The 72,089-nt window shown below is 44.3% G+C and overlaps 1 long non-coding RNA gene across 1 annotated transcript; it reads left to right on the forward strand.

The window, feature by feature from the left end:
- The first annotated feature begins 8,214 nt into the window (after nucleotides 1-8,214).
- LOC144782912 (uncharacterized) lies at nucleotides 8,215-44,679 on the forward strand. The gene is made up of 5 exons (XR_013601310.1): nucleotides 8,215-8,307; nucleotides 9,336-9,434; nucleotides 41,548-41,631; nucleotides 42,301-42,372; nucleotides 44,099-44,679. It is a non-coding gene; the product is annotated as an uncharacterized LOC144782912 (long non-coding RNA).
- Nucleotides 44,680-72,089: the final 27,410 nt, after the last annotated feature.

Consider the following 72,089-nt stretch of genomic DNA (forward strand, 5'->3'; position numbering starts at 1 on the left):
ATCATCCCTCAGTGGCAGCCATCCTGGAGTGTGTAGCGGTCAGATGGAGGATGGCCCAAAGTCATCAATGGTATTAGTAAGGGGCAATTGAAGACAGCTGGCACACAGTAAAATGTTTTCTTATTGGAGGGTACTGCCTCATTGGTATCAACAGAAACATTCATGCTAATGAGGAAGAGACCCATGCCAAGTCGTAAAATACTTATCATAAGCACTGCTTAGTGTGGTGTGAGAGACTCTATAACAGGGTATTTCATATGTGACATGGTGTCAGTAGTGATATGGTAGATCAGATTGCATGTATGAAGAGAATGTCAGTATATCCATGGTAAGGGAGTATCTGATTTTGCAGAGGACTGACTGGGGAATTACACCTCACACCAGCCAGAGGTTTTAATTTTTCAGACATTTGCTGTTGGTGGAGAGGCAGAAAATACACTGTTGCTCTCTTCTGAAAAGGTTAACAAGGCCCCATGAGTTAGTTGCTTCAAAATTGTCCACCGGAGGTCATCTGGAGAGTAATTAGAGTCGCAAAAGTGATTGGACATTTTTGTAGTGCTGTGTCTGCAGTGGATGTTGTGCCAGTGCTCCATTATTCTTGGTTTGATGGTGCATGAGGTCATTCTCACGTAATGAAGGCCACACGGGCAAGTTATCTTGTAGATGCTGTTTTTTGTATTGCAGTTAGTGTCATTTTTTTGTATCCAGGTGAACTGGGAACCCAACTTGACCTCTTTGGAATGTTTATAAGAGGGGACATTCCCCGTAGGACTCACCAGGATAATGTCTTGTGACAGGTGGTAAGACCCACAAGGTGTTCTAAATGAAAGACTGTTGAATGCGGGGCCTGGTGTGTACCAAGAGGTCCTTCAGGATCTGGGTACACTTAAAAGCAAATTGTGGCCGTGGAATCTCAAGTGACCCAGTGCATAAAATTCCTCAATGTTTCATTATGGTGCGTTTGATCCGATTGGAGTTGGGGGTGAAGATAAGGACACTAGTAACGACATTTTCAGTGGGTCTTGTGTTGGTCTCTAAAAGAGATTCCTATTAATTGTTTTGTGTACTTTTCTCAGCTCCTTTGATAACTCTGGATGCGTAATACAAGGAGGGCAGATTCATACTAAGTGTTTTGGCTTGAGCGCTATAATCTTTCAAAAAGCTGCAATTTCTCCGGACACAGAGAAACTGCCCATATGGCAAGTTCTCCTATAAGGCTTTTGGATGGTGACTATTAAATAACAGAAGACTGTTGCTATCAGTGATATTGTTATATGTCTTAGTGCATAGTTTCCCCACCTTAATGGAGATTAGTAAATCCAGGAATGGTATCTGCCTTGTTCAGGCAGACTGGGTGAATCTCAGGTATGGGTTAAGAGTACTGATACAGCATCCAAATTCCTGGCATGTGGTGTTATCACCTTTCCAGAAGACCAGAATAATATCTATGTATCGTCACCACGTTAGAATGTTGGCATTGAAGGGATTCATGTCAGTAAAGATGTGTTGTTCTTCAAAATGGCAAAAAACACAGTTGATGGACAGAATGTAGAACCATGTCATACATTCACCCCAGTACAAGGATCTGGGCCTAAATCCATCGTCTTTTTGCACTCCACACCACCCTGGGTTAGACACTGGCTATATGCAAATCAGCTCTGACCCTGTGCCTTATGGGAACAGTCCAGTCCGAACTACCAAGTCATGTCTTTTCCAAGACCGGAAACAAGCATCCAAGGACCGGTTTCTGGCTATCAGCCTTCATTCAGCCTGGATAGCTTGACTCCAGTGGTGTGGAGAGCCTGGGACTCACGTCTGAGCATACCCAGCCCACTCGGGGTGAAAATTGCAAAAAACACAGTTGATGGACAGAATGTAGAACAATGTCATACATTCCCCCCAGTACAAGGATCTGGGCCTAAATCCATCGTTTTTTTTGCACTCCACACTACCCTGGGTTAGACACTGGCTATATGCAAGTCAGCTCTGACCCTGTGCCTCATGGGAACAGTCCAGTACGAACTACCAAGCCATGTCTTTCCCAGACCGGAATCAAGCATCCAAGGACCGGTTTCTGGCTATCAGCCTTCATTCAGCCTGGATAGCTTGACTCCAGTGGTGTGGAGAGCCTGGGACTCACGTCTGAGCATACCCAGCCCACTCGGGGTGAATAATTCAAAAAACACAGTTGATGGACAGAATGTAGAACAATGTCATACATTCACCCCAGTACAAGGATCTGGGCCTAAATCCATCGTTTTTTTGCACTCCACACCACCCTGGGTTAGACACTGGCTATATGCAAATCAGCTCTGACCCTGTGCCTGATGGGAACAGTCCAGTCCGAACTACCAAGCCATGTCTTTCCCAGATCGGAATCAAGCATCCAAGGACCGGTTTCTGGCTATCAGCCTTCATTCAGCCTGGATAGCTTGACTCCAGTGGTGTGGAGAGCCTGGGACTCACGTCTGAGCAAACCCAGCCCACTCGGGGTGAAAATTGCAAAAAACACAGTTGATGGACAGAATGTAGAACAATGTCATACATTCACCCCAGTACAAGGATCTGGGCCTAAATCCATCGTTTTTTTGCACTCCAGACCACCCTGGGTTAGACACTGGCTATATGCAAATCAGCTCTGACCCTGTGCCACAACGGAACAGTCCAGTCCGAACTACCAAGCCATGTCTTTCCCAGACCGGAATCAAGCATCCAAGGACCGGTTTCTGGCTATCAGCCTTCATTCAGCCTGAAAGTCCAGGGAGGACCTGGCTTGGCAGTTCGGGCTGGACTGTTCCCATGGGGCACAGGGTCAAGACTGATTTGCATATAGCTGGGTTCAAACTGGAAAGGCATGGTGAGCAAAAAAACTTAGGCCCAGATCTCTGTACTGGGGTGAATGTATGACATTGTTCTGCATTCTGTCCATCACCTGTTGTTTTGCATTTGTCACCCCGAGTGGGACGGGTATGCTCAGACGTGAGTCCCGTGCTCTCCATGCCACTGGAATCAAGCTATCCAGGCTGAAGAGGGCTGAAAGCCCGAAACCGGTCCTTGGATGCTTGTTTCCAGTCCAGGGAGGACCTGGCTTGGCAGTTCGGGCTGGACTGTTCCCATGGGGCACAGGGTCAAGACTGATTTGCATATAGCTGGGTTCAAACTGGAAAGGCATGGTGAGCAAAAAAACGATGGATTTAGGCCCAGATCTCTGTACTGGGGTGAATGTATGACATTGTTCTGCATTCTGTCCATCACCTGTTGTTTTGCGTTCTTCAAAATGGGCCATGTATAGACAGGCCAGGCTTGGGGCAAGTGTGCTGTCCATTAATGTCCCTTGTATCTGATGATAGATCCAGGTATTGAATTTAAAAAAGGTATTATTCTACGCTATCGTGGCACATTCGATGATAAAGTCGATCAACACTGCTGTTGTCCAAGTTTGTGCTCTGAAGCAGGCCTTAATGAGCACTATGGTGGCATCTTGAGGGATGTTGGTGTACAAGGCCTTTAAGTCTAAGGTCAAAAGAAGGTTGATTTCCTGTTGATCATTGGTGTCAGCAATCAGGTTCAGCATGTCCCTTGTCCTAGAGACCAGTGGTATAAGGTAGTGGTCGCAGAACTTACTCAAAGGTTCCAATAGAGATCCAATGCCGTAGACGATTGGCCTTGGGCTGTTTTCCTTGTGTATTGTGGGCAATACGTAAAAGTAGCGGATCCTTGGTAAGGTATTCACCAGGAACACTGCTTCATGTTTAGCAAATCAATCTTGTGCCTCCCCCATCATGACCATGGATTGAATTTGTTTTATAAAGGTCTCAGTTGGATCTGGTGAAGGTAGGTGTCAACTCAGATAGAACCTGTAGTCCTGAGTCCCAACTGTCATGGGTTTTTCTGTCCTGAAAACAAATCCTGAAGGCGAACTTGCGGAAGACCTGGTGACTTTTGCTTATGAGACGGAATTGGTCTTCCAAAGAGGTGGGCACGAATACAAGGCCTCTGCGTAGTACTGCAATCTCGTCTTCAGTCAGAGCCATCTTTGAGAGGTTAATGACTAGCCTTCCTTGGCCGACTGACTCCTGGTCTGCATCTTGGTTTCTTGCTGTTTCCAGTGCACTTGTGTGTTGCCTCCTCTTCTTCTTCCTCTGCTCCCACCCAAAAAAGGTTGGGGAAAGGGGTATTGGAAGAAGGGCTGCAGTGGTTTGGAGGGGACATCTGGAATCCAGGGTACCACATTTGTCGGTGTGCTGAAAATGTGGGTATTGGATATCCATACATGGATGGTGGGGAACCCTTAACCCATCGGTTCTCATTGCTGCCCCAACTGTCATTACTCAAAATGCCGTTTGAAGAATGATGTGTCCTGGGAGATGTGATAGAACCTTCGTCTGAAGAGAGCTTATGCTGCAGGAGGTAATCCTTGTGCTCATTCATCTGGGCATTGATCTCCAAGAGTTGTGAATTGAATGCTGAGAGACTGAACCCAGCTTTCAGTGCAATCCCTGTAATGTTGACTTTGATGATGAGTGCCTCAGACAGGAATTTGGCCATGTTGATGATAAGAATGAACCAGTAATGTGTGTATTTCATGCAATTTGTGACCATTCTCATCTTGAACACCATATCATCAAGAAACAGGTGTGGTGCTGCAGTCACTAAGAACCCGTTGGGTGCTATATTGGCTCAAAGGTACACTGAAGATGTCCTTACTTGTGTGACCACCTTCACCTCCAACTCCGAACAGATCAAATGCACCATTATGTAACTTGGGGTATTTTATGCACTGGGTCCCCTTAGATTCCACAGCCAAAATTCACTTTTAAGTGTACCCAGAGCAACCTGAAGGACCTCCTGGTATACATGAGACCCCATGTTCAACAGTCCCACATGCAGAAAACCTTATGGGCCTTACCACCTGTCACAAGACAATATCCCTGTGGGATCTGCTGGGTATGCCCACTCACTAAACATTCCAAAGAGGTCAAATTGAGCCCCCAATTCACCTGGATACAGGCGATACAAAAAAACAGTTTTGACCTGATCACCTGCGGGTGTGGCCTTCTTTACGTGGGAATGACCATGAGGGCTATCAAAGCAAGAATATTAGAGCACCCGGGCAATATCCGCTGCAGGTGCAGCACTACAAAAATGTGCAATAACTTTTGTGACTCAAACCACTCTCCAGATGACCTCCAGTGGACAATTTTAGAAGCAACTAGCTCATGGAGCTCTGGTAACCTTTTCAGAAAGGAGCTACAGTGGATTTTCTGCCTCTACACCAACAGCAAAGGTGCGAACGATGAAATCCTTTGGTGCGAGGTGTAATTCCCCAGTCAGTCCCCTGGGAAATCAGATACTCCCTTACCATGGAAGCATTAATATTCGCTTCATACATGGCATCTGATTTAACATATCACCACTAACACCATGTCACATATGGGACGCCCTGCTATGGAGTCTCACACACCACACTAAGACGTGCTTATGATGAGCATTTTGCAAAGGGGCCTCTTCTTCATTAACACAAATTTTTATGTTGATACCAATGAGGCAGTACCCCCCCCCCCATGAAAACATTAACTGCTTAACCGCGGTGCGAATTCCGCTGCAGTGCGGCGATTTTAATCAGTGGGCGGGGCTGCTTCAGCCAACGGACATGCACAGCACTACGGAGGTAGTGCTCGCGATGGCCGTTGGCTGACGGGAGCACTAAAGGGGTTAAACTGTCTTAGTCTACTGTTTTAGACACTGCTGTTCTAATAACATTGATGACTTTGGGCATTTGACTGCCACACACTCCAAGATAGCTGCCACTGAGGGATGATAATTTCACTACACCAGCATGTGAGGGTTCGCTCCTATTGGCTTGAGCATACCCCTTCTCTTCTCCTCATTAGCCGTAGGCCCAATAGTGCTATCCAAGCATCCTAATATATTGGGAATAGACCACTTGGCCGCCCCATGTTACTTTTTAATTAATAGGCCCATATATGCAACATATACGTAGATGTCAATTTACTTAGATTTTGCCATGAGGGATGGCTAGCGGTTATCTGCACCAGGCTTTCTCTCCGTCACTATTTATCTGAGAGCAACTAGGTGCACCATAGTTTTCTACTACTGTCACTGTCCATTAAGAAAACATTCAATAGTCAGTCTCAGTTTACTGCTAAGATACTGCCTTCAAAAACCATTGTTGACTTTGGGCTGGCCTGCATTTGACCACTACACATTCCGAGATGGCCACCACTGAGGGATGATACCTATGTTACACTAGCATGTGAGGGGCTTGCTCCTATTAGATCAATATCGCCCCTCCTCTCCTGTCCTTATTGGCCATTTTGTCACCCCTCCTTCCTGTAGCTACACGCACCCCACCTAAGATCAATCACTTCAATACCCGCACCTTAAAAGGCAGGTCTTCTCCTCTGCTGGGTCTCTATCCAGATGACCAGAGGAAGGTAGGTCTCTGGCACTCTCTTTCGCAGAAACCACATGAGTATGATTGCTTCTCTAGAAAACTCTCAGCTTTTCCTTTTCTTTTCACCCTAAGGTCATTTGGGTCCCCTTGATTTACTGTTTCTTTATGCTGAGTATCTTTGCTCTTACCACAATTAGCAGCTAAGCTCTACCCTCTGCTTTTGACCTAGGGGCCATTTTAGATTGATCCAAAGGATAAGACACGCCATTCACACCTGAGGACAACTAATCACTTATGATACACTGTGTAACACCAACAGAGATTGGTTTTATGTTGTCTGTTAGACCAATGTCTACTTGCCTGTTCTGTTATATTTGATGTATCAGTGTGGAATATATGTTATTATCCCGCTGTCTTTTTCACGGAAATCACAACGCAGTTGTTACAACAACCGTGTTGTAATTCTGCATACCATTACTCCGCAAGTCGGAACAATGACTTGCGGAGGGGGGGCGCTGGATGTTGGAATAGTATAATTTACTATTCCAACTCCAGTCTGGGCGGACAATAGGGAAGGTATTGGATAATAATCCAACACCTCCCCCCCCATGCAAGTCGTTGTTCCGACTTGCGGAGTAATGGTATGCGGAATCATAACACGGTCATTGTAACGACCGCATTGTGATTCCCTGCTGGGAAAAAGATTTGTGATAAATGCTGTTTACCATCAGCATGTGCTTCACTTCTTTCACGTTGTGGTAACTGATCAGCGCCAACAATAGCATGAGCATATCTACCTTAGGAGACACTATGATACACTGTGCTGGAAAAGGGATCCTGGTCTGGTCACGCATTGGACCATAAATTCAAAACATTTGTTTACTGTGTGTTTTCTCTATTTTCTCATTCATTTTCTAGGTTGGATGATCAATTTTAAACTTTTTGAACAAGGTATTTTCTTTCAGGGGAATACCTATACTGCATATTACATCTTAAGTGTGGGGTAGGTTTATCCCCCTTTTCTTTTAGACCCTGAAGAAGTAGCAGAGATCTATTTTGGGTCATCAGTCGTTAAACATGCCAACCTGACCACACTCACAGGATACATCATGTCCCTGTAGTAGCCTCTACCAAATTATGTTTTTTTAATCCTGCCAGGAGAACCATCACATTAGTTCGGTGTGTCTTAGACAGCTTTAATGTCCCTTTATTTCAATATACACATTCACTCCACCCCATACATTCAAAACGTCCTCACACTGGCGCTTCTCATCAGACGGCAAAAAAATAAAAGGTCTCTGCTAAAGCGACCCTTTGTGGAGCCTTACGAGGAGCAAGTCCAATGATGATACATTACATCCTCATGGTTGTGTGAGGGTACCAAGAAATATTTTTTAGGATTCCTGCTTCTTTGCCAGTATTTTTTTCTTCTTCACTTTCTGGAAGAAAAGTACCTCCACTGCTTTTTTGCATTAGCACCTTCTGAGCCTAGGTACAGGACCTTTATTGGCTCCCACCCCTCCCCCTTTTTGTTGTTTTGAGTCATATTCATGGCCATGTACGAATCTTTACAATGTCCATAAGATTTAACATAACATTACATAATAAACATTTCTCTCAACTCATTAAAAGCAATTTCAAAGTGAGAGACGACATGTGTGGAGTTTAATCAAAGATGAATGCTCCTCAATAAGTAAGACTCTCATAGAGTGGGCAGGAGTTGCTGCTTATTCTGAACTCGGACTGTTTTTAATTTACTCCCATATTAGGGTTTTATTTTCCGGTGCATCGGTAAGTGCCTCGCCGCCTGTGATGATAATGCGCTGATCTTACACTTCCTTCGAAGCATGTTCTTATCTGCCCGGTTCATCTTAACTCCTAACCATTCAGTAAGTACCAAGTGTATTTCTTACAATAATCATAGATCTATTCCCCTGAGATAAAATGTCCCCCTGTACGACCAGAACAGGCACATGTTGAGAAGGAAGTCATAAAGGACTGAGGAGCATCTGGGTGTACATTGTTCAGGTTTGTATCTTCATTACAGGAGCTTGACGGTAAATTAATGATGACCATGAAACCTTCCTCACTCAGCACTTCCTCTCATCCCAAAGTGTGATATCTACTCCATGGATAGCCAAATCATATCAGACTGAAAACCCTCCACAGAGTAGATGAGGACTAAGTTAGCAGAAACTAGACAAATAGTTCCTTTGTTCAGGTGACCACTGCTGCATTTCATCAGGGATAGTTAGGCACCTCTTTAGGTGATCTCTCCTGATAGATGCAAGTGATTGAATAAGATTAGCCAAGTTTAATCAATATAGCAGATAAAGCGGAGGAAGGTCTAAAGCTATGTAAAAGCTTTGAAATGATTCTCTCAGAGAGACCTACAAAAAAGACAACAAAGCTGTCTGTTTCTACCTATTGTCAGGGGGGGGCGGGTTCTCAAGGATTGAAGGGCAAAACCGAATATGGTGTAATCCCTGCACAGTAGACTTGAGGAAGAAAGGAGAAGCCCTCCTGCTAAGGAAATCTCACTCCTTCGTCACAAAGAAGGCTTGTGAACTGAACTTTCCTTGCAGTGCCTTTATGTGAACACTAGAGAGAGAACCTAGTGACGGAGCACAGCTAATGACTGAACTCTAATCTTCTTATCCAACGAAGCTTCTTCAGTCCCATGGTAAGAACACTCCAGCATATTTGTATAAGAGTATCCTTAAATCATGCTTTCTGGGCACTGAATATATTTGCTTTAGTAGTGGAGAATCATTCGCCAATGCCAGTTGTAAACACTGAAGGTCCAATCAAGAACCCCATCTTTAGCTTTTCTTTCTAATATGGAATCTCTTGTCTTAAATATCTGTGTTTGGTTAATGTCTCCCTGAGGCTGTGAGTTGTCTTTCATTCTTCGCAGGATATAGTAATTGGCTTTCAAACATGTGCCAGAGCTCATGAATTCGAATGCCGTCAAGTACTTGAAGAGTTCAAGGGTTCCCTTTTAGCTACTGAGCGGGTAAGAACCATGCATCTCTTTCTGTGTCATATTTTGGACTTTTCCCAGCAGCAGCGGTTCACATTTGCAAAAGTGTATTTTAAAATTAGATAAAAGTTTACAAGGAAAAAAACAAAAATATGTCTAAAGACTTATGCGGTCTACAATACTGAAAACAAAAATGTATCAGATAGATGGCCAGTGCAGCCTCCCGTGCCTGATGTGTACATAACATTTGTTGAAAAAATATTGAAATTTGTATAACATTTTTATTTTTATGGCACTTATGATACCAAATGCAACAACCTCTTAAATTCACCATTAATGACAAGTAATTCAACCTTCACTTCCTCCTTTGGATTACTCATTACTTCAGAAGTGATAGAGCACAGACGGAAAGGCCGCTCTCCAAGACAACTCATATTTAGGAATGTGGGTGTTCAATACAAGACCAGGTCTAAGACCAGGCCCTGGACTCAAGGGTGGTGGGGTGCTCAGGACCAAACGTCAGGCATGGGTAAAGGCTGGGCTCTGTATCCCCAGAATACAGAATACAGCTACATTGAGGAATGGGACAGGGATGAGAATATATTCAATAGCACATAGCTTACTGTGTTCAAAACTGCTGCTGAAATAGTGACTGGTTCTTGCCAGGAGGCAATTGGTACTGACCCTGGTGTGTTTTGCTACAGGATTACCAGTCCTCTCTTTTGGCAAGGTGGAGGAGCCTTCATAAGGTCAGCGTGAACAACCCACCCTGACAAATGGCAGTGTATTGCAGTGTGATTGCATTATACGGGCTGAGAGCATAGTTCTGATAGCATCCAATGCTATGTTGGCTAAAATACTTCTTCCACGGTTTTAAAATCAAATCGGAGCGCTCAGTCATATCTCATTGGAAGCAAGCCTGCCTATAAGACCCGGCAATGAGATCTTAGATGGGACTAAGAGGGGCTGCAAGCAAGACAGGAAAAGTTGGGGAATAAGCTGCAGAGGGCTGCATCCTTCTCTGCAGGTTTTGTCCTCACCCAGCAGAAACACTTGGTTTACCTGTGTACTTTCTTTCTGGTCTCCTCCTTTGACTTTGTACACCTGCTCATGTTTAACAGCGTGAACACTGTAATAATAATAAATTAGGTTTTCATTTATAGGTCTTGGAGCTGTATTTTTGTCGTTTCATAGCGTTGCCACATGTCTTGAAGATACTATTTTTAATAAATTAATAACCCAGGCACAAATAAATATCACGTAGGGCCAGGGCTTTAAGTTGGCTGGGTCTTGCTGGTGCACCTGCTGTTCTAAAAAGCATGTGCGGGGACTGCTCCTTATCGGGCTCTTTTTTTGCCCACACCCTCCGGGCAGAAACCTCAGTTTTGTCTGACTCCTGTTTTCCATGGAATGTCTGCTCTGACCCCGCTGCTTGAAGAACTAATGTTCATTGCTGCTGGGAAGCGTGGCTCTCTTTCCAGTGCAGCACACTGTGCAGAATAGCAAGGCACTTTCTAATATAATGCAGAGTACATCATTACAGTGTTCACCACAAATGACGTTAGCTTTCATTGTCCTCTACTAGAGAAGGTTTCTACCCTTCATACACTTATATACTTTTACAGTCAAGGCAACTATGATACTTACATGCTGTTGTTACACAAAAGGACATATTCCCCAGCCAGGGCAATCCAAGGCCACGTTATGCTGTTCTCTGTTTTTTAATCTGTCAGTGTATATAGAGCGAACTTTGTCCGGGGCACTAAAGCACTTTACATGTAAACAATACGTTTTGCAGGAAGAAATGCTTTGAGTGTGTAATCACACCGGGAAACCTCTTGGAGTAGCTGTGCGTCTTACAAATTCAAAATAATAATAATAATAATTGGAACATGCATTTTGTTACACGCCAATGTTGCTAAAAAGAAGTTGCCCTGAAAAAATAGTTATGAGGGAAAGGCAAGGACTTTACTTGAATATCCTTCTTTAAAAACAGGAAAAAACAGGAGAGGGCCTATTTAAACTAACCTTTGCAAATCCACCCTTTGAGAGAGAAAAGACTTAAAAGGAAACAAATTATTTGAAAAGTACCAAGCATGTTTACCCTCAGATATAGCCAACAGAAAAACATACCACTGACAAAGCCGACAGCCCTGGCTTGTTGTATATGCAATGCTACTTGCTGTAGTATATATTTGGATGCAATGACAGAAGCACCAAAATATCAGTGGGGCGGCACACTATGCAAAAGCACATATTTTTAGCTTAAGTGTCTTAAGCCATGTGCTTATTTATATCTGCCTCACCTCTTTCGAGACCCACCAGTGTTTTTTCATCCCACATAGGCCCTTCGTCGCAGGCCAGGGTGTATTTCACAAAGCATTCTCCGAACAGTAACTTGCTACATTCCATTTTTTTTCTTTCTGAGCATGATGAACTGGCAACTGTGGTAAATGTTTATGCATGTGGTAATTCAGAATTATTCAAAGCTGGGAGAAGCATAGTGATATCGTGTTGGATATTTGCATAATGCACCCTGGCAGCTGGGGTTGTTGCAAATTGCTTAGGGGCTTTGCTTCAATTATTTTGTGGCTAATCTTGTTAATTGTTCTCTGATTCTAACTCCTGTTGCCTTGCACCCCCACACTCCAGTGGAACTGAAAGTGCAAGCGATTAATTGTCCCTGGCCACCGCCCAATCTGCAGGTAGGGCCTTTCAGTGCATAACGTGGCACACACTGAAGCAGCCTCTCACTACGTGTGCCCCCTGTTCAATAAAATGTGAACATCTGCAATTTTTCTTAGAAAGTAAATGTGGGTGAAAAGGTTGGCATGTGTATGGAAATGAGTGGCAAACCCTACGGTACTACACTATAAACATTTTGGCAAAAGTGGAAGTCATTTTACAATCATTATCTCATCTGAAGAAACCTTCTACATATGTTTCTTTTCTTAAATGGGATTATACTGTAATTGCATGTACAGGTGATTTTCCTAAGATAACCTTTGTACACGTGTGCTGCTTTCGTGGGCATTGTCCCATGGGCATGATGACATGTTGCACATGTATTAGCACTTATAATTTCTGCATCTACAACTTTGTCCACTGCCCCTATATCATGGCGAAAGCACACACAGCCATTTTCTTTAATGGGCATACTGCTACCACCGATTCATTAACCACAATATCTGCTTGGTCGCTCTAGCTTGCTCTCTGCCTCACTCTGAGAACGGGGAAGAGAACACATGTGCGCTGGCAAAGGCAAAGCATTGTAGTGCTATTCAAGTATCTCAAATTGAGACGTACTGCATCTAGTATATGGGCTTCCGCCTGCCCATAAGGTTCCCATTTTCTGCCATCATCGTCGCTCTTCAATTTTGTCCACATAATTACACTGCATACCATGCCACATATCTCCACTACACAACTCCATACCACGCCACACAATTCTGCAAAAAAGAATTCAAATCTACCACATCTCTCACTTGTACTATCACCAGCCCTGTCACCTCTCCCCTATACACCCACTGCCCCCTCATCTCTCCCTCACACTCCCGGTACTCCCTCTCATCTCAATCCCACCGACCCTTTCATCCCTCCCTCATACTCCCTATCTCCTCTCTATACTGCCTGCTCACACAGGCTACCTTCCTGTACCACCTCACGCTCTGCCCTAGTCCAACTCTCGCCTCCCCCATATGGGCCCCTTTTACTCGTACCTCCATCTCTCTCTGTCTCTTACTTTCTCGCACCCTTCTCTCTCGCTCCCTCACACTCTGTTCTTGCCTCTCTCATATGGCTCAATTCATGTCTTCTAGCACAGTTTCTTTCCTGGCCTTTTCAAAAAATTTCCATCCCTCAAACCCATGCTGTCCCCCTCTTCTTTGGGTGTATTCTGCGTACACATGTGCTCCCTCTTTATGCATCTGTGGCTTGCTCTCCCCTTCTTTCTCACACTCTCTTTCTGCTCCTCAATCTCAAATGCAATCATCACTTTGTGCACAAACTACCTATTCCTGTGTATCCTCCTTTCTATCTATTCTGGGAGATAAAAACTTACCACGCCGACACCGCCAGGAGTCTACGGGGCACGCAGGACGCCAAGCCGCCACCGCCGAGAGTCACTCAGCCTCCAAGCTTCGCGCCGCCGCTCCGGGAACCACAACACCCGGCAGGCCTCGCGGCGGCGCGTAATTGACGCGGAGAGAGAGCGCCAGCAGGCACCATAAATCAGCAGACACCCCCGCGTCGCGGGACGCGAGCGGGACGCCCGGGGCGAAGCCCGGGCAAAGGGCGGGCCCTCTACGGCCCTCAGCGGCAGGAAGTGACAGGGACAGGGCCAGGAACGCTGCTGGAGGCGACGGAAGTGTCCTTAAGTCCAAGTAAGACTTATTTGCCCTGAGAAATTCCCTATATGCAATATTGATTTGGGAACCCTTAGTAACATTGGGGTATAGTGTTAGGATGTCTAAAAAAACTGTTGCCATTACATCCAACACTATGGATAATTACTTGGTCCAAACGGTGAAAAAAATCAACACACAAAGGAGAGAGTCTCTGGGTTTGAGTCAATCACCAGATTTACAACGCCTGAGTCCTACCTTACTTCCTCCTACTGATGACATACCATCTTTGGTGTCTGATTCCAATGACCACTTTAGCCTCTCCATTAATCAGGGAGCAAGCAAATCACCAGAGAATAAAGCGCTTGCCCTCGAGACACTTATTGTGGACACTGAAAATGCGACGGACATTGAATCTGAAAAGGAGGCACAGTTGTGCTTCTCTGATGAAGAACAGTCTACCCCAGACCACGCCCCCAGGCCAGTACGTACTTGTGTAAAGAACAAGCCAAAGCGGGGAGGGCTACGGTCTGGGGTAAGGAGGAAAAGGGCAACTACCCCAAAGACTAAACTAAAGGATAAAAATGAGGAGGGGATAGTCAAACATATTGTTGATGATGATGAATTGTTTCTAAAAATTGCTGAATTGATTGAAGGAAAAATCAAAGCTATCATCAAACCCCTAATAGCTAAAATAGATAAGCTACAAACTGAGGTTAAAAAACTGGATGGACTTCATAATAAGGTCGTAGGGGGGGTAGAAAACATCACCACGCTGGTTACTAATCTGGGTAACAATATAGGGGTAAATATTGCTGGTGTGGGAACAGAGGACCTGTCGCACACTAACCCTCCAGTGCAGCCATCAATAATAAATGATAACCAGATGGCTGGTAAAAGTGATGATATATTAATTGTTAATATCCCGCCAGTACAAGCCCTGGAATTGGACCCTTTACAATTCATAGTTGAAGCCTCACCTGTTGTGCTAGTATTAGCCAATGTTCCACCCTTAGATGGCGGTACTAGTGAATCACCCTCTTCCTTGTCAAACAAGGCCTTAAAATGGCTATCAAATAATATGAAGCTAGCACCTGGGGGGGAGCAGCAACTGGCTCGGGACATTAAGTCCGCAAAGAGGGTTCCCTGGCTAGGAAATCGACCTAAAAAATTAAAAGGGGATTGTGTGGCAGTGAGCTTTTTTCATCCAGGCGTCCTGCCAAACATTCTCATTAACCTACTTCCGCCCCAACGCAGACAGGGTACTGTTGTCCCATTAACACTTAAATTTTTTTATGGTGAACAACAGAATGTTACCTATCCAAGGACTCCTGCACCTGGGTGGGATAACAACTGGGACATGAATAATAGATGGGGCCATGAGCGAAGTCGTAATATGACAAATCATATAGTTCATCCAGTCCAGTTAAACCCTTTTGCTCAACCTCTTATGTTATCCAATCAGTATAATCCTCTATCTTCTTTGGACCAAAATGATTGACTCTTGCCCAAAAACAATAGTCATGAGGGGCAAATTGAACCTGTTTTAAGTATACTTACTTGGAATGTTGCAGGAATTAAGTCAAAAGTGGGTATTCCGGCATGGTCAGATCTTATTAGTAAGTTCGACATTATTGCATTACAAGAAACCTGGGACACACAAAATAGTTGCTCATTAAATGGATACAGTTATTTTTGTATCCCAGCAGTGCCCAGTGTGGCAGGAAGAGCCAAGGGAGGACTACTAAGTCTCTTTAAACTCGACATAAAAGGCCGCTTGAAGAAGTGCGACTCGGGCTCTGATAATTGTTTAATTGTCGAACTTACTTCAGTAGACCATTCTAATATTTTATTTGTAAATTTGTATAATGCCAATGCATCTGACTGCACTTTGTTTAGTTTAGATAAATTGGATCAGTTTTTGTCAGTCTATAGTGAAAATGTACACTCTTTTGAAATTGTGTTTATGGGGGACTTTAATATCCACCCTTGTACATTAACGTGTGTTTGCGATGAAGAAGAACCCCCCCCTAATTGCTCGCCAATCCATCTTGAACACAACAAACAAGGGGAATGTTTAGAAAACTTTCTAGAAAGATGGAATCTATATGAGTCTGGGTGTGGGGAGGGGGGGGTTAGGACTTCTACCTTTAAGGGAATAGGCAATGGCTCTATTATTGATTATATATTTATTTCATCATTTTTATTAGGTAAAGTTTTAATGTATAAAACTGTGGTTTCTGTTTTTAGCGATCATAATCCTGTCACCATTGATTTAGTAAATACCGATTTTATTTTGCGCAAAGTTGGTCCTGGTGACATCAGGACAGCACATAAAGCGAAAGATCAGGGACGTAGACTGAAATGGGATAGTATAATCCCCGAATCCTTCGTTCAAGAGGTACTCTCTGATGCTGCGGTTGAGGTTGGGGTGTGCTCATCAAATGAGGCAGATAATAGGGAAGTGATACTTGCCTTTGGTAGCATCTGCAGCAAGATTAATCAAAGATTGTTTGCTGGTTCAAAAAAGCAGACAATTCCCACTCAAAGATGGTTTGATAACAGATGCACAAAAGCACACTGCGCACTGTTAAGCGCTCTGAAGGCAGTTCCAAAAGTTCCCGCCAACATCACAACCTGTAGAGCTCAATATAAAAAAGCTATAGCTAACAGGAAAAAAGTGATCAAAGATGAAGCTTGGTCCCAACTATTAGACCCAGTAATATTGAAAAATAGTGGAGCATTTTGGAAAATTGTCAACCAACCCTTTTTCACAGGAGAGGTGAACTCCCCGTTAGAAACTAACATAACTGACGAAGGTTGGATAAAATATTTTAGTGACATTTACTCAGACCACAGCAGTGGAGGCCCTGGTGATCTTGTTGGTCAGATAGTTGTAGGAAATCAAGTGCATTTCGAGGTTGCAGAAGTTCTACAAGCAATAGATTGCACTCTGAAAAAAAAGGCACCAGGACCTGATGGTGTTCCTGCTGACGCCTTTAAATGTTTTCCTAACTTTTGGTCTAGATTACTATGTAGGGTGTTTAATGCTCTAACCCATGACAATATACCAGAGTCATGGAAAACATCTATAATCATCCCTGTTTTTAAAAAGGGTAATAGGCAGGACCCTGCATGTTATAGGCCAATCTCATTGATTGACTCTTCAGTAAAAATTCTTGGGAGAGTGATATTAGCAAAATTAAATGAGTGGGCAACTGAGAAAAGTATCTTGACCAATGTCCAATATGGATTTAGACCCAGGAGAAGCACTCAGAACCAATGTCTCAACTTACACATGCTGATTGAGAAGTACACCAGGGCTAAGGAGGGGTCCATGTACCTTGGTTTCATGGACCTCTCCTCTGCCTTTGACCTGGTTAATAGATCTAAGCTTTGGTCCATTTAGCTTGGATTGGGTTTGGATAGGACACTGGTTAACTTATTGGCAGATTTGCACCACGGCCTTACAGCCAAAATCAGAGTTACCACGGGTGGACGTTGTACGGGGGATTTTGCATCAGAAAAAGGGGTTAGACAGGGGTGCATCCTTGCTCCCCTGTTGTTCACATTATATGTGAACGCTTTGGAACCCGCCCTGAGGGACGTGACTCTCGACATTCCGCGTGCAGGGGAGCAGGGGATTCCTGTTCTCCTTTACGCGGATGACGCAGTCCTTCTTGCACGCACCGGGGTGGGGCTCCAACGTCTCTTGGATGCATTCGAAATCTTTATGGGCTCCCTTGATCTAAAAATAAACGTAAAAAAATCCCAAATTATGTTCATGGGCAGCGCAGCAAGGAAAAACTGCCATAAAACCTTCTTCTGCGGACGGGAGAAGCTGGTTCGAGTAGCTTCTTTCCCTTATTTAGGGATAACCTCTGATGAAAAGGGTAATTGGGCCCCACAGTTAAAGAATAGAGTTATCTCGTTAGCAAGAACATCTTCAGCTCTCCAGGGTTTCTCAAAAAAACTGGGTGGTAGGCCTATTGCAGCCATCATGAAAATTTATAAGGCTAAATGTATCTCTGTTGCTTCTTATGGTAGCTCAATTTGGGGTTACAGGGACTTAGCCCCCCTACAGATCATGGAAAATACATTTTTCAGATCTGTTCTTAGTGTTCCACAGTCAACCCCGTCCTACACTGCACATCTTGAACTTGGGGAAGGCCATATCTCAGATTTGATAAAAACAGCACCACTTGTAGCATGGTTGAGGATGTGGCTTAACAAGGAAATTCCCCTAAACCATACCATAATGAAAGATTGTTTGTGTTTGGATAAAGTTAGTAACATTAAGTGGTTGACATATAGTAGGGAACATTTTATTAAGATAGGGAGGCCGGAGCTATATTCAGAAATAGAATCTATTACACCCAAAGACATTGCATTAACAAAGTGTGCAATGAGTGAGTTTTTATCCCTGGAAAGAGAAGAGAGGGAGCTAAAAAAAACAAGTGTTAGGGCCAGCATAATATTATCTATACATGTCGGCCCAGAAAGCTACCTGAACATGGTGACTCATCCTTACCACAGGTTTATTTTAACACGGTTCCGTTTTAACTTGATACATTTTAATCTAGGTTTTTATCCTGTATGGAATACCCCAGAAAAGGCGTTACCATGCTCTTGCGATCATTTCTCCGTACAAAACACTATGCACTTAGTGATGTTCTGTGGGCATTACACTAAGGAGAGGAGAAAGTTTATTGTGCCTATTTTACAGGAGGCTGGATTTATTCAAGTAAAACCTGCTCTTATTTATTTACAGCTTTTAGGGACTCCAAGGATTATGTTCCATGTGGCTAGTTTCCTTGTGAGTGCCATTAGGAGCAGGAATATTAGGTTAAAAAACAGAATAACTCCTACCTCAACAGTATAGCATAAAATGTACAAATAGAATTTTATATAGGCAATTTTGTGATTGCAATAGGGCCTGTAATGGTGGTATACTTGTTTTTAGATTTGCGGTATTTTAGATATGTTGTATTTTAGGGATCTAGGTACTTTGTATATTGCACTATATGCTTGGTCTCCTGTATGACTTTTATGTATTTTTAATTATCTTTTTAAAATAATGTAATTATTGCACATGTATTTTAAATTTGTATTTTGCCATTGTCTTTATATGATATTAAGTTATCGCAATAAAGTATTTTGACTGACTGACTGACACCTCACGCTCTGCCCTGGTCCAACTCTCGCCTCCCCCATATGGGCCCCTTTTACTCGTACCTCCATCTCTCTCTGTTTCTTACTTTCTCTCACCCTTCTCTCTCGCTCCCTCACACTCTGTTCTTGCCTCTCTCATATGGTTCAATTCATGTCTTCTAGCACAGTTTCTTTCCTGGCCTTTTCAAAAAATTTCCATCCCTCAAACCCATGCTGTCCCCCTCTTCTTTGGGTGTATTCTGCGTACACATGTGCTCCGTCTTTATGCATCTGTGGCTTGCTCTCCCCTTCTTTCTCACACTCTCTTTCTGCTCCTCAATCTCAAATGCAATCATCACTTTGTGCACAAACTACCTATTCCTGTGTATCCTCCTTTCTATCTATTCTGTGCAGCTCTCAACCCTTTCTATTCACCATGCCACATAATTCCACCACAGAAATACACCATACAATTCCATCCCACACAATTCCACAACTAACAATTCCAACACAACCCACATAATACATCTCAACACCACACACATCCACTACACTCCAAACCAAGACACATAGGTAAAAGATTTTGTCATTTACAATGCAAGGCAATGAAATGCTCAGACTAGATGAATAGTTTAGAAAAATGCACCATCACCAAAAAGTAGGTGCCTACCTTAACCAATAGCTGTCGATCCAGAAACATGTAATATGAATCTCTAAGAATACGTCAGCCACAACAGCAGTCCCAGCTCTTTATAGGTAACCTTTTCACACTGCACTGGTATTGCATGTATGTATGCAGAGATATTTCTATAATCTGAACATCAGAAATATTGGAGCGTTGATGGATGGGCCAGCCCATCAAATAATGTACTACATTTGGACAGGGCACTGTAGGCATGTACTCCACTGACCTAGCAGACATACCATATTGAGGGATTTCTGCCAGCCTGAAAATTCCATACTAGTTTGTAGGACTGGAGTCAATAACATCAAAAGTTGTGGTAAAATCCAGCTCGCACAACTGCAGGTCCAGGTTTGACTGTGAAGTGAACAGATTAGTGGTGTTTCATTGCTGCATTTCACCCTGATTCAAGAGCAGCTATTGCACAAGAGGCAATTCTTGTTGATTTGTCTTGTAGCTGGATAGTAATTTCTTTCTTTAAAAAAAATCTTTTGATTGAATTTTTAACAATGTAACACTGCATTGTCATCCACCCCATGCTCCCCTTGCACAACAACCCTTTTAGTTGAAGAACACCATGAAGTAGACCCCACTTAAGTCAACTGCGACCAGTCTGGTAAACTATGGGGGGATCTGTGCTCTAGACAACTGTGTGCTTTCCCCAAGAACTTCCTATGGGTTGTCTACTCTGGGTATTTTTTGCTGCTCTTTCCACAGTCCCCAGAGTCTATCATACTTTTGTGAGTATCCTGTGGACCTATACACTGCTTCCTTAACTAAAGAGCAGTAATCTATCCCTCTTAGCCGGTTTGAGATTGGGGAGGCCTCATGGATCCCCAATGGCCCGCTATGTGACGTTTTGCCAAAACACAACCTATCCCAGCATTCATTTTTTGCCCCCTTACCCATCCCATCCGTGGAATACTTCCATGATTCCCAATATGGGGTTGCATTCTATCAGAAATCAACATACCATTTCTAGGTTGGAGAAAAGCAGGTTCAAATACACCTGAATGACCCGGCATTCCTATACCACATGCATAAGAGAACCTCTGGCCTGTACGCAATTGAGACATTCAGGGCTGCTGTCGCTCCCCATCCTCCACAGCCTGTCAGGGGTGTAATACATTCTTGGAAAGTATTTAACCTGGTCTAATCTAAAGCAAGGCAATATTTCTAATTCTCCAGTTGCCATTGTTTGCCTCAATCCATTTGTTATAATCCAAGGGCCGCAGGTCTGATTCCTGCAATTTGTTTAGCAGGACTGGAACGTTCATCACCAGAGTTCTGTATAAGCAAGATCTGTCCTTCCTACCAATAGCTGACATCATGAGTCAGATTTCTTATGGGCTGTACTCTGTGAGAGCTGCTATGTGTGCATTGTGCCTGACTGCCAATTGGTAATTTTGATTATGCATCATTAATTAAAACTGTTACATACACATAGCATTAGTGATTCAATAGGATTGACTGTGTTAAATAGCAGGGTTAAAATGAAGGTTAAAAGGGCCTTATTTGGCCAATTATGTCCATTTATTGATTCTTTGGGTTAAAATCGAAAGAAAGGTGCTCTGTCCTCCATTTGTACTTTCCTGTGCCGATGTTGTTTTGCCTGAAAGGGAATCTTGCATAGATTTGCATATAAATAAGTATTGTGCAAAGTGCCGCTATGCAGACTAGGCTTATGAGATTCGTGGGACCAAGTGTCCTATGATGGTCTTTCCGCTAAGCAGTCCTTTGTTGTGTGTTGGCTGTATTGTAATGCTTACTGGAGTTGTGCAATGCGCCGGGCTAGAATGGTTCTAACTTCAGTCTCTTCTTTGAAATATTGAGAAATTTTGTAAATCAACAGGTCAATTGCATGTTGACAGATATGAAACAAATCAGCACTGCCTGTCTGCAGGAACAGATAACGTATAGATTAAAAAGAGGTAGCTAGAGTAGATGTTATACTTGTACTAGGCTTTTGCAGTTGCAAATTATGTGCGCGAGATCTTCCGTTCCGAGGCTACATAGTTGACATTTGTTGTCTCTGGGTTTCCTCTTCCTTGGTGGAAGTGTGGTAAGATCGGCATTATACCCATCCTCTATTGTAAACATTTCTCTTTCAGATGGATATTGAATTCATAACTAAAATATTTTGGTAGTTTGGCTTCTACATATTTGTTTAGTACGTACCAGGAATGTACTCTCTTCGCAAGTGCAGGATTAGCTTCTTCCGTTGACAGTGCTTTGATGGTCTTGTTATCCACTTCCTTGAAGCTGGTGTGGGACACTGATGTTGCCCATAGGTTTTCCAGACCAAGGGAATCTCTAAGATACATTCCCACCGGTAAGTTCTTTCTTAGTGATAGTTCCCAATCCAAAGTTGCCAGTTCAGTGTATCTTTCTCTGCCCCTGTGCCATAAATCCACCCCTTCTGGCCAGTAAATGCTTCTGTGACCCAAACTCTATCCTTATTTGGGCAGGGGAGGTGTATTTCGGGAGGCTGAAGATTGTTCTAAATGAGCTGGTGATTTTCCACAGTAATGGTATCTTTTCCTCTCATGGCCTAGCTCCTGTATGTTATAGTTGGCAGGAGTTTGACTTGGATAATCTTTAATAGAGGGCTCAAAGAGGGCCCGGCAATCACTTTTTAAAAAGTTTTCTTGGTGAAGGATATTGTATTACCTTTTTGTTTGAGTGTTTCCATATGAGGGTTGAAGGAGCCTTTGTTATATAGTAGAACACCCAAGTATTTGTATTCCTTTGCTGATTCTAGTTGGTGTGTGTCTAGCAGCCTAACTGGTGCATGTCAGCGCTCTAAGAAAGAACTGGGATATGTGTAAATCGTATTAAGCTTTGAGTGGATCATAGATCATCATATGGTGTGTCTGCCAGACATCTCCCAATTTAGGGATCCCCAACTTATCTCAGTGCCCTAGACCCCTACCGTTTTCTATAGCCATGTACTAATCCACAGTGGCTTATTCCTAGTGGGCACCCTCCACTATCCAACCTACTGCAGTGCCTCTTGCCAGCTAATCACAAGAATGGCTGAAATAGCCGGGAGAGTGGGCAGGGGGGACTCCCCATACAGCCAGAACCCTGGGTCCTGCCCGGTTAAGAGAGTCCGCTCTAATCTCGTAGCTGGGTCCCTCCGATCCCCAAAGATCCACTCATTGATCGCAAGCAGGTGTACCGACTAGTAATAAAGTCTGATGTCTACTGCCCCTAGTCTGCCATCATAAGGGGATTGTATGCACTTCTTATGGGAAATTCACAGTGCGATCCTCCCTACTTGTAGCTATTGATGTTGGCCAGTAGGGTTGTAAATTAATTGGTACAGATTTTGTGGGGCTAGTGTTGCAAAACTTATAACAGCTATGGCAAGGCCACCATTTTTAAGAGGGCTATACGCCCCATAATGATCGGGTGAGGGAGCTCCATCTTGCCATATATCCCTTAAATTTGCAAGTCAAAGGGGTGATTATCCTGTCCCAGCGTTTCTGTGTATCTCTTGAAATGCGCATGCTCTATTGTTAGACAATTGGTTTCTGATTGGCAAAAGTATGCACCCTGTCCAAGCAGAAGCCATAATCTTGGTCAGGGTAAGCTAGAGCCACACTTAAAGATAACCTGTGCTTACCCTCTGGTGAGGCTTATCTAAAGAGGCAATGTGTAAAGTATTTATGCAACACGCACACAGTAACACAATGAATACACCATAAAAAGACTCCAAACAGGTTGAGAAAAAGCAGGTTATCATATTATAAAGAAAATAAGACCAAAATGACAAAAATCCAATGGACAGACTTTGAGATATTGAATTTTAAAGGCATAAATGCAGTAAAGTGCTTAGAAGCAAGTACTGCTAAAAAGGTTACTTTAAGTCGTGCTGGACCAGGTCAAAGTCAAATATCAGGCTGACCACATGGAAGCGCAGGCCAGCTAAAGAATCCACGCAGGACCTAGTGAACAAAGCACCTTTCCTGTTCGCAAACAGTGAGATGTGTCGATCTGCGCCATATAGTGAAGGCGATGTGTTAGCTCCGAAGACGGGTGCTGGAGTCAAGAGGTGTCGAACAATTTGTCGCATCGGATTCTACCACGCAGTCGAGGGGATGCATCAATCTCACCAAGCAGCAGTGGCGGTGTACTCTGTCTGATGCATCGATCTCTGAAGGCAAAGTACTGGTTCCAATGTGATGTGCTCATTTTACTTGCCCCACCGGATCGATGAACCCGTTCTGATATACACAGACAGAAGATGCATCAAATTCGGGCAGCAAGTATCTGGGCCACGTCCAGTGAGTTCAGGCGCAGGAGTAGGGGTAGAAATGTTGATATCCCTGAGTCTCAAGCAAGAGGAGGCAAGCCTTGGAGATCACTTGTAGGGAAGGTAGAGTCCAGCTCTCCTTCTGTGGAGTCAAAGAGCAGCAGACAGCAGGGAAACACAAGAGAAAAGCAAACCTTCCAAGTCTGCAGTCCAAAGATTAGTTATTTAAACAGCACAACAGTCCTTGTAACAAAGATTAAAGTTCAAAATCCATAAGTGCCTAATTTTCTTTAGGGGGGGGTCAGAAACCCAGTACTTATACCCAAAAGTGCCTTTGTTGTGGCGTGGGATGACTTCAAGGCAGCTCTCTTAAATGCACATGTTCCCCTTACAGGCCAGACCTGTCTGCCAGCTTAATCAGTCCTTTGTGTGGGGACAGGATACTACCTATTCAAGTGAAGTCTTAACCTCTCCATTCCATCCAGCCCAGGCAAGGCCATCAGAATGCAGATGTATGTAGATGGGTACTCAAACCCACCTATCCTTCCTGTGTTGTGGCTGTCTAGAGGGAATGCACAAAGTATAGCTGTCCGCCACCCAGACATGCATTAGAGACGGGCTGTCAGGCACACAAAGCAGTAAGTGCAGAGAAATGTGCACTTTCTAAAAGTGGAATTTCTAAAATAATAATGGTAAATTAAACGTCACCAGTAAGTAAGGTTTATCACTACCATTCCAAACATATGAAACAGGAAACAGCTACTCCTCTCTGATCAGGAATTATAGCTTAAAAAGTGTATTGAGGAATTCATGAAGCTAATCTATGAGAGGAGTAGGCCTCACAGTAGTGAAAAATGAAATATGCTGTTTGCACTACCAGGACATGCAAAATATAAAGTAAATGTCCTACCTTTCGCTTACATACCACCTTGCCCTAAGCCTACCTAAGGCTTACCCTAGGGGTGACTTATATGCAATAAAATGGAAGTTTAAAGCTTGGAAAGTAGTTGTAAATGCCAAGTCGAAGTAGCAGTAAACTGCCCACAAAGGCACTGCGGTGGCAGGCCGAGATGGGTTAGACAGGCTTGTTCTGTTGGTGGGACAATCATGGCTGCAGCACACTAGCGGCAGTAAATTTACAGAGGCTGGGTATAAGGTATACCACCTTACAAGGGACTTACAAGTAAATTAAATAAGTCAATTAAGTATACACCAATTGCACACATGTTTAGGGAAGAAGCATATGCCCTTCAGCACTGATTAGCAGTGGTAAAGTGCTCAATGTCCTATGGCCAACAAAAGATTCAGCAAAATGTGCAGCCAAAAAGATTGAGGTAAGACCACCATAAGACTGACAAGTCTAACACCAAGTATTTAAAAACTCCTGCTTGCCGGGGAGTCTGGAAGTAAATCTGGAGGAGAACCCACCATAGGGTTTATGGCTGATTCCCCCAGTTCACCCTCAGGCCTGACACTTCTTTGCAGATTTTTAGAATATAAATTAGCTTTAGGATGGATTGGTTTAGGCACTGGATATAAAGGAGGACATTGTCTGCATACAAAGAGATGCAGCCCTCTAATTTTCCGCCACACCTCAAGCTCTACACCTGCACGTCCCGCCAATCTATTTGGCATGTGGTTCAGTTGCAAGAGTGAGCAGGAGAGGAGACAGCAGGCCTATGTCTATCTGGAACTGCTGTGAGTAAATCCTGTTCACTCTGACCCTAGCCCATTGCATCATGTATAACAGCCTCACATACTAAAGGAATCTAGGACCAAAATTAATATTTTTTAAGATATTGTGGATGAAAGACCATTCAAATGGGCCAAAAGCCTTCTCTAAGTCATGTTGCATCATGGTTGTGTGGTCAGATACAGAATGTATGTGGTCCAAGTACATATTTAGCCTCCTAAGACAAGGCCTTGTGCTTCTGACTGGCATAAAGCCATTTTGATCGCAATGCACTAGGGGTCTCACCTTTTTCAGTAGCCTGGTTGCTGAGGCCTTTGCAACTATTTTGACTTAAATATTTATTAGGGAGATCAGTCTGTAAGACGCACAGTCTGTAGTGGCTCTATGGTTTGGGGAGGGCTACCACTGAGGCACTCCAGATATCATAAGGAAGTAGCAAAGCTGTCTCTGCCGCTTCAACCTTCGTGAGGAAGTGAGAGGAGTGTTGATGCAAACCTTTCCAAGAATTGCATATGGGGTCCATTTGAACCAGGTACCTTCTCAGATTGCATCTCCTACAAGGCTGCATATAACTCCTCCTTCGACAGGTGAGCATCCAAATTCACGCGCTCACTGCTGGAGAGCCTTGGCATGACGAGGTTTGCAGCTAAGAGGTGTTGTTGCTCCAACTCGCCCGAAGGCTTTGATTGGTAAAGTGCCTGATAGTAATGTGTGATTGGTAATGGGTCACCCCACTGTCAGGCCCCATGTCTATGGGACAAACCTGTCTTCCAGAGTTGGCTGCAAGCCTGTTTAGCAATTATCCTGTCTTGCCTCAAATTCGTACTCTCGCTTTTTAAAAATCAGACACTGGTGCCCTGGCATGAGTCATCAGTTTCTGTTTAAGGGCCTCCTTAGTAGCCTCTAGACTACAAAATGTGTCATGATCTCTCATTTGGTTCAGGTGATATTCTAATTCCTCAATCTGCCTTTCCAGTGCTGTACTTTTCTTTCTCCTCCCACAGGGTTTGGAATTGGAATTGGAAGTGGATTTGTAAAGCGCGTAGCTACCCGGGGGCGTCCCTTTGCTGGACTCGAGGAATTAGCTCGGGAACAGAAGAGACCTAAGAGAACAGCCAGGTTTTGCGGAGCTTACGGAATTTTAGTAGGTTGTTTTCCCTGCGAATGTTGAGGGGAAGGGAATTCCAGAGCTTGGAGGCATTGTATGAGAATAGGCGTCCTCCTGACTGCGCTTTCTTGATTCTGGGAACGTTTGCCAGAAAGAGGTGGTCGGATCTTAGGTTCCTGTTGGCTTTGTATGGTTTGATGAGGGATCTCAAGATTGGGGGGCCCTTGTCCTGTAGAAGTTTATGTGTAATACAGAGGGATTTGAAATTGATTCTCTCATGGATTGGGAGCCAGTGTAGGGAGCTTTGGGCAGGCTTAGCAGAGCATCGTTTTTTTGTGCCTGTTAGCTGCCCAGCTGCAGAGTTCTGGACAAGTTGAAGTTTGTTTATGACCGATTTTGGGGTGCCAAGATATAGGGCGTTTCCGTAATCCAGTCTGCACAGGATGAGACCCTGAATTAGGAGTTTTCTGGAGTGGGGGGGTAAAAGGGGAAGGATTTTACGTGTGGTGTGTAGGAGACCAAAGCAGGTTCCCGCGGTTTTCCTAGTTTGTGTTTGAAAATTGAGGTCTTGATCGAGCCAGACACCCAGGCTTTTTATTTCTTTTTTTGGAGCGGGAACTGGTCCCATGCACGATGGCCATAAAAGTTTTGTGGTGAGTTTAGATTGATTGCCTAGCACTAGGATCTCTGATTTGTCTCCGTTTAGTTTGAGGAGAGATTTGCTCATCTATCTGGAGATTTCTTTGAAACAGGAGCATAGATTTTTCTGACAGTGGTCTGTCTGATTTATAGAGACCATGAGTTGGGTGTCGTCGGCATACTTGGCCAGGTTGATGCCGAAAGGGGCTACAATTTCCTCCAGAGGGGACATATACACTTTAAAAAGTGTAGGGCCTAGGGATGAGCCCTGAGGCACCCCGTATTGGAGTGGCACAGCTCTGGATCTAATGTTGACTTCGGCGACCTGAAAGGTTCTATGTTCTAGAAAAGATTTGAGCCAGGATATTGCTGAACCTGTGACTCCTATTCTGCTTAGACGATGGACAAGTATAGAGTGGTCCACCGTGTCGAAGGCAGCGCTTAGGTCTAGGAGGATCACTGCTGCAGATCCACCTGCGTCCAGGACCATTCGTGCTTCTTCCACCACTGCCATCAGGGCGGTGTCTGTGCCCTGGCCAGGCCGGAAGCCTGTCGTTGAGCGGTGTAGGAGTCTGTTGGATTCGAGGAAGGCGGAGAGCTGTAGGTTAACGAATTTCTCCGCCACCTTGCTGATTTCAGGCAGTAAGGATATGGGCCGGTAGTTGCCCAGCTCTAGGGGGTCCAGATGGGGTTTCTTTTACAGTGCTCTAACTGTATCCTTTTTCCAATTGGGGGGGACGGTGCCCAGTTCTAGGGAGGTGTTAAGTTAGTGATGGGGGGGTTGATGGTTGGTGTCACGAGTTTCAGGATGTTGAAAGGTGCGGGGTCGAGTGGGGAACCACTTTTGATTGAGTTTAAGATATGGGGGAGCATCTCCCTTATCAGGAGAGAGAAGGAGTCAAAGAGGGGGGCGTTAATTGCGGGGGCTGGGGGGAGGTAATCTGGTGAGTAGTCGGGGACGGGGAGTGTTTTTAGGATATTACGAATTTTAGTGGAGAAAAACTCTGCCAGTTCGTTGCATTTGAGACCCGAGGGGTCGGTGACGGGGGGGTGGATCTGAAACTTTCAGCAGTTTTTTGACGATACAAAATGTTTCCCTAGAGGAGTTGGCGGAGGCTTGGATTTGTCCTTTAGAGAAGGCCGCATGGGTTGTTTTTAGGTTAGCTTTGTAGGACCTGCTGGCTGCTTTGTATTCTATTTTTTTGTTATTGGCCCAGTCCTTCCTGAATATGCGTTCAAGTTTTTTGCATTGTTTTTTCAAGTCGCGGAGTTCTGGGGTGAACCAAGGGGATTTGAAGGTTCGCGTCTCCAGTCCTCAGGGACTAATTTTGACCATGGGCGTTCTGGGAAGCGAGGTGGAGGCCCGTGAGCGGGTTCGGTGTTGGTTTGCCAGTGGAATGTTACTAGGAAGTGGTCTGACCAGGGGATGGGGAACGGCTTACTCGTTTTTAATTCGGTGATGTTTGAGAAGATGGGGTCTAGTAAATGGCCTTTTACATGTGTGGCTTGGTGGCTTTTCAAGAGAAGGTGGTAGGAAACCAGGTCTAGTGTTAGGTCCCCTGCCACTTTGTCCGAAGGGTCATCAAAGTGGAGGTTTAGATCTCCCAGTAATGTAAAGTTGGAAGAGGAGCAAGCACGTGAGATGATGGCTTCCATCAGGGAGCTACATGCCCTCCTGGTGGGCGGTACAGGAGAATGCCCGAAAGTGATTTTAAAGGGGAGAGTTGGATGATAAAAAGAACGTTTTCACAATCAAGAATCGGGCTGTCTAGTATGCGGCAGGAGAGGTGACTTTTGTGAATGATTGCGATTCCACCGCATTTCCCAGTGATTCTGTCGAGGCGTTGGGTGAGGTATCCTGAGGGGAGGGCTTGAACGATGTCTGGCTCTGAGCTTGGGGATAGCCAAGTTTCTGTCATTTACAGAACATCTAGCTCTGTGTCTTGGAGAAGCATATTGATTTCCAAGGAATGTTTGGGTAGGGACCTGCAGTTCAGCAGGGCCATGCTTATTGAGTGCTCAATGGGTGGTGAGAATATCTTTGGAGATAGTGATAGAGTGTAGGAGCAGTGAGTGTAGTTGCTTTGTCGTTCCTCCAGGGAAAGTGAATGGAGGCATGATGTATTTGTGACCTGTCTGAGTTGTAGTAGTGTCTCCCAAGTGTAAATTCTAGGGGCTGATGGAGGGGGGCAGCGATTCCTGGCCCTGGGCCAGTTCTGGCGCGGACAGGCACAGACAGGCTTGCCTTTGGCGCGCCTTCGGCGCGCCCGCTGCGCACGTCCGCTGCGCGAACAGAATGGCATCATTCTTTTATGGTAAAACAGGGTAGACCAACTAGCCTGCTAACCTGCGCCGCAAGCGAGGGGAAGTTGTAAACACTTCCAGTCCTGCCTTCCCTCCACAACAATCTGACTACGTCAGTGGTGGACCGGGGAAGGGGGTGATTGACAAGGTGAGCACTCTGTGACTAAAAGACAAATTTAGCTAATTAAAAAGTGAAAGAGCGCAAGGTCTCCTGAGCAGAAGTGGTTTAAGATCAATGGGAGCCCTTTGCCACTCGCTCCAGCGATGTGGCAATTCCGTCTCTGTTACCTGAATGGCGAGTCTGCCATTATTAACCCCCAAAGAACTGCTTTCATTGCCTCCCACAATGTGATTAGGGAGACTTCTGTTGTGGACCTTGCTCTTAAGTAGAGTTCTATCTTTTTCTTCATGTGTTGTTAAAACCTAACATCCTTCAGCCACCCAACCTAAAGGCTCCAGGGCATGTTAGACCTACACCTCCCCAGCCCCATAGTTAATTAAATCGGTGATTGGCCCAACAGTACGCCTGCATGAATTGTATCTCCTGACGACTATCAGAGTCCAGCAGCTGGGAGGAAGAAGTAGTCTAGTTTTGAATGTGACCTATGAGAGTGGGAATAATATGTGAACTCACTTGCCGACTTGTTCTTTGCTCTCCAAGGATTACAAAGCCGCAGGGACTCCACCTATGGTGCAATGGTTTAGCCCCTCTTTTCAAATCAAGTTGTAGGTACATGACATCATTGAAATCCCCCCTACGATAAGCTCCTCATCCAGGCCCAAGGTGATAACTGTCATCAGATTTTTCATCGTGGTCGCCTGCAGGGTCGGTGGAATATACACAGACACTACTGCCAATGGAATGTCAAACAGGAAGCCCGTAATCACCACATATCTATCTATGGCATATCAGATAGTGTCCATGACCATCAGGGGAAAAGTAACTCCTCTGGAACCCCTAGTGAACCCTGCATGATTAAAGACATAGTGTCCAAAAAGGCACCCCTATTCCCAAGAAAATGTGTCTCTTGCAACAATGGAACCACTAGGACCAGATTGTGGGCCTGTCGAAGGATTGTTGTGCATTTTATTTTATCCAGCAACCCACTGAAATTTCAAGACAATTGCTTGTAGTGGATGGTGCTGTTGCCAGAGGTCATGGCAGGTCATTGCGCCCTTTTGACTGGGGTCCGCAATCTGTCTTGCATGAGACGTAGTATTGTGACCAAATCAACCCTAAAGTACCCAACTCTCCCCCCAACAACCCTCTACTCAACACCTCTAAGTGGAAGAATTTTTCACCTCTAAAAAAGCAACCTCAATAGAAACAACATACAATACAATGTAATACTAAATCAAAATAAAGTAACCACAATAACCTTGTGTTGTGGGGAGTGGTTTGCCTCGGGCCAGCCCCTCTCCCCAGAGACAATGTGTCTTTTATCCCTCCGTGAATGAGAAAACACTTGTAGCTCTACATGGAGGAAAGAAAGGAAGGGGACTAAACCCATCCTCTATGCCGCTGAATAATATCTCAAAAAACACAGTTGATGGACAGAATGTAGAACAATGTCATACATTCAGCCCAGTACAAGGATCTGGGCCTAAATCCATCGTTTTTTTGCATTCCACACACCCTGGGTTAGACACTGGCTATATGCAAATCAGCTCTGACCCTGTGCCTCATGGGAACAGTCCAGTCCGAACTACCAAGCCATGTCTTTCCCAGACCGGAATCAAGCATCCAAGGACCGGTTTCTGCTTATCAGCCTTCATCAGCCTGGATAGCTTGACTCCAGTGGTGTGGAGAGCCTGGGACTCACGTCTGAGCATACCCAGCCCACTCGGGGTGAAATTTGCAAAAAACACAGTTGATGGACAGAATGTAGAACAATGTCATACATTCACCCCAGTACAAGGATCTGGGCCTAAATCCATCGTTTCTTTGCACTCCGCCCCACCCTGGGTTAGACACTGGCTATATGCAAATCAGCTCTGACCCCGTGCCTCATGGGAACAGTCCAGTCCGGACTACCAAGCCATGTCTTTCCCAGACCGGAATCAAGCATCCAAGGACCGGTTTCTGGCTATCAGCCTTCATCAGCCTGGATAGCTTGACTCCAGTGGTGTGGAGAGCCTGGGACTCACGTCTGAGCATACCCAGCCCACTCGGGGTGAAAATTGCAAAAAACACAGTTGATGGACAGAATGTAGAACAATGTCATACATTCACCCCAGTACAAGGATCTGGGCCTAAATCCATCGTTTTTTTGCACTGCACACCACCCTGGGTTAGACACTGGCTATATGCAAATCAGCTCTGACCCTGTGCCTCATGGGAACAGTCCAGTCCGAACTACCAAGCCATGTCTTTCCCAGACCGGAATCAAGCATCCAAGGACCGGTTTCTGGCTATCAGCCTTCATCAGCCTGGATTGATTGACTCCAGTGGTGTGGAGAGCCTGGGACTTTCGTCTGAGCATACCCAGCCCACTCGGGGTGAAAATTGCAAAAAAACACCGTTGATGGACAGAATGTAGAACAATTTCATACATTCACCCCAGTACAAGGATCTGGGCCTAAATCCATCATTTTTTTGCACTCCACATCACCCTGGGTTAGACACTGGCTATATGCAAATCAGCTCTGACCCTGTGCCTCATGGGAACAGTCCAGTCCGAACTACCAAGCCATGTCTTTCCCAGACCGGAATCAAGCATCCAAGGACCGGTTTCTGGCTATCAGCCTTCATCAGCCTGGATAGCTTGACTCCAGTGGTGTGGAGAGCCTGGGACTCACGTCTGAGCATACCCAGCCCACTCGGGGTGAAAATTGCAAAAAAAAACAGTTGATGGACAGAATGTAGAACAATTTCATACATTCACCCCAGTACAAGGATCTGGGCCTAAATCCATCGGTTTTTTGCACTCCACACCACCCTGGGTTAGACACTGGCTATATGCAAATCAGCTGTGACCCTGTGCCTCATGGGAACAGTCCAGTCCGAACTACCAAGCCATGTCTTTCCCCGACCGGAATCAAGCATCAAGGACCGGTTTCTGGCTATCAGCCTTCATCAGCCTGGATTGCTTAACACCAGTGGTGTGGAGAGCCTGGGACTCACGTCTGAGCATACCCAGCCCACTCAGGGTGAAAATTGCAAAAAACACAGTTGATGGACAGAATGTAGAACAATGTCATACATTCACCCCAGTACAAGGATCTGGGCCTAAATCCATCGTTTTTTTGCACTCCACACCACCCTGGGTTAGAAACTGGCTATATGCAAATCAGCTCTGACCCTGTGCCTCATGGGAACAGTCCAGTCCAAACTACCAAGCCATGTCTTTCCCAGACCGGTCCTAGCATGCTTGATTCTGGTCCAGTAAAGACGTGGCTTTGCAGTTCGGGCTGGACTGTTCCGATGAGGCACAGGGTCAAGGCTGATTTGTATATGGCCATGTCTGAACTGGGGTGGTTTGGAGTGCATAAAAACGATGGATTTAGGCCCAGATCTCTGTACTGGGGTGAATGTATGACATTGTTCTGCATTCTGTCCATCAATTGTTGTTTTTGCATTTGTTACCCCGAGTGGGATGGGTATGCTCAGACGTGAGTCCCATGCTCTCCACATCACTGGAGTCAAGCTATCCTGGCTGAAGATGGCTGATAGCCAGAAACCGGTCCTAGGATGCTTGATTCCGGTCCAGGAAAGACATGGCTTTGCAGTTCGGGCTGGACTGTTCCCATGTGGCACAGGGTCAAGGCTGATTTGTTTATGGCCATGTCTGAACTGGGGTGGTTTGGAGTGCATAAAAACGATGGATTTAGGCCCAGATCTCTGTACTGGGGTGAAGGTATGACATTGTTCTGCATTCTGTCCATCAATTGTTTTTTTTTACATTTGTCACCCCGATTGGGATGGGTATGCTCAGACGTGAGTCCCATGCTCTCCACACCACTGGAGTCAAGCTATCCTGGCTTAAGACGGCTGATACTCAGAAACCGGTCCTAGGATGCTTGATTCCGGTCCAGGAAAGACGTGGCTTTGCAGTTCGGGCTGGACTGTTCCCATGAGGCACAGGGTCAAGGCTGATTTGCATATGGCCATGTCTGAACTGGGGTGGTTTGGAGTGCAAAAAAACGATGGATTTAGGCCCAGATCTCTGTACTGGGGTGAATGTATGACATTGTTCTGCATTCTGTCCATCAATTGTTGTTTTTGCATTTGTCACCCCAAGTGGGATGGGTATGCTCAGACGTGAGTCCCATGCTCTCCACACCACTTGAGTCAAGCTATCCTGGCTGAAGATGGCTGATAGCCAGAAACCGATCCTAGGATGCTTGATTCCGGTCCAGGAAAGACGTGGCTTTGCAGTTCGGGCTGGACTGTTCCCATGAGGCACAGGGTCAAGGCTGATTTGTAAATGGCCATGTCTGAACTGGGGTGGTTTGGAGTGCAAAAAAACGATGGATTTAGGCCCAGATCTCTGTACTGGGGTGAATGTATGGCATTGTTCTGCATTCTGTCCATCAATTGTTGTTTTTGCATTTGTCACCCCGAGTGGGATGGGTATGCTCAGACGTGAGTCCCATGCTCTCCACACCACTGGAGTCAAGCTATCCTGGCTGAAGACGGCTGATAGCCAGAAACCGGTCCTAGGATGCTTGATTCCGGTCCAGGAAAGACGTGGCTTTGCAGTTCGGGCTGGACTATTCCCATGAGGCACAGGGTCAAGGCTGATTTGTATATGGCCATGTCTGAACTGGGGTGGTTTGGAGTGCAAAAAAACGATGGATTTAGGCCCAAATCTCTGTACTGGGGTGAATGTATGACATTGTTCTGCATTCTGTCCATCAATTGTTGTTATTGATGAATAATATCTCATCATCCACTAGCAGGGTCCCCTCCCTGGTACTCACCAGAGCTCTATGAGGAGGATGCCCTATGTTTATCCTCCTGTTATAACCACATTTGGGCTCCTATCAGTTTGCTGCATTTCAGCCTAGAGTGGGATGGTTGACCCCGTTCAGTCTCCCGAGATGTCATTGTCTCCTTTGTTGATATGGGCAGTTATTCCATCCCCGACGCTCAGATCCAGGTCTCTTCCGGGCTTTAAAATAAAAATGGTTCCCTACTGATACATAACTTTTAGTTTGGCAGGGTACATCACCACATTCAATGTACATAGCCCTGACTTTCCACTTAACCTCTAAGAAACATTTACGAAGGAGCTGCACTTAACTGTGTAATTGGGGAAGGGCATAAACTTGGAGTCGGTGCAAAGGACATCTGGATGTTGGCGTGCCTGCCGTGGGATAGAGTCTCTGCCTAAAAATTTCAGTACCCTAATGATACTGGCTCTAGGATGTATCACTGGCAGAGGGCATGGGGCCAGCGCTCTGTGTGCTCTTTCCAGAACGAAGTAGGGGGATAGCTCACAATCCGGGACCCTGGTTCTGAACTATTCTGTGAATTTCTCTGGGTGCTGGTCCCCCACGCCATCTGGCAGGTCTACCAGCTGGGAGGGTCCTCCTTACACACAATGCAAGGGACATCTGCCCTCGCTTGTTTCTGTGAGGCCATGTCTTACTGGCCCAGTGCTGGGGCACTCTCTCTCCCCTCCTCTGTCCAGATGTTCTCCTGAGACGCCACGGTGATCAGGTGAGGAGTAAGGCTGGGCTTGTGTGACCGTCACTGCCCCCCCATTGGCTGTAGCAGTCTCCCAGGACTTCTGGCCTTCCAGAGGGGGATCACCTCCTGAGAATGAAGCCATCTACCCAGTCTCCTACCTTTGGGGCGAGACATCTTGTGTGGGTCCCGGCCCACCTGGGCTGTAATCTTAGTGCTGAATGCTCATGCTGCCTATCCAATCTCCTCTACTCTGGCCCACAAATTTGGCTGTCACAATCCGATGTGGCTGCCTAAACATGAAAAGCGGTCCCTACCACTCCCCTCCCATGTGGCTGTTTCCTTTGTGCAATATAACTACCGTAGATTGGGGGTCAACTGGGAACGTTTAAAGACCAGTGGGTGCGTGTTCCCTCATTAGTAACTGCATATACCAGAAGTTACATCTACAGTCTCAATCATGTGTTAGAAAGATGTACTTTCAGTAAGGCTCTTTCTCTCTCAAACCTAACTCCCGTGTTATTTAGTCATTAAGGGGGGGAGACATCCCTTAAGGATTAGAACCCTCACTCACCCGAAGGTGACATGCTTCATCATATGGGTCCTCCTTACCAGTGGGGAAAACCTAGTTGCCACTGGAAGCTGCTACTTCGATGTTTAAGGAAGGAGCTTAGAGATGTTTTGGTTTTATAAGGATGGATGCTAATCCCATATGTGAGAATGATGAGTGTAGTGAGGTTTGCAGCGCTGTGTGAGAAAAATAAAGAAGTGAATTAAAACTGTCTAGATAGAATTCACTAGTATACGTTTTATTGATGTGTTCTACCTGACAGGATTGAAATGAAACAGCACAGTGGTATGGATATAAAACCACTGTCACATTATGGTCGACATGTTTCAGCCTAATGATCAAACCATTGTATCAGCGGCTTTCTTCAGGACCAGATCAGAATAGTGATATTGCTGCTGCACAAGTGAAAATAATAATATATATACAACACCAGTATTCCTGCTTATCCTTTTTGTCAGGTAATACCCAAGGTATCTATAGATAAAAGACAAAAAAGGGGAGGGCAGAACAAGGGGGGGGGAGAGAGAGACAGACAAGGGCACTGATAGTGAATCACATGATAACTCAGGCATTGTGCTTTGTCACAATATCAAAAGTCTATTTGTGCTATTTGTTAGTCACAATCATTATGGACTTACCCTCAGTTGTAGGATAGCCCTGCCTCACCTCAACCTGACAGGCTGCTCAGGGAGGAGGCCCCGCTCTGCGGGAGGAAAAAATAAATGTGGACGGTGTTAGATTTCTATAAACCGTCTCCACAATATCCTTATTTCTTTGTAAATCAAAAGGGGGTCACAGGATCCATCTAGGTCAGAAAAGTAATGAGATCCATACACCAGCCACCATTAGTGTCTCTTTTGTAAGTCAAGAGATTAATCAAGCCAGAGCATCAAAGTGTGCGACACTCTATGGGGAGAATGATTCTCAATAGGTACATAAACCAAAGCTTAGGCGCTAGTATCACCCGGGATTGACCGGGGCCAAAACATGAAAGTGTGTGCCACTCCATGGAGAGATTAAGTCTACATACACACAAAAGCAGATGCAAATGTTAGTACCACCCGATAGTCTGTAAATTTCGGATGTCAGCCAAAATAGTGAGTCTGCTAGTACAAGCATCCCGCTTACCTGTCCGTCGGTACCTCGGTTCTCGATAGAGCTAGCCCAGGGAGGTACCGAACAGGACCGAAGACACCCATTTATACTCATGTGGTATAATTAGATGCCGCTGTGTGGTAAAAGGGGTCCTGACCGCAGTAGTCCTGTGATTGCTTGTCTAGGAAATGATTGGTCATTTTTGTGGAACGTTTACCACATCTAATAGTACTCTTTTGCTCTTGTATACGAGTTTTTATCTTTCTTTTGGTCTCCCCCACGTAGCGGAGCATACACGGGCACCATATTAGATAGATTAGTCGCTCGCTATTACAATTCGTGTGTTTGTTGATTTTCCATGGTTGTGTCGTTCCAATGTCAATCTCGAATGTTTTTTCTGTCTGAGCACAGACTGTGCAAGTCCCACAAGGGAAGTGTCCCACCACAGGGGGAAGGTTCCATAATGTTGCCTGTCTGTCGAATTCAGAAACTGCCAATGTTTATTAATGCTTTTCTTAACTGAATTCGAAAAACTGGAAAAAGTATTCACGAATGTCAGTCTCTGGTTTGTATCTGTTTTGTTTGTCTTCTCCAAAAGAGCTTCTCTATTGTTGTTGGCTGCTCTTTTTTTCGATTTCCGTATTAGATGACCGGGGTATTTCTTCACAAGTAGATCTTGTGACAAGGCTTTAGCATGTTCCTCGTACTGTTCCAGCTCTGTGCAGTTTCGTCTTATACGTAGAAACTGACTAAAAGGTAAGTTCTCTCGAAGAGCTCGAGGATGGTAACTCTGAAAAGGTAATACGTTTTCCAGTTTTTCGAATTCAGTTAAGAAAAGCATTAATAAACATTGGCAGTTTCTGAATTCGACAGACAGTAGACTTCCCCGTCCTTTGTTCGCATATAAACGGAGTGCCAACTTAAAGGACACATTAGTCCATACACGACCACAATCAATGAGACAGATCAGACCACAGGCAACATTATGGAACCTTCCCCCTGTGGTGGGACACTTCCCTTGTGGGACTTGCACAGTCTGTGCTCAGACAGAAAAAACTTTCGAGATTGACATTGGAACGACACGACCATGGAAAATCAACAAACACACGAATTGTAATAGCGAGCAACTAATCTATCTAATATGGTGCCCGTGTATGCTCCGCTACGTGGGGATGACCAAAAGAAGGATAAAAACAACTATACAAGAGCATAACAGTACTATTAGATGTGGTAAACGTTCCACGAAAATGACCAATCATTTCCTAGACAAGGGCCACGTGGATACAGATCTACGCTGGGTGGTGCTGGAACAGCCATAGATTTCAGCACACCTGTCGGATCCATCGAAGTTCTTGTTCCGCAAGGAACAACAGTGGGTTTATAAACTAAAAACGGACAGAATAGGCCTAAATGATGAGATCCCCTTGGCTTCACTGTCGAGCCATTGTCTGGATACAAACTACATCAAGGGTCAATAGAGTACCTCCTCAATATATAGTGTTAGAATGACTAAATAGCTCATATGAGTTTTAACATCAGTTGCAATATCCTCTACATAATCCCGCAGTTCCCTGAATACTTTTATGACAGAAGGTATCCAGAGTGGTGTATTTAGTTGAACTTTATTCATGAGAGGAGCGAGACATCCCCCCTCTTTTTAAGACATTATGCCTTGTTATATCTTCTGAGTAAACAGCTACTCGTGAGATTCTATTACCGATGTACAGACCTTTTGAGATCCCAGGTCCCCGTAGGATTGCTTATTGCGGGCGGAACCTGTGCACAGCTCAGACGGGTTTAGTGGTAGTGCACCTCTCCACACGCATGCGCCTGATAATAACTTACGGCGCATGCGCACATGGGGCTATGAAATATTGGTAAGACCTCTCTGCAGATTAAGAAGTGCTCCCAGTCTATCGGCCGTTAATTCGAGCCTTTAAAGAGATGAGGGTATGAGTTACAATACTATATACCTTCTCAAACCATTTTTAAATTTATTAGGATTACATCGTAACTATTTGATTGAAATGCGCATGCGCAAAGAAATAGTGTTACCAACTTGACACATGCGCAGAGTGAGTCCTTCAGGCAATCATAGGACTACTGCGGTCAGGACCCCTTTTACCACACAGCGGCATCTAATTATACCGCATGAGTAAAAATGGGCGTCTTCCGTCCTGTTCGGTACCTCCCGGGGCTAGCTCAATCATGAACCGAGGTACCGACGGACAGGTAAGCGGGATGCTTGTACTAGCAGACTCACTATTTTGGCTGACATCCGAAATTTACTGACTATCGGGTGGTACTAACATTTGCATCTGCTTTTGTGTGTATGTAGACTTAATCTTTCCATGGAGTGGCACACACTTTCATGTTTTGGCCCCGGTAAATCCCGGGTGATACTAGCGCCTAAGCTTTGGTTTATGTACCTATTGAGAATCATTCTCCCCATAGAGTGTCGCACACTTTGATGCTCTGGCCTTGATTAATCTCTTGACTTACAAAAGAGACACTAATGGTGGCTGGTGTATGGACCTCATGACTTTTCTGACCTAGATGGATCCTGTGACCCCCTTTTGATTTACAAAGAAATAAGGATATTGTGGAGACGGTTTATAGAAATCTAACACCGTCCACATTTATTTTTTCCTCCCCCAGAGCGGGGCCTCCTCCCTGAGCAGCCTGTCAGGTTGAGGGGAGGCAGGGCTATCCTACAACTGAGGGTAAGTCCATAATGATTGTGACTAACAAATAGCACAAATAGACTTTTGATATTGTGACAAAGCACAATGCCTGAGTTATCATGTGATTCACTATCAGTGCCATTGTCTGTCTCTCTCGCCCCCTCCCCTTGTTCTGCCCTCCCCTTTTTGTCTTTTATCTATAGATACCTTGGGTATTACCTGACAAAAAGGATAAGCAGGAATACTGGTGTTGTATATATATTATTATTTTCACTTGTGCAGCAGCAATATCACTATTTTGATCTGGTCCTGAAGAAAGCCGCTAATACAATGGTTTGATCATTAGGCTGAAACATGTCGACCATAATGTGACAGTGGTTTCATATCCATACCACTGTGCTGTTTCATTTTAATCCTGTCAGGTAGAACACATCAATAAAACGTATACTAGTGAATTCTATCTAGACAGTTTTAATTCATTTCTTTATTTTTCTCACACAGCGCTGCAAACCTCACTACACTCATCATTCTCACATATGGGATTAGCATCCATCCTTATAAAACCAAAACATCTCTAAGCTCCTTCCTTAAACATCGAAGTAGTCCAGTGGCGACTAGGTTTTCCCCACTGGTAAGGAGGACCCATATGATGAAGCATGTCACCTTCGGGTGAGTGAGGGTTCTAATCCTTAAGGGATGTCTCCCCCCCTTAATGACTAAATAACACGGGAGTTAGGTTTGAGAGAGAAAGGGCCTTACTGAAAGTACATCTTTCTAACACATGATTGAGACTGTAGGTGTAACTTCTGGTGTATGCTGTTTCCTTTGTGCCCCAAGAGTCAATACGGAGGTAAAGATGGATCGCCGCTGTGGGATTGCAGCTCCAGGATGGGTACGTTGGCAGCAGTCCAGTCTTCCAACATGTCGTTGTTTGCCTAATGCTTTTCTCTTATCCCTGGCTACCTGCATGGGCTTGGGTAGGACAAAGGGTACAAGAGTAAGGGCCACAACATGGATGTTTCCATCAGAGAAAAGGTTGCTCCATAGTCGGCACGCCCAGTCTGCAGTTGCAGCCCTGGCCACGTGTGGCGCCCAGTCCGGCTCCTCCACTCTAAGGTACCTGTTCTGCTGTTTCCAGCCACCTCTTGGAAGTGAAAGCTGCTTCGTGCCACACCCCGGCCACTTGGCTGTCTTCTCTCCCTTGCACGACCCAGGAGTCAATGCACAGGGAGGTTCACCATTGTGATTTCACAGCTTCAGGTGATGTTTGTCACCAGCAGACACGTCTCCAGGCAGGTCGTACGAACAACCAGGCTGTCGATCGCCAAAATTGTCTCTCATCCCGGGCTCCCTGGATGGGCTCCGGTGGACGAAAGGTGGTTAGTATATGGGCCACCGCACCGGTACTTACGGCTGAAAAAGGTAGCCTAGGGGTCGGATTCAGCAGGATTCTCGGAACTGGCACGGAGCTCGCGTAAAATGTAGCCTCCATCTTACACTACTGGGCAACTCCTCCCAGTAATTTCTTTCTTGATGCTCTTTACAATGTAGTTGAGGTGAGTGATTTGTCAATAGTAGGCGAGAACTTTGGGAGCCAGGATGGTATTCATCAGATAACGTAGATACTGTATTGTTTAGAAAGAGACATACACAATTTCTTGGGTCAAGAGCAGAATAATCACTTCTGGTAGCAGCACACTTGTACACTGTCAGCTTACCATTATTCACTGTTTCTGCATCTTTGATCCATTACTCGCAAAAGTAATGGATCTGCTTTTAAAGGGGATGAACACAAGGTGCTAAGGCCGTGAAATACCCAATAGGAATCGAACATAGTATGTTATCTCTTGTACAAATGTTTTTCTTAGTTTTTTTAGTTTCTTGAGGTGTGCAGCCTTTTCTGACTTCTGTCTCTGTGAGACTCATGAGAGTCTAGATGTGTTGACAACGGTCTTGGTAATGCTGATATTTTAATTATATTTTCAGGATCCATCTATTCTGCTTGAAGAAGTAACACCACCGGAACACAGGGATGCCTTCGACATGCCCACCATTGCAGCTGAGAAATATGTGAGTCTTCTTTAAAGTTCTATACCAGCAAGTTCATGTGCCCTCTCTCTGAAACTTTGTCGCTTCCATTCTATCCACACAAAATAAAGTAAATACACAAGATACCAGGGGAATAACTGCCCATGGAAACTGTACTCCATTCTCAGAAACAAAAGGAATTCATTACAATATTACCAAGGAGTGAATGGTGTAGTAACTCACTCGGTCTCTCATCCAGTGGTACCCTTAGAGAGCTAGAAGCGATTTCGGAACTTCAACGCTGGTTTCAGTGCACAGTGTAAATGGATAGAGGTGGAAGCTATCTCTTGCTCGAAACAGGAATTAGGTAAAACAATCACCCTTCTGACTCCAAGACTAACCTCTTCTGTGAGAGAAGAGAACAAAGCACACAGGGGTTGATCGTATTTGTGGACGAGCAAGGAACTATGGGATCGAAAATTCCCTTTCACCCTAGGAGCAAATTTAGCTTTTTCTATCCTCACTTCTAAACTAGGCAAAGGATTCAGCTGCATTGGTAATGAGCAACAGAGAACACAATCTCCTATTCCCTTGGATAAACTAGTTACTGGCAATGCCCACAGTTTACCATTTTTTAGAAAAATAAGTCATCTGTTATGCATGTTGTCACATCTAAATATCCTTCTTGTTTCCATTCTCTCTATCTACCAGCTCGAGGACATGATCAAAAGTATGAAAAACACTCTCAAGTTGTGCGACTACATACTTTCTAAGTAGGGTGAGGTAAGATTTTGATGCTTTTGTTTTTTTCTGTCAATGTCAGTGAGAGTGTGAGTACTATCAGATTAAAAGGATCACACAATAAACCATCACTAATTGATGCGGTCACTGGAATATAATGTAAATGCAAGGTGGATTTGTACAGTGCTGCTTGTCACCCATGAGGGTAGCCAGGCACTTCTTCCAAACAATTTTGGGTTTGCTGTACTTACCAAATAATCCACTCTATGCTACATAGATTACAGATTTCCACAAATAAATGTATTGATAGTTTAGAATAATAAAAAATAACACATGGTGCTGCGCCACGGCAAACATTAACTACTCACTAGATTACCTCACCCACGTGCTATACTGGGATACGAGAGGCAAAGCTTTTTGGGAGAACAGCATTAATGTGTGATAAAATAGCAGAATAGTATTCTCACAGAATGTAATAAATTATGCTGCATAATTGTCACTGTGTCCCATAATATAACCTTCCAAATGTGCCTCCTGAACATTGATATTGTCGGACACTAATATAACTGACAAAAAAGCGAGCCAAAATATTAAAAGGTAAATATGAACAGATTTTCTGTACCTAATTCCACATATGTGTACCAAAAATATATATACATATGTCTTCATTTATGTGGAGTTAAGAATGGTAAATATATCTGCCCCTCTTTGCATTTACCATTCAATATTTTGTCCCTCGATATTTTGTCCATGGCATTAGTGTGCCACAATATTCTTGTACCAGACGTTCAAGAGTACAATTGGCCCTTCATAGTCTCATAATTCCAGAAGCACTTCTGACAGAAGGCCTTTGATTAATGTTTTAAATTACATTACAATTGGGTGTGTTGAAAAGGAACGAAATACATAGGTTTTCAAGTCTAGAGAAATATGTAGAGAAATATGTAACCAACAATGGACATGGAGAGACTGAGGGATCACATCCCATTGGTGCTGGAGAAGGAGTGATTCTGGGGTAGGGTTGTCCAAAGCAGTTGCCATCAAAGAAATACGTCTATGTTGGGAAAGATTGGGTGCAAAACCTTTTAGAAGAGAAATACAGTGGACCTTTACTTTTGTGAATCAGGCCCTTTTTGTTTTCATGAATTCATAGATGTATCATCTGAAAATACAGCCACCAAGAACTTGGCTGTAATCCCAGTATGGATGCTTTGTGATTTCAAAAGAAGAGCATAATATTTCTGAAAATCTAGTTCATTTTTTTTTTTTTAAAGCTTTATTCGACATTTGTCATAAAATCTAGTTCAGATGCAAGAGGGGGCTATGAGTAAGCATGGGTATCTGCCCCCTTGAGTCTAAGACTGGCATTTATCAGGTCGGGATCACATTGTTAAAAATAATCCATCTGATTACAAAACACCTACTGCCTGTTTAGGGACTTCACAGAGTCTTCAATTCTGTAGTGTAGCTCCTGTGTAGTAGAGGGTGTGACACTGAATAGAGCAAGTATCAGCTGCGGGAGTACAATATTTGAAGGCAAAACATTTTTATGAACTAACTTACCTCTTGTCATATTTGAAGAGGCACAATCTTTTCAGTGATGAATCCCCTTCACCTTGGTTAAATGTATTCAAATTCTTTGCAAGCCAAAGTTGGAAACAAGCCAAAATATATCTTAAGAGCTCATGGTGCCTCAATTGCTTGCTGCACTGTAAGGATGGACAATTGCCTACTTGACCTATCTGACCATGTACCTTTCAACTTCCAGGTACCAGCCTAAGTCCCATCTCTTTGGCCTTTGATTCGGACCACTGTGGCTGATATCACCGATAGCATTTATTGAGGATCCCTCACCATCTCCCTGTCTGATAAGCACTCAGAGCTGAAACACCATATCCCACCAGAGGACATGCAGAGAACCATTAGAAATCATTGAACAGTAAAGCTTCACCAGCCATAGAGAAACACGAAGATTCGACTTTTGTGATTTGGTGAAGGATGATGACCCTATCTCAGGAGTACGGTTGAGGATCACCTTGAATGACAACAAAGTTTTGCTTCCTCCAGTCTGGGGCTCCTACACCAACTAATTAACTGATATCAGTCTTGACACGTTGGTTCATCACAACCTGAGCAATATTAAGCAGTTGTAAATAGTTATTGTACAGCCATGACGAATTTTAAATTGCCTACTATTTGTAATGTGGATCGGACTCTTTAAAATATTTGTTTTGCGAATGTTGTTTGCCAGACCCACTGAATATAAACATTGTACATTTGTTGTATGTAATCTATTTTTAGGGCCCTTTGCAGTAAATATATATATTTTTTTTAATAAATCACTCTTGCCTTTAATGAGAACTCTTATTTATTCTTGGCTACACAGTAATCCTTCAAGATCGAGTTTCAAAACTAAGTAGGTGTAGGGCCCATTGCATCACCATTCGTCACTCATGAAAAATCACTCTCAGCAAGGTTTTTCTATGCAGAATTTAAGATTTGGATTAAACATGTTTCTTCAATCACATTCAAAAGTTTGAAACACAGGGACCCACTGATCTTTGTCTATTAATTTACTTGGGTCAGTCCTGTGCAGGGGAAGCAATATGAAATAAAGAATTCCTTTCATTAGCCTGGGGGGTAAACTGCTCCACTCGCGGAGTTTGCAGAGTTTTCCCCACTCTGCTCTCCGCACAGAGTGCAGAGTTTCGAAAAAACTCTGGGTAGTAGCATGGAACTGAGGTTTTCCTCTCGGATGGGTTGCCACTCTAATTTGGCAAGAGCAAGCTAGGAAAATCCACTGCTAGACTATCTCCTGGGGAGATTTCTCAACACGGGCGGTCACAGCAGGTGATTACCGCTCACATTGAGAAGCCTGCCACTTGCGTTGAGAAATCTGCCACTCAAGTAGAACATCAGCTCAAGGGGCAAAAGGAAGCTGTACCCTCTTGTGCTGCAGGTGGTGCCATGTGTGCTGTAATAATCCCAGTACGAAACATCTGTAGCGTGACTCAACTCACTCCGCCGCATGCGGAGCTCAGCGGAGCACAGTGGAGTTTTTTTATGACTTCGTAAACTACGCCCAGGCCTACTAATGTGTCCTTTGTTTATGTAAACGCTTATGCCAGCAATTAAAAAGCCATCAAGAACGTAGGAAATCAGATTTACACAAATTACCATAAAAACAATCAATGTTGATTACATTTATTAATGGTCTTCAACTATTTTCAACCCTTATCACAATTAGGGGTGTTTCAAGGGACGAAAATAATCTCACTCTTTGAATTTTTATGCAGTATCCTTGAGCAGGGTAATGGGCACATACATCTTTCTTGGGACAATTGTTTTAAAAATTTACCTCAAATGACTTTTTCTACTCTTGACTCATTCTAAGAAGAAGGTAGAGATGCAACTGAGGGTCATATGGCTTCTCTGGCATTGGTCAGAGACAAGGTAATTAGTAAACAACCCCCAGTTGCTGTCTGTCTCAAAATGTCCTTTGGGAGAGAGAATTTGCTTGTTCTTTTGTAAAAGTGGGAGGGATGGAATCAAATGAGCAGGATGAGGGTTTGGTGCTTTTCATGGCAGGCTTAATTCAGCACTCTCTAGAACGGATTTCTTTCCTTGCGATGCACCGTGTTACTTCATCTTTACTTGAGGTATGAAAGCTCATATTATTGGGGATAGTGCCTCACTAAAGTCCCATACCAACTGTGCCTTTTGGGGTACAAGTCTTTAAGGCCTAAGGATGATAGCTTGATTCTAGTAACTGACAGTCCGAAACCGGTCCTAGGATGCTTGTTTCCAGTCCAGGGAGGACCTGGCTTGGCAGTTCGAGCAGGACTGTTCCCATGGGGCACAGGGTCAAGACTGATTTGCATATGGCTGGGTTCAAACTGGAATGGCATGGTGAAAAAAAAACGATGGATTTAGGCCCTGATCTCTGTACTGGGGTGAATGTATGACATTGTTCTGCATTCTGTCCATCAACCGTTGCTTTTGCATTTGTCACCCTCGCGTGAAACGGGTATGCTCAGACGTGAGTCCCGTGCTCTCCATGCCACTGGAATCAAGCTATCCTGGCTGATGAGGGCTGAAAGCCCGAAACCGTTCCTAGGATGCTTCTTTCCAGTCCAGGGAGGACCTGGCTTGGCAGTTTGAGCTGGACTGTTCCCATGGGGCACAGGGTCAAGACTGATTTGCATATGGCCATGTCTGAACTGGAATGGCATGGTGAGCAAAAAAACGATCGATTTAGGCCCAGATCTCTGTACTGGGATGAATGTATGACATTGTTCTGCATTCTCTCCATCAACTGTTGTTTTTGCATTTGTCACCCTTATCCATCAGGGCTTGTTAAGTGTAACAGATACAAAAGAAACCTCAATCTTACTAAATCGTGACTGATGAAGTAAATATTCCCCAGAAAGTGCATCCTGTGGTTACAGCCTAATTGGCAGGGAATAGAGTTCCTACTGACAGAAGAAGAAGTCACATTCATTCCAGGGACATGTTTACTCGTTAAATCTATTATTAATGGGTAGCTGTAGCTGCAGCCGATGATAACACATGATGAAAAAAAATTACTTGCTATTATACCTGCCCATAATCATCATTACCAATGCAAAGAGCTTCTCTTAACATATTCAGAGCATATTAAGTGATATCAAGGAGAGTTACTGATGGAGCGGTAATTTCTTCTGGTAGTTTCTCAATATAAAACCTTCATGCTACCTCTAATTTACCGCTCAAAAGGTGTTGGGCCCTTCACACCATGTATTACCTTCAGGAGATTTAAATAATCATGAACAGTCAAAAAATGCAATTATTATTTAAGCCAATAAAGAGAGTTGTTGAGTATTTAAAGGGTTTTATTTTCTAGTCAAAAGTTAAGTTTTTCTCTGACCCTTTATTCATTAGTAAAATGTCAATCAGGTTACAGAATTTGGAAACCAGGAAAAATAGCATTAATACAGAACATATTACAGTCTGCATATAAGCATCACAATTAGAAAAGCAAATGTGGCGTAAAATATCAGTCAAAATTCTTAAAGAGTTTCTAAGAAAAATAGTCTTGCAAAGCTAATCAATAATTAAATAGTTGGCAAAAATCTCCCATTAAGAGAAATAAATGCATAAGTCAAATAAATCTTTTCAGACCTAATTAATTAGTCAAAGCATAAACTTAAAGTTTAGCATCTAAATCTAAAGAGCCTTTCTATCTGTTGCTGCTCTGTGCATCTCTGTGTCTAAAGAGCAAAAAGGAGGGAGACAGCCCGCCCTTCACCAGACCTCAAAGGAATGTGGCCTGCAGTGCCAAAATATGACGTGGAAGCAAGAAACCTCCCCCTGACTCTCCTCGGACGCCCAAGGCTGCACCCGTGACGATCTCGTACCTAACCCATAGGATGTCTGGCCTAATCTGTTCCTTCTCTCAAGAGCTCACACACCCCCCTAATGAGCCTAGAAGCCATCTGAGCTGAGAAAGCCAGCCACCATCCAGAGAGGACATTATTTTATACTCTAATTATTGGCAGACTACACAAAGATGTAGCATCTTTCAGGAAAACCTGTACGTGATTGGTCAGTCATGATGGCATGAGTTCTCAAAACCCTGACTCATTCTAAAATCCTGACTTTACCAGTTTTAACAAAAGAAGCATACATGAATAACTACATTTATAAACATTTGCATCATTTACTAAGAAAAATGTTTCATTCTAATTCTCTTCCTTCCCTTCTCAGCGCAGTCAGATGGATACTTTTAACTAACTGGTACATTGGCACAGTCACAAGAATCTACAGTTCAAGATGTCCTTCACTTCTTGTCATGAGGAAAGCTGCCACAGTCTGCGCATGCTCCCTTCTCATTAAATTGCAAGCCATAGCCTTGATGGATTCACAGGCAGCCATGTTTTGTGTAGGCCCCAAAAATAAAACAAACACAAAGATAATATTAATTTCATGTAAATCAGCCCATTATGTTTCCCAACTCCATACTAATACCCCTTATAAATGTTTACCTAGCCAAGCTATTAGTTTCAAGCAGCTTTTCTATTATTTATGACAAGATGCAAAATAAATGTGCAACATAGCATTTTCATGCATTTAGTGTAAAATTTAAAAGCACACACACAGTTAATACAGCGCACACAGCAACATGCATTAGTGTTTTAGATAGCTTTTCATGCAAAAAGCATTTAGTCCCCTGTGTAGTGTTTGGTGCATTTGTTAATTCACACACATTATAAAAAGAGGTGTTATTTAACTGAAAATATTTATCAAAATATGCAACAAGTCAAAGTCTATTAAGACAGAAATAGTGAATGTAGATTATATGGGATGAGCTGGGAAAGAGAGAAACATATTCTATTAATCTTCAAAGCTAAAAAGGCCACTTTTCTCTACATTGCAAAAACACATGTTAAGTCAGCAAAAGCATTTCAGACTGAATAGGCCTCACTTTCATGTTTTTCATGTGCCATGTTTTTAACTTGCACCAAAATGTGCGTGGCAATTTAAATGCATTCTGTCTGTAGCACAAAAATAAAACAATGCCTGACTACAGATGATATCTGCTCCATCAATGCACCCTTCTGATGATTCAAATCATAATAAAATGATTTATAATTCATCACACATATTTAATTTCAAAAGTGACATTTTTTTTTTTAATTGCAAAAGCTGAGCATATACCAATTTTACTTCTATTTCTAAGGCAAACACAAGTCTTACCTGTAATCAGATCATATATAGCCAAGCTCAAATGTTTTAGTGCAGAGTTCTGTAAGTAGCTTCTTGGAACAGTTAGTCTTCTTTAAAATAAGTAACTAAAATAATAAAAAAGGAAAATTAAACAGGACAGTCTTGGCATTTCTTTGCTCTTTATCTTCAGCTTGCCATCAGAATGGCTCATACAGTGTGGCTTTCTGTACTTTTTCCATGCAAATTAGACTACTTAGGTGCTGAGAAACTCTGACAGAGCACCATCAATCCTTTTGCACTTTTTCAACCAAGGCCTTTCACTCTTATTTTCACTTTGATCAGATTCCGATGTTTCACCACAGCATCTCTCAGATCAAATCCGTTGCACCATCCATTATGCAGATCTTGTGTAGCAGCTGCAATCTGGTGAGAAACTGCAAACTGTACATCAACCAGACCTACACAGCAATGGCTAGTGTTCTCATCAGTGTTTTCCACAAGTGCATTTGCATATGTATTTTCAAGCCACTTTAGTGTTGCTGAAACACAGTCTTTTGCAAACGGTAACTCTGTAATGCCATTGTGTTGCTTTATTATGCTTGACACTTCAGGCAGATAGCTACAATCCACTCTTTGTCCAATCTGTTGTTCTGCATTCATTATCTTTGAGAGCCCATTATGATCTGATTTCAGAGAAACTGGCAATCTATACCTGGGCATCAGTCTTTGCAATAACACTTTTGCCACTATGCAGTTGTCACTTTTCTCAAAAACAGTTCTGATACACCCCTGATGTGCTGCTTCAAAAACATTTTCTTGAGCCTCTTTTAATTCAACTGTTAAGATTTCATTGAATGTATATGCTAACAGAACACAAATTTGTGCAACTGAATTAACATTTCTCTCTCCCATGACAGCAGTGACTCTCATTTGAGCAGATATACTGCATGTTATGGTAAGGGCAATCAATTTCGAATTATGGGCTGGGGTAATTACTAAAAGCCATGAAGCTTTGACAACATAATGTATAAGGAGCACAGCATGTGCTGCTTTTAATGTGTCACCTTTCAAACATGGGCCATCTACAAAATGGACATTGTTTGGCTGACTCAGACGTTCATCCTTAAAGTCTGAATTTGGCTTTATGCATATTTTCATGATATTTAGACACTCATATTCAGTTTCATCACAATCCAATTCATTTGCTGACATTTCTGTGAAGATAGGGTCAAAGGTCATTGGGCAATACATCACAGACCTTTGAACACAGTCATCTTTTTCAATAGGCAATGAGAGAGCGCAGTCCTCTCTCTCACTGCAAATTGGTGTATTTTCTTTCAAATAAACTTTCATTCCTAGTGGTGGGGTGCGACATTTTTTCTCTTTCAACTCTAGGAATGCGTTTGCGCAATTGTTGTCCAATGGAAGCGGATCCGACACACCCTTGTGTGTCAGCCTCAGTAAAGGCTTAGCCACTAGGGAAAGGTGTAGTAACCACTCTCTACAGCAGCTAACCATTCCCAAAAAGTTCCTGACTTCTTTCTGAGTTTGAGGTGGATTTTTCTTGGAAATTATTTCCACCTTCTCTGGTGACACCTTTCTACCTCCCTTTCCAATTTTGTGTCCCAGGTATTCATCTTCTTTTTGACAGTACTCCTGACTATTTTCATGCAATGGCAATGTGACATGAACTTGGCAAAAATCAATAAAAGTAAGCCATTCTTCAGCACATGGAATTTGAAAAAATGTATTGGCTGGATTCGGTACCACAGGACAACAAGGAAAAAATATGCTTTTAATCTCCTGCACTATTCTGTTCTTTTCATTTATTTTCTGTAAACCTGTGATCAGAAAGTTGCATAAACTTCCAATCAGTTCCATCAAAAATCCTTTTATTGGTAAAATTCCTGCAACTGATTGTGTTCCTGAATACATGTCATCTGGTTCAAATTTTAAGAAGACATGTTCTGCACATTTTATTAATCTGGCATCCTTCTCTGTGAACTCTCTTATTTCTGTGTTTATTATTTTTTCAAAAGCAGAAGGTAATTTTTCAACTCTCTTTTCTGAAAATAATGCTACAGCTGTCTCTTGTTGAGCCATTTTAAAATGTACATCCTCATCAGGAATCTGAAAATGAACATTATCTGATGTACAGTAATCTGTGGTGCTTAATTTGCAAAACAATTGTTTTTCTACTAGGCCTGAGTCACAGACAACAACTTTGCAATTTTCCTCAAATGGGCCTAATTTTGGTGCAAATTCTTCTAACACTGGGTTTGTAATTTCTTTGTTTAAAACTCCTGCAACTAAATCTGGACTTTCCACTGCCTTTACAATGGAATTGGTAAATTCAGAATTGTGAGGGTTAAAACTCTCATTTGCAAACACAGCAACCTGTTGGAATGGGTTCTGATTTTGTTTCTGGAAATAATTCACATTTGCTCTGGACACCTTATTTAAATTAACTTTAGCATTTTCCATATTTTGTGGGACCATCTGTGCTTGAAAAATTCCTGCCATAGGTACCTGTTTCTGAACTGACATTTGCATTTGCTTAGCTGGCATATTTTGCATCTGCATTTCTCCATGTTTTTGTGCATCATGTTTAAATTTAGTTTTCTTCTTCCAATGCTCAAATCTGTTATAAAGATGGCAAATGGACACGTTTTCCAGCAGTACAACATCCATAAATAAATTTGCACAAACCAAAACACCTTTACTTCCATCCTGTGCTCTTTTAATCTGTACCCAATCAACATCCTTTGCTGGCACTCTGCCCTTTAGGAAATAAATCACTGCTATATTTTCCTCCATAACAACAGAAAATGATGGTGCATTCATGCAAACCCTTTTCACTGTCTCCTCACCTGGCCCTTGAACAACAACTTTAGATTCAAACCATAATTTAGTCTGCATGGCAATGTAAAAGAACATTTCCAAATTAATGCACAACTCTTTTAAAATTTCATCAAATCCATCAACTTGTGGGTACCACAGCATAAGTTTGTCTCTCAACTGTGGGAATGTGTTCAGAAATGCTGCAAGTTCATTTTTATTCTGTGGCATATGCACATACATTGCATTTCTCCCACCTTTTCTCTCAATGAGTAAGCAAAAGCTTCTCCCTCTTTCTGCTTATTATTTTTCTCAACTAGATCTGGTGGCTTCTTTTCCTTATCCATTTTCCTTGCTAGGTCTGGTGGTCTCTTTTTCTTCTCATGTTTTCTTGCCCATTTGTCTCCTAATTTCTCAAGCCCATTGCATTTGAAAATATATTTTATTTCTGCAATGTGCAATTGCATTCCTGAAGAACACATTCTCTCATTTGCTTCATCATCCATGTGTACCCTTAAACTTTTCTGAAATGGAAAACTTTCTGAAACATCAGTTTCATATTTTTGAGCCAAATCTGTCATTCCATTATGTGTAGTTAATGCACATACAGCTGTTTCCTTACTCAGGGAAATTAATTATTTTTCCTGACACTGGTTCACATTTTCATTATTTAAACAGCAAGGATTGTTAATTTCTTCATGTTCACATGTTCCATTTAAAACATTAAGCTGTTTTTCTTTTTCATGGTCTGTGTTAATATGTTTTCCCATGTTTTCTATCGTTTTAATCACTGCTGCTTCCTCAAAGCAGGTTTGAGAAATCCCATGTTCAAATATATTTATTTTATCCTGGTCTGCAGATGTTGTAAATACCATTTTTCCCTCACCTTTTAGTGCTTGGGGTAATTTCTGTTCAATAATCTGTGAACTCTGAGTTTTTGAAATAAACCCTGGCAAAATCACTGATTCTGCAGCTCTTTGAGCCTTTTCAGTAGGGACCATATTAATTGGGACAGTTATAATTTTTCTAGGCATTATCTGTGCATCTGCAGTTCGCAATTCTTTGACTGAATCAGTCACATTTAAAGCAGTAACACCTGGGGGTATCATCACTGTCAGTGCTGAATCAACAGGTAATGGGTCAATATAAAATGTCTGCACAGTTCTCTCAATCTGTTTTTCTCTCTGTTCAACAGAAGCATTAGCCACTGTACTACTTACTGGCACTATTTTCAGTATTTTTCATGGGAACCACATAAAGTGGTGGACACTCAGTTAACAATGCATCCATTATTTCATCCCCTGAATCATTATTTATTTGAAGCTTTTTTTCATCACTAATTTTCTTCTCCTGCATCTGGTGCTTTACATTTTCATCCTCACTTGCTTTCTCTCTTGCTGCTTTTTCCCACATGCTTAAGGCCTCAAATTGTGCAGCTTTAGATGGTGTCTTTATTTCACATAACAATTCCCTTAATTTGTCAATAATTTGCAATTCAAAAGTACCATCTTTTGGAAACCTCAAAGCACCTTCTTTTTCAGTAATCTTGCACCATTGGTGAACACACATACATGTGTTTTGTCCCAAATTGGTAGACATAAAATGCACAGGTGTTCCTTCAGGAGCATCACCAATAAAAAACTAATTTTTCACTTTACCTCCTAACAGCTTCTTTAAACCTTCAAACATTTTCATTTTTGCAATAGTTCAATGCAATTTCTTTTCTCCAAAGCTGTCAGTCTCAATTTCAGTCAGTTTTACTCCTACCACTGACCCTCCACAAAATCTTACTGCAATATTTTCTTAATCAATAACTCTATTAGTAACAACATAAATACATTCGCTACTCTGTCTGTTGTGCTAAATAAAGGATAGATTTATATTCACTGCAAGTAACACATTCCGCTTACCCTTCACAAAGTAAGATTTTCCGTTTACTCTTCAAACACTACAGGTAAATCCCTTCCGCTTACCTTTCACACAAGCTCAGAAGAACCTGCTACTCCTTTGGACTTATCCTTCAGAATATATCTTAGGCCAAAGTTTCACCAGCGAACCCTTTTGCTGTCAATCAAGCTCAGAAGAACCTGCTACTCCTTTGGACTTATCCTTCAGGATATATCTTAGGCCAAAGTTTCACCAGCGAACCTTTTTGCTGTCAATCAAGCTCAGAAGAACCTGCTACTCCTTTAGTGTGACCCTTTCTAGGTGATATCAGACCAAATTTTCACCAGCGAACTCTTTGCTATCAATCACTCACACAGAAAATAGTCCCTAATTTAACACTGCCAGCCCTACCTAGCTTCTCAGTGTTATTCCAACAGACGAGTAACCTCAGTGCAGTGTGGCTTCCATTTACCACCCGCTATTCCTTCCCGGGATTCCACAGGTGTGCATACCTGCGTGTTCCAGACAACATAGAACAAGACACTAACTTAACATGAAGAGTTAAAACATTTAATCAATAACCAAAAAATTATGTCCTTTGAAATTACCAATATAATCAATAACACCATCAATTCAAAATGAGCAAAATGTCACCAACAGTAAAAATCCTTACTATTTTCAACACTTCAAAAAACATGCAAGCATATTAACAACATTTCACAACCCTATTGATACTCACACCACTTCTTGCATCACCTGCCAGTACTGCTTAGCCAGTCTTCAGGTTCTGAGCATTGGAGTCAGGAATCAGGACTTGGGCATTTATCCAACTTGGGCAATTATTTTACTTCCCTCTTAAGGTCAATGATCCATTAGTTGAATAGTTGATAGTGAAATCAATAATCACCAAACTAATCAATAATGACCATCCTCTGCTTACCAAAAACTGATGGAGCGGTAATTTCTTCTGGTAGTTTCTCAATGTAAAACCTTCATGCTACCTCTAATTTACCGCTCAAAAGGTGTTGGGCCCTTCACACCATGTATTACCTTCAGGAGATTTAAATAATCATGAATAGTCAAAAAATGCAATTATTATTTAAGCCAATAAAGAGAGTTGTTGAGTATTTAAAGGGTTTTATTTTCTAGTCAAAAGTTAAGTTTTTCTCTGACCCTTTATTCATTAGTAAAATATCAATCAGTTTACAAAATTTGGAAAACAGGAAAAATAGCATTAATACAGAACATATTACAGTCTGCATAAAAGCATCACAATTAGAAAAGCAAATGTGGCGCAACATATCAGTCAAAATTCTTAAAGAGTTTCTAAGAAAAATAGTCTTGCAAAGCTAATCAATAATTAAATAGTTGGCAAAAATCTCCCATTAAGAGAAATAAATGCATGTCAAATAAATCTTTTCAGACCTAATTAATTAGTCAAAGCATAAACTTAAAGTTTAGCATCTAAATCTAAAGAGCCTTTCTATCTGTTGCTGCTCTGTGCATCTCTGTGTCTAAAGAGCAAAAAGGAGGGAGACAGCCCGTCCTTCACCAGACCTCAAAGGAATGTGGCCTGCAGTGCCAAAATATGACGTGGAAGCAAGAAACCTCCCCCTGACTCTCCTCGGACGCCCAAGGCTGCACCCGCGACGATCTCGTACCTAACCCATAGGATGTCTGGCCTAATCTGTTCCTTCTCTCAAGAGCTCACACACCCCCCTAATGAGCCTAGAAGCCAGCTGAGCTGAGAAAGCCAGCTCCCATCCAGAGAGGACATTATTTTATACTCTAATTATTGGCAGACTACACAAAGATGTAGCATCTTTCAGGAAAACCTGTACGTGATTGGTCAGTCATGATGGCATGAGTTCTCAATACCCTGACTCATTCTAAAATCCTGACTTTACCAGTTTTAACAAAAGAAGCATACATGAATAACTACATTTATAAACATTTGCAACATTTACTAAGAAAAATGTTTCATTCTAATTCTCTTCCTTCCCTTCTCAGCGCAGTCAGATGGATACTTTTAACTAACTGGTACATTGGCACAGTCACAAGAATCTACAGTTCAAGATGTCCTTCACTTCTTGTCATGAGGAAAGCTGCCACAGTCTGCGCATGCTCCCTTCTTATTAAATTGCAAGCCATAGCCTTGATGGATTCGCAGGCAGCCATGTTTTGTGTAGGCCCCAAAAATAAAACAAACACAAAGATAATATTAATTTCATGTAAATCAGCCCATTATGTTTCCCAACTCCATACTAATACCCCTTATAAATGTTTACCTAGCCAAGCTATTAGTTTCAAGCAGCTTTTCTATTATTTATGACAAGATGCAAAATAAATGTGCAACATAGCATTTTCATGCATTTAGTGTAAAATTTAAAAGCACACACACAGTTAATACAGCGCACACAGCAACATGCATTAGTGTTTTAGATAGCTTTTCATGCAAAAAGCATTTGGGGCCAGATGTAGGTAGGATTGATTTACAGATTCTTAATTACCGAATTTTACCGATTCGGTAATTAAGAATCGGTAAATCTGAGGGGTGGGTATGTAGGTATTCCAGATGTGCTGGAATACCGAATCGGAGAAAAATCGGTATTTACCGATTCGGTAAATACCGATCGGTAATGCCCATTCATTCCTATAGGCTTTGAAGCCCATAGGAATGAATGGGCATTACCGATTCGGTATTTACCGAATCGGTAAATACCGAATTTCACAAGGGTGCAGGGGGTGTCACTTTGACACCCTCTGGCCCCCCCAAAACAGGCTCGGGTGCCATGTGGCAGGCATACATGCCCCAAGGGCAGGTCTGCCTGTCATATGGCAGAGGTGTGCATGCACACATGTGCATGCACACCGGAATCGGTATTTTACCATCAAATTGAATTTGATGGTAAAATACCGATTCGGTAAGGCTTGTGGGACTCAGAAGAGTCTCACCTACATCTCAAAGTTACCGAATCGGTAAAAAAATACCGATTCGGTATTTTACAGAATCGGTAAATTTACCGATCGGTAAATATACCGATTCTGTAAAAACATGCCCCTACATACCAAATCTTCAATACCGGTCGGTAACGGCCGAAAATACTGATTTTCGGCCGTTACCGACCGACCTACATCTGGCCCTTAGTCCCCTGTGTAGTGTTTGGTGCATTTGTTAATTCACACACATTATAAAAAGAGGTGTTATTTAACTGAAAATATTTATCAAAATATGCAACAAGTCAAAGTCTATTAAGACAGAAATAGTGAATGAGAGAAACATATTCTATTAATCTTCAAAGCTAAAAAGGCCCCTTTTCTCTACATTGCAAAAACACATGTTAATTCAGCACAAGCATTTCAGACTGAATAGGCCTCACTTTCATGTTTTTCATGTGCCATGTTTTTAACTTGCACCAAAATGTGCGTGGCAATTTAAATGCAGTCTGTCTGTAGCACAAAAATAAACAATGCCTGACTACAGATGAAATCTGCTCCATCATTACCACATGTCATGGAGCCAGGGTGGGCGAGTCCATTAATGTTACCTGTCAGCAATGCCCAGCATTAGTAGAATACACCTCTGACCTACCAAGAGACCAACAGTAATTAGTGGTCGGCAAAAACATTCTACAAGAGATTATACAAGTTTACTGACAGCTGAGCCCACTTTACTTGTTACTCCTACCCCGATTAATCCACTGACTTTAACTTACAGGGCAAAATGAGATGTCTCCTAGGTAGCCTTTAAGACAGGTTGTATCATTTTTAGGCAGCCCAAGACAGAAAATTGTTACTGATCTTAATTTATAACAAGGAGAGCATTTTACCAATGGCGTCCTGTGGCTAAGCTTACAGATGAACCAAAAAATGAGCAACAAGTATACCCTTTTAACACTAGGCCCTCAGGGTAGAGAAGTTGAGCAGACCAAGGCTTGTCAGGGAAATGGTCAATCGAACAATCAATCAGGATTTATAAAGCATGGCTAATCACCTGATAGAGTATTCATGGGCCTGCAGGCCCCACAGGCTTATTCAAACAGCCAGGTCTTGAGAGCCATTTGAAATTCTGAAAGTGAGGTGATTGTCCGGAGGTATGTGGAGAGGCTATTCCAGGTCTCTGCTGCGATGTGTGAGATGTAGTGTCCTCTACTTCGGTAGATGCAGGGAGTATGGGCAAGTGAAAGGGGGGCAGAACGTAGTGTTCTTTTTTTTTTTTTACTTTTTTGATTGGCATTTTGAATCAACTTACTTATAATTGGCACATCACAGTTAATTTTCCACCCCATCAAGCACCTCCCCGCCCCTCTGCCCCTCATCCATTTCAGTGATATTGCATACAGCAATTCAACATTGTCCATTCATAGCCCATCAAACACCAAGTCCCTACATGTGGCATCCTTCAAGTGGGGTCCCTTAGGTCCCAGTGTCATACACCACAAGCCGTGGACCACAGGCAACATCCTAGCCTATGTGCCCAGAAGCTTTTCAATCAATCCCCAATCCCACATCAAATCCATGGTACTTCCTCCATTTCCCCCAAACCTTGTGAAACTTTTGGGTGCAGCCCCTAGCTTTATATGTCACACTTTCTGCCGCCATGTACATGTCCATTCCCCTCCGCCAATCTCCCACCTTTGAAGGTAATTGTGCTCCACATGCTCGTGCTAAATCTCTCTTTGCCACTACTAGCGCCAGCAAAGCAAAGATCAGGTGCGGGCGAGTCAGATCTATCTCCATGGTTATTCCCAGTAACACAAACTTAGGGTCCATCGGTAACGTCACCTCCAAAATGTTACTCAGCTCACCCAAGATACGTGTCCAATAAGTGGTTATGATGCAGAGCTCCCACAGGGTTTGGAAAAATGTACCCTGGGGGAGTCCGCATCTCAAGCAACAAGGGTCACTAGCCCTGCCTATGCGGTCCATTCTAACCCTGTCATAATAGACCCTGTGCAGTATTGTGTATTGGATGAGACGTAGTCGGGTTTTGATCGCTACCTCCCTGTGGTGCATCAGGGCCGCCTCCCAGTCTACGGTGTCCATGTCGCCCACATCCCACTCCCAGATTGTCCTCAGTTTCCCTAACCCGTCCGGTGCATTATTGTTCAGCGTTTTATAAGTCAAGGATACCAGTTTATTGGGGACCTGTTCTTGTAATAGTCGACCCTCCAGGGCGGCATACTCCGGTAGTGGAGATGTTAACGGTACCTCAGCCGTCCAGGCATGACGCAAACGCGCATATTTGAAGAACTGCGCTGGGGTCAGCCCATATTCCGCCCTTAGGGAGTCATACGTCTTAAGCTCTCCTTTTACCACTAGGTCTCCGAGCATTGAAATCCTTATGGTGCCCCACCCACTAAAGCCGGTAAGTATGTGCAGCTCTTTCAGCCACGTACAGGTCCAGATTGGTGTCTGCTTGGTCGGTTTGTGTATCCATCCCATCATCTTCGTCACCCTGTCCCATACATTTACGGTAATCTGTGTGGCCGGTAGCAGCCGTCGCCTCCCAGTTCCCCCGTATAAATAGTGGAAACTGGTGCGGTGTGTCATGGTGGCCCTCTCTAGCCTATAGGTTGGGTGGTCTGCCTTTGCATGTAGCCATTCATTTATTGGTGCAAGATGCTCCGCCCAGTAATAGGCCTCTATATCCGGCAGGGAGATCCTCCCATTGTATTGATTTCATTGGAGTGTAGTTAGGGCTATTCTAGGTTGCTTCCCTAGCCATAGGAGGGCGCGCAGTTCGGCATTAATTGTCTGAAATGTCTGGCGGGGTAGGGGAAAATATTCATTCTGTAGGGCATACAGAAATCATGGTAGTGTAATCATTTTGAACTTTGCCGCTCGGCCTCGGATCATCAGAAGTAGGGACTTCCATCGGAGGGCGTCTTCTGCAAAATTCTTAATTACCCTAAGTATGTTCTTTTGATAGGAGACTTGTTTGTCGGTTGTCAGGTGGACCCCCAGGTATTTAAATCCAGACTAGGTTACCTGTAGGGCTCCCGGAAGTGGGGGCCAATCTTCTTCGGGCATGGGCTATATAGAATCGATTTGTGCCAGTTTATCTTAAAACCTGAGAAGGAGCCATATTTGTCTAGAAGTTCAAACAGCGTCGGAATCGTAATCGTCGGCTGTGTCACGTATAGGAAGATATCGTCTGCATATAACAAAATTTTCTCCTCATGGAGGTCCGCCTGTGTGATTCGGAAGCCGTGCACCCCCTCTGCTTGACGGATATCACATGCCACTATTTCGACCGTGAGGGCGAACAGTAGCGGGGAAAGGGGGCACCCCTGGCGAATCCCCCTCCGAACGGGGAAATCTTCTGACATTACACCATTGATTTGTACCCGGGCCCTAGGATCCGTGTACAATAGACCTTCCCATCTTCGAAAATTGGGGCGACACCGAACGTGATCAATGTCTCTTCCAAAAAGGGTCAGTGGACCGCATCAAACGCCTTTTCGGCATCTAGGGAGAGGAACATATGTGGGTCTTTCCTGTGTTGCACCTCCATAAGCCAGTTATGGGTCAGTCGGAGGTTTTGCCTTGTCGCCCTATCCTGTAGGAACCTCGTCTGGTCCTGGTGCACCAATCCGGAGATCAACTGGCGTAAGCGGAGGGCTAGAACCGTAGCCAGCAGCTTGGCCTCCACATTGAGGAGAGATCGGTCTATACGACTCACAGGCTTCTGGAGGCCTGCCCTGTTTATATATCAGTACAATTGTGGCCATTCTCAGGTCTGGCGGAGCTCACCGTCTTGGGCTGCGTCTCCATACATCGCCAGAAGGTGGGGAATTAAAAGGTCAGCTCCTTTCTTAAAGAATTCCGCTGGAAGCCCATTTGGGCCTCGAGCCTTCCCTGGCCGGAGCCTAGTTATCGCTTCCCTTATTTCCATGGCCGTGATAACGGCAACGCCTGGGCTATCTGGGGGTCTCCCCTCTGCAATCGTCCCTGCCTATCAGTCACTTCCTCTACTCATCGTGCGTCTCTCTCTCTGAGACTCAGCCAAGCCAGGAGCTTCCCAGATTTGTCCCTGACGTCGTATAACCTGTGCAGGGTTGCAAGTGCCTGTGCCTTTGCCTCATTGGTGGCCAGGTCCCTATACTGTTGCTGCGGTTCTCTGTCAATCAAGTGCTGTCGTTCAAGGCCTAAAATGTTAGTTTCCAGTGCGCACAACTCCTTCTGGTCTTTCTGTTTCTCCCAGGATTCCCTATTCTGTGCCTTATCTCGAAGGACCGTTTTGTAGGCTTCCCATAAGATCACCCCTGACTGCACGGAGCCTAGATTTTCGGCAAAGTAAATCTTTGTATCGGCCTGGAGGCCCTGTAAGATCGTGTGGATTTGTAGATCCCATTGTGTCAGTCTCCAGCCCCCTGTCTGTGGTCGCGGCCTCCCTCCCAGCTAGACCAGCAAAGGCGAGTGGTCCGAAATACCCCGGGCTAGATACGCAGCTTCAGAAAGGGGGTTGGGAGCACACTGCCTCACAGTCTGGGCTTGCTGGAAATGCTGCCAAGTTCCTCTTAGGTCACAGTACCACTCACAGGCACACAGGTGCATCTCCAAAGCTCGTCAGCTTGCTGGCTCAAGGGAGCCTTTTAAACAGAAAGGGGGTTGGGAGCACACTGCCTCACAGTCCCAGCACAGTTTGCCCCATTGCATCCTGGTAAATGCAGTACACAGTTCAAACTTACTTCAAAATTAGCTGGAGTTTTTCACCAAAGTTGGTGCACACACTGCTGTATATCTCTAGACACGTGTTTCTGGGTTGAGCCCGTCTTCAGTAGAGAGGAGCACTATTAGAGAGCAAAAAAAATCATCTGGGGTTGCTGGAAATGCTGCCAAGTTTCTCTTAGGTCACAGTACCACTCACAGGCACACAGGTGCATACCCAAAGCTCGCCAACTTGCTGGCTCAAGGGAGCCTTTTAAACAGAAAGGGGGTTGGGAGCACACTGCCTCACAGTCCCAGCACAGTTTTCCCCATTGCATCCTGGTAAATGCAGTACACAGTTCAAACTTACTTCAAAACTAGCTGGAGTTTTTCACCAAAGTTGGTGCAGACATTGCTGTATATCTCTAGACACGTGTTTCTGGGTTGAGCCCATCTTCAGTAGAGAGCAGCTGTATTAGAGAGCAAAGAAAATAATAATCTGGGGTTGCTGGAAATGCTGCCAAGTTCCTCTTAGGTCACAGTACCACTCACAGGCACACAGGTGCATACCCAAAGCTCGCCAACTTGCTGGCTCAAGGGAGCCTTTTAAACAGAAATGGGGTTGGGAGCATACTGCCTCACAGTCCCAGCACAGTTTGCCCCATTGCATCCTGGTAAATGCAGTACACAGTTCAGACTTACTTGAAAATTAGCTAGAGGTTTTCAGCAAAGTTGGTGCAGACATTGCTGTATATCTCTAGACACGTGTTTCTGGGTTGAGCCCGTCTTCAAAAGAGAGCAGCAGTATTAGAGAGCAAAAAAATATTCATCTGGGGTTGCTGGAAATGCTGCCAAGTTCCTCTTAGGTCACAGTACCACTTACAGGCACACAGGTGCATCTCCAAAGCACGTCAGCTTGCTGGCTCAAGGGAGCCTTTTAAACAGAAAGGGGGTTGGGAGCACACTGCCTCACAGTCCCTGCACAGTTTGACCCATTGCATCCTGGTAAATGCAGTACACAGTTCAAACTTACTTCAAAACTAGCTGGAGTTTTTCACCAAAGTTGGTGCAGACATTGCTGTATATCTCTAGACACGTGTTTCTGGGTTGAGCCCGTCTTCAGTAGAGAGCAGCAGTAGTAAAAAAAAAATAATCTGGGGTTGCTGGAAATGCTTCCAAGTTCCTCTTAGGTCACAGTACCACTCATAGGCACACAGGTGCATCTCCAAAGCTCATCAGCTTGCTGGCTCAAGGGAGCCTTTTAAACAGAAATGGGGTTGTAAGCAAACTGCCTCACAGTCCCAGCACAGTTTGCCCCATTGCATGCTGGTAAATGCAGTACACAGTTCAAACTTACTTCAAAATTAGCTGGAGTTTTTCATCAAATTTGGTGCAGACATTGTTGTATATCTCTAGACACGTATTTCTGGGTTGAGCCCGTCTTCAGTAGAGAGCAGCAGTATTAGAGAGCAAAAAACAATCATCTGGGGTTGCTGGAAATGCTGCCAAGTTCCTCTTAGGTCACAGTACCACTCACAGGCACACAGGTGCATCTCCAAAGCTCGTCAGCTTGCTGTCTCAAGGGAGCCTTTTAAACAGAAAGGGGGTTGGGAGCACACTACCTCACAGTTCCAGCACAGTTTGCCCCATTGCATCCTGGTAAATGCAGTACACAGTTCAAACTTACTTCAAAATTAGCTAGAGTTTTCACCAAAGTTGGTGCAGACATTGCTGTATATCTCTAGACATGTGTTTCTGTTTGAAAAGGCTCCCTTGAGCCACTGAGCTGACGAGCTTTTGGAGATGCACCTGTGTGCCAGAGAGAGGTACTGAGACCTGAGAGACTGTGGCAGCCTTCTCAGCCACCCCAGAATGAGTTTCGTTTTTGATCTCTACTGATGAAGGATAATATCCAGAAACGCATGTGTCTAGAGATTTACAGCACTAACCTGCACCAACTTTGGTGAACAACTACAGCTAAAAATCAAGTAAGCAATCACTGTGAACTGCATTTACCACAATGCTAAGGGGCAAACTGTGCTGGGAGGTGAGGCAGTGTGCTCCCATCCCCCTTCTGTTTGAAAAGGCTCCCTTGAGCCACTGAGTTGTCGAGCTTTTGGAAATGCACATGTGCGCCAGAGAGAGGTACTGAGACCTGAGAGACTGTGGCAGCCTTCTCAGCCACCCAAGAATGAATTTCATTTTTGATCTCTACTGATAAAGGATAATATCCAGAAACGCATGTGTCTAGAGATTTACAGCACTAACCTGCACCAACTTTGGTGAAGAGCTACAGCTAAACATCAAGTAAGCAATCACTGTAAACTGCATTTACCACAATGCTAAGGGGCAAACTGTGCTGGGAGGTAAGGCAGTGTGCTCCCATTCCCCTTCTGTTAGATACGCAGCTTCGTCGTCAGTTCCTAGGGCGTGTCGGGGAAGGAACACATAATCTAAGCGGGAAATTATGTTGTGTGCCCCTGAATAGTAGGAATCATTTTTCACGCCGGAATGCAACAGTCTCCAGACATCCATCAAACCCATCATTCCTATGGTCCTAGCTAGGGGCATCGCGTGGAAGCTGTCAAGTCTCGTCCCAGAACAGTCCAGGGGGGTGGACATTACATCATTAAAGTCACCGGCTATAATATGTAGCCTATCAGGCGTGTCCAACAATATTTCTGTTATCCCGGTCAGTGTCCTGGCCTGTAGTTTCGTGGGGGCATAGACCGAGACTAGAGTGTTCCGTTGTCTCCTCCATGTTCCTGTCACCCCCACTTAGGTCCCCTGTAGATCTACCCAGGTTCGAGTCACAGTAAAGGGTGGTGATTTTTTTATCAGGATCAGGATAGCCATGCCCCGTGACCTGGATGTGTATCCCGCATGTGCTAGGACTGTGTAGGCTCCTCGTACCAGGAATCCACACTTCGTGCCCTTAAGATGAGTCTCCTGGAGGCAGAGTATGTCTGGGTGCAATCGTTCAATATACGCTGTTACCAGCCCTCGTTTTACCTTATCCCCCAAACCATTGACGTTCCATGTGAGTATCCGACAGGGTCCCATCTCCCTACTACTCCAGGGGGCATCGTGTGTGTTTACAGCAGTCATATCGTAGCAGCAGGTAGGTGTGGACCACGGGCGGGTGCGGCAGCATGTGTGTCCGGTGGTGGGGAGCTGTATGCCATATGCCAATCAAACAAGAAATAGAACACAAAACAACTGTCTCATAACCCAGAACCCATTGTAACCCTCTCCCTCTCCCGACCCCCCCCCTCCCCAGCGACCCCCTCCTGGCAGCATTTCATTGAGGTAGACTCTAGGGCAGGTGTAAGTCTGTCGCCCTCCCACAGCAAACTCAATCCACAAGTTCCAACTCCTGTGGGTACCCTTAAACCATCAGGGACGAGCCCTGAAGACGCAAACTTTAGGAGTTATAACACTTAGGAAAGAAAGTAAAGAACGAGATAGGGAAAAGAAAGGCAAACAGAGTCAAATTAGAGAAACAAAACAAGCAAGCAAGGGGGGGGTCCAACTTGCGTGACCTAGGCATGTTCCATCGTCTCTTGGTCAGCCAACTCGGTCCTAGCTTCATGAGTTAGAGTCCAGGGGGTCCCCCTGAGATGCCGCTGCGTCCGGCGTCTGTCCTTTTTCCAGTTCGTGTATTTCCAACGCCAAAGGGTGCAGAGACTGCCCGTCTGCCTCTTCTCCTTCAGAAGCGGTAGCTTGTGGATCTTCTTCCTCCTCAGAGCGTGCTTTTCCCGCCAGACACTGATAGCGGGATCCCGAGGGTCGGGGGGAATCCAGGGAGACAGCGTCTCAATGTCTTCGCCTTATAAGCCCAGCCGTGGAGTATGGAGTCGCCTCCAGGAAGCAGGCCCCCCGTCCCTGGCGAGAGCTATGTGGCCTCGTACCTCTCTACGGCCTCCTGCCGGCCTCTCCGTCATAACGACCGCCGGGGCCCCAGACTCCCTCCATGCCGACAGCGGGCGCTCCTCCAGCCAGTGCCAGGCCTCCTCCGGGGTCTGAAAGAATAGTGACTTGCCCTTATAGATCACTTTTAGCTTTGCTGGGAACAGTAGCATATATTGAATTTGGAGGTCTCTTAGTTTGATTTTAACCAAGCCATAGGATCGTCTCTGCCTTTGCACTTCCTGGCTGTAGTCCAGGAAGATCATTATGTGGGCATTATCAAGACGGATTTCCCCGAGTTTCCTCACCTCCTGTAGTATCATGTCTCTGTCTAAAAAGTTTAGAAAGCGGGCTATGACCGGCCTGGGTCTCGCTCCCACTGGCGGTTTAGCCAGTAGTGCGCGGTGAGCCCTTTCAATGATGAAACTGGTTGAAAATTTCTCCTTAGGGAAGGTGCGCATCAGCCAGGAGTGCAGGAATTCCGCCATGTTGGCTCCCTCGATTCTTTCCCTAAATCACACAAGCGGAGGTTGTTGCGTCTTGCCCTGTTTTGGGCATCGTCCACCTTCCACTGTAGTTGCTTATGGGATGATTGAAGCTCCCCCATCCCTTTTTTCAGGTCGTGCAGTGTGTCTTCCGCGTCACCTAATCTCATTTCCGATTCTGTCACCTTTGCCGCCAAATTTCAGAGGTCCTGTCGCAGGAGAGTTACGTCCGACCCCACCGCTCCAATTTTATTCTCCAGGGCTTTGCGGGAGGCCAGTATTGCGTTCATCAGCAGGGCCATATCTGAGCGGGTGGCCCCAGTGTCCTCCTCCAGCGGGGACTCCGACTTAGTATAGCGATCTAGTGTCCCCTGCTTGGGATGCTTGGGGTCTTTATCCTTTAGCCTGTCCATGTTGCCTTGCTGCACAGCACGCACCCCCAGGTACCTCTGTAGTACAGTGCCGTCCAAGCCCTTCCTGGGACCCACCACCCTCAGGCCTCTTGGGTGAAAGGTCGTCCTGCGTGCTTACAGAACGTAGTCTCCTTGACGGTTGGTGGAAGTTCAGGCGGTAGTGATGTAGGCAGGTCCTTGGTTGTGTAGAGCCTTGTGTGCGTGGATCAGCAGCCTGAATTGGCATGTTTTCTGTACAGGGAGCCAGTGGAGTTTCCTGAGGTGGAGTGTGATATGGGTTCATCGGTGAAGGCCAATGATGAGTCTTGCTGCAGCGTTCTGTATGTTCTGAAGTGTCTGTAGGAAATGTGTGGCAATTCCTACATAGAGGGCATTGCTGTAGTCCTTGTTTAAGGGGAGTAACTTGAGGATCTTATATGGCATGAGCAGAGTGAGGAAAGCAGGCAGAGGAGAAGGCGTTGATCTGCGAGTTCATGGTGAACTTGTTGTCAAATAATATTCTGTGGTTTCTGGCATGGTTAAAGTGAGTGAGTGTGGGTCCTAGGTCTGATGGCCACCAGGAATTATTCCATGTGATGCTGCTGTTGCCAAAATCAGTACTTCCCTTTTGTCTGTATTCAGCTGCAAGCAGTTGTTTTTCATCCAGTCAGTGACATTTGTCATGCATCTGTTGAAATTGGTTCTGGTGGTGGTGGGGTTGTTGGTGAGTGAGAGGATGAGTTGGGTGTCCTCTGCATAGGAAATGATGTTGAGAACGTGGGATCTGATAATGTTGGCCACTGGGGTCATATATGTGTTGAAGAGTGTGGGGTTGAGGGATAAGCCCTGGGGGACACCGCAGGTAACCTCCTTGCGTTCAGAGGTGAAGGTGGGAGGTCGATCCTCTGGGTTCTTCCTGTGACGAAGGAGTTTAACCATCTGAGTGTGTCCCCTTGGATGCCGATATAGTGGAGTCTTTCAATCAGTGTGTGGGGTATAGGCTGCCGAGAGGACAAGGAGGATCAAAGCTGCTGTTTTTCCTCAGTTGAGGAGGATTTGTATGTCATCGGTGGCTGCGATCAGAGTAGTTTCGTTGTTGTGATTGCTGTGGAAGCCAGATTGGGAGGCGTTGAGTAGCTAGTTCTGCTCCAGGTTTGTCATGAGTTGACTCAGCATTTTTCCAGGTTCAGGAAATGTTGCATAGGTGATAGAGGTAGTGAGTAGGGTGGTGAGTTCCTGGTCTATCCTTTGGTTTTCAATGTTGAAGATGTTGTACGGGCATTGGTCTGTGGAATGAATTTCATGGTGGAATTGGTGTCCTGCATAGAAAGGATGTTACAGGTGGTCAGTGTGTGGTTCATGTTGGTTATGGTTGTGGCGTATCTGTTGAGGACGTCCGTAGGTGTGGGTTGGGGTTTGAGCTTTCTGTATATGGTTGCAATCTTGTCGATGAAGAAGTGGGTGAGGTTGTCGCACAGCTCCTGTGAGGGTGTGAGGCTTGGGGAGTTACTTAACTATTTTAAAAAGTTCCTTGGTGTTTTTGGCACTGGTTTTGATGCATGCGGCAAGGACTGTCTTCTTTATTGCCCACAGCAGGCAGAGGCTAGAGATTGAGGGAGGTCTTGAAGGCTGCCCTGTCTGAGGTGTCCTTGCGCCAGCTACTCTACAAGTCTTTGCTATCTCGTTTCGCTGTTCTGAGTTCTTGGGTGTACCAGCTGGCCTTTTTGGAGGATTTTCTCTGGACTTTGCTCTTGATGGAGACAATGCTGCCTGCGCAATTGGTTATCCAGGTGTTAAAGTTTGTCACTCACTGTTCGAGGTTGGTGGCGCTAATAGGGTTAGAGGTGTTGTGGGCGTTCGCCCAGCTGGTCTCTGAGATTTTGTTCCACCTCCGGTGGGGGGTGTTGACCATCTTGGGGGTGGTGGTGCAGGGGCTGGAGGTGCTGAAGTGGATGATGGAGTGATAGGTCCATGTGAATTCTGTGACATGGTTGTATTTGACACAGTTGCTGGAGGTGAAAATTGGGTCCAGCGTGTGTCCTGAGGTGTTTGTAGGGTCGTGCATGATTTGGGTATATCCGGGGCTGCTCATACTGTCCAGGAGGTGTGCAGTGTTTTTGTCAGTGGGGTCGTCGATGTGGAAATTTAGGTCACTCTGGAACACCTAGTCCTTGGAATCTAGCACTGGGGGTGCAATGAGGTCTGTGATGAGGTTGCACAAGCTGGAGCATGGTCCTGGGGAATGTGAGGGTGCCTCCAATGGTTGTTTTGTCATCCGTGTGGAGCTTGAAGTTGAGATGTTCCATGGGGGTGGTACACTGTATGGTTTGTTGGTGCGGTCCTGGTGAGTGATTTTATACGCGTCTGTATCACTGTGGCAATGCCTGGGGTTGATGTGGGGTTGAACTAGGTCTCAGTGAGGAAGACGATGTTGGGTGTGAGGATGGCGATGAGGTCCTGTAATTCAGTGGAATGCTTGCATAGTGAGCGTGTGTTGAGAAAGGTGCATGCAAATTTGTGTTTTTGGTCAGGTGGTGTCTTTGGTGTATTCATGGTGGGGCTGGTTGTGGGGATGGTATGTGTGCAGTGGCAGATGAGGTGGCAGTGGGTGCAGGTGAAAGGTACTACTGTGGAGCGTGGCTCGTGCAGTGGCAGTGTTTGTTGCGGCAGCCAGGTTTGAGGGTATAGAGCTTGGCAATGGTATATATTTGGGGTCCGGAAAGCCAGGGTACATGGCACTGGGTGCGGTCCATAAGCAGATGGGCACAGACAGGCTTGTCTTTGGCGCACCTTCGCCGCATTAAGCGGGTCCTGGGGTGGGCGAGGCCCCTGTCGGTTGGAAGAATGCTAAGTTGGGAAAAAACCTGCGGTGTCACTAGATCAGTCTGGAACAAGCAGGAACTAGAGGCAACAAGCAAGAGGCAAGCCAGGTGCCCAGGTGCCTACTAAATGGTGTATGGTAAAGTCAATGAGACATCCTGTGTCAGCAATAAATCCAGGTCTAGCCATTGTTTTCACTCAAAAAGAAAAAGTAATTAACTTCTAACATACAAATGTATACAGTTCATAAATTTGAGAGAGTAAGCAAATAATACACAGCTATCAAAGCAATATTCGCTGTGAGCTGAGACTCATAGAACTCATCTAGGCTACTCCTCTGAGAAAGGTATCACATAGTTTGAGGTACTGGGTTTTTAAGAACCGGCACAGAACCGGTAACCCAGCGGTGCCAGGGAATCAACACCCAGAGACCTCGGGTTCTTCCTGATCCAGACCTACAGAAACTTCAGAGTCTTCTAGGTGAAGTCAAAGATTAGTTTATTGGCTGCAACCAAGGTAACAGGTGTCCTAGAAGTACAATACGGGTATGTTCTCAGGAGACTGCACACCTTTACAAAGTCAGGCTTCTCCTCTTATACACAATTTTGGGCCTCGGGCAAAACATTCTTGGTTGTAAAGTAAATCGTTAACATATTTTGGTACAAAGAAAAAGCAGAGTCATGATGACATGTCCATATTTAACTTCGCGCTGCCTTCAACAAATCATTTGGCAAGGCCCAACATTTCATCAGATATCACTGGACCCCTAATAAAAACGGGCACCTCCCCACCATAAAGTAAGTGAAGCAAAGGAGCGGAGATAGATGTGAGCGAGATATGGCAGGTGTGCGCGCTGAAATGGTTTTATGGTTTGTTGAGCCTAGATGCTATCTAGCTCGGCCACTGGGAGGGAACTGACCTAACGAGTTCGGCCTGGGGCAATGGTTCCAACTTGTACTGAGGTCAGGGAAAAGTCGATTAAGGAGTACGTGTCCTTGTGGAATCAAATTCAACTGGATTAAGGCCTATGTAAAGGGCAACATATAAATGGGAGCCAAGGGTTTAGAATGTAAATGACGATTTCGAGGTGAAATCGTCACTCGAATATCCTGAAAATACATGTACATGATGTACTCGTCATTCTCGGTCTTTTGATACCAAATTCGTCATGTTTCGACGAAGTTTAAATTCTCGAGTCCAGAATAATTATATGAACCCAGATTTTCAGAACCTCAATCCCTCCTTTTGCCCTTACATAGGCAATTAATCTATCCTCATGTTAGTCTGAGTCCAGATCTATATTCCTAAAGTCATTGAGATGTTGCTGTAACATCATTCTAGTACTTAGTTCATCTCTTGACACAGGCTTCCTTACACATGATGTAACACAGAGGCCACATATTGCAGGAGCACACTGTATGCACAGACAAAACAGGAAAAGAATGGCTAAGACCATCCCAATGACCATCAGAATTTTCCATCCCCAGGCAGATATCAGTTCCCAGAACCATCCCATTAGCGACCAATCTCCTTTATCCACATGAATAGATTCGGAAATCTTATGCAGTTTGGAGATGGCCCTGTACACTGTTGGAGCATTATCTGGGATGAAAATGCAACAACTAGATTGGATCAATTTGCATACTCCACCTCGGTCTGCAAGTATAACATCCAAAGCGACCCGGTTCTGAAGGGTCATAAGTCGATCCGACTGGAGCTCAGCAGTCAAGTTACTAAGGGCACCAGCAGTTTCGGTCACGGTGGACTCAACTACCCTTGTTAATTGCCTCATGTTTCTACTGTTAGCCATGGATCCCCAGAACGGCAGAAAACCCTTTGCAAAGTCTCCAAATTCTTGAACTGCAGTGTCTTCTTTACTCAAAACACCTGTAACTACCCTTGTCCAGTGGTAATCTGCCGCTGCTGTGTAGGTGGGAGGCAACAGGAATGAAACAAAACATGAGCCCGAGAAGTCAGGGGGCAACCATGTATAGGCTCTATCATGGCAGATGAAATAAGTACCCTTAGCGGCTAGAAACGCAGGGGAAGTCTGAGATCCAAAAACATACGTTTCTGTACAGATACTCTTCCCTAGCTGAGCTCTGGGATTCTTGCCAATGCCTTGCAGACACAGGTGACCTTGATGGGGTACGATCCAGATAGGGGACGATCTTTTGGCTTGCTGTTTCTCACTTAATGTAGTGCCATATCTGGTCACGTTCCAACCTACATATGCAAGTATCTCATCATCCGGAGTATCTTCATAAGAAGTTACTTCCTTGATCATGTCAACTATACCTTTGACTAGGGCGCTAGTCTTGAGGTTGTCTTTTACAGAACGTAGGGGTTGGATTTCTCGTGCATATATGATCATTGTCCTATATGCCCATACTGAACCATTGTGACTAAATGGCAGGACCAAATAGGGGATACCTTTATCCGTTGTGTGAGGCATGAGACCACACACCCAACAATTAGTTGTGTTCATTACAAGTTGGTGTTGGTGTAATAACTGAACGAAGGAGTTATTAATGAATTCTAACCTTCTATTGGATTCGTGGTCAGGCAGAGGGTGGAAAGAATGAGAGGAAACAGTAGGAGGAGGTATGGGTGATGCAGTGGGCGCAAATGTTACATGGAAAGAGAACAAAACATAACTTATCAAAAAAATCATTACGCTGGATAGCATAAAAATACACAATATTATAAAACTTTTCTTTGTCATCGTGTTACATAGTCTCTGCTTAAAGTTCATTTGTTTGGCAGGTCTCTCCACATCAGGAAACTCCATCCTCTCTAAGGTGCTGCCCGCGACGAGGAGGTTGATTCTGCTAAGGAGTGCTTCTGTCAGTCTAGGGCAACTCCCTTGGACCGACCAGAACCACCAACCTAACGTCGTTGGCTGCACTTCCGAAGACTTTAACCAATCGCGGCCCTAGCAGCGGAACCCGGATGGCGGTTCGAAAAACAAAAATAAGCAAGTTACCTAGATGGGAGATCTGCACTTTCAAAAATAGGACTTGGGAGGATTTTCGCTTGTCCATAGGTCTTGGTCTCAAATCATAAAAGG

The sequence above is a fragment of the Lissotriton helveticus genome, chromosome 9 (assembly GCF_964261635.1).
Source record: "Lissotriton helveticus chromosome 9, aLisHel1.1, whole genome shotgun sequence".
NCBI lineage: Eukaryota > Metazoa > Chordata > Amphibia > Caudata > Salamandridae > Lissotriton > Lissotriton helveticus.